General features: G+C 42.1%; 3 protein-coding genes across 15 annotated transcripts; all 3 read right to left on the bottom strand.

Annotated features, from left to right (window-relative positions):
- Positions 1-9009: 9009 nt before the first annotated feature.
- Positions 9010-10348, bottom strand: LOC118888328 (protein ARMCX6-like). Its single transcript, XM_036839300.1, has 2 exons — positions 10345-10348; positions 9010-10170 (listed from the first exon to the last, which is right to left on the bottom strand). The coding sequence occupies exons 1-2, from the start codon at positions 10346-10348 to the stop codon at positions 9620-9622; spliced, it is 555 nt and encodes a 184-aa protein (XP_036695195.1). The 3' UTR covers positions 9010-9619.
- A 19972-nt stretch (positions 10349-30320) lies between these two features.
- ARMCX1 (armadillo repeat containing X-linked 1) lies at positions 30321-57856 on the bottom strand. 13 transcript variants are annotated; one of them, XM_036840197.1, is made up of 5 exons: positions 34333-34455; positions 33934-33987; positions 33333-33495; positions 32467-32581; positions 30321-32213 (listed from the first exon to the last, which is right to left on the bottom strand). In XM_036840197.1, exon 5 carries the CDS (start codon positions 32081-32083, stop codon positions 30719-30721), a length of 1365 nt encoding a protein of 454 aa, XP_036696092.1. In that variant the 5' UTR covers positions 32084-32213; positions 32467-32581; positions 33333-33495; positions 33934-33987; positions 34333-34455; the 3' UTR covers positions 30321-30718. The 13 variants fall into 13 exon arrangements, with proteins under 13 accessions (XP_036696092.1, XP_036696089.1, XP_036696091.1 ...); XM_036840194.1 differs by having other exon boundaries at positions 33333-33816; positions 33934-33990; positions 34333-34440; XM_036840196.1 differs by having other exon boundaries at positions 33934-33990; positions 34333-34440.
- On the bottom strand, positions 50007-57881 carry ARMCX4 (armadillo repeat containing X-linked 4). The gene is made up of 2 exons (XM_036840190.1): positions 57793-57881; positions 50007-57444 (listed from the first exon to the last, which is right to left on the bottom strand). The coding sequence occupies exon 2, from the start codon at positions 57297-57299 to the stop codon at positions 50343-50345; it is 6957 nt and encodes a 2318-aa protein (XP_036696085.1). The 5' UTR covers positions 57300-57444; positions 57793-57881; the 3' UTR covers positions 50007-50342.
- Positions 57882-72089: the final 14208 nt, after the last annotated feature.

The raw sequence follows: 72089 nt of genomic DNA, 5'->3' as shown, positions 1-72089 counted from the left end.
CAAAATCACCCCTGGTTGAGAAACACTGCATCAGAAGAAGCTAACATCAGATAAGTGAAGAAAAGTTGCCTCTGGACTCTAGAGAGTGGTCCTGAGTCTAGGGAAGAGCAGGAGGGGAAATGACTCATTTTCATCATAAACTCTGTACTAATTGCTCTGCTATTATGTATGTATTGTTCTGATAATGTTAACATTTGTAAAAAATATTAAATAAGTGTAATAAAAGGGATTTTGAGATAGGCTAGCAATATGGGATGAGAGAGAAGGAAGGAGTCAGTAATGACTAGGTTTCTGGCAGGTGCAACTGAGTGGATGGTGATTGTGCTCACTAAGACAGGGAAGACAGGAAGGGAAACAGTTTTGGTGTGGGACTGGGGAATGATGACTCCAATTTCAAATTTGTTGAAGTTGAAATATCTGTGGGATATGAAATCTGTAGGCATCAAATAAATTAATCTTGGACTCTGGATATATAGACTTGTGAGTCATTAACATACAGGTGATAACTGAAGCCATGGCAATGGATGAGATCCCTGGAAAGAGAAGAGACTTGAGAACAGGACCTCAAGATACAGAGCGTGTAACGTTCTTGTCTTTTTCAAGTACCTGCCTCTTTAAAATTAATTAGGGCCATATTGTAAATATTGTTTAACATACTTTTAAAACAAATTTCTCTTTGCAAACATAATGCACATTTATTGAAGATATTTCTCAAAAATATCTAGATAAGCACAAATTCCTGTCCAGACCCAAAATTGCAGCTTGAATGCTAGACAATCAAATTGAGTAGACACTGAGCACTAATTATGTGCAGGACAGATGGAGATTCAATAGTAAACAAAACAGGTACCATTCTTGGGTTCATAGAACTTATCATCTAGTGGGGAATACAGGCAAAGAAAATGGAAAATACAATGGAGTGTGATGAATGCTAAGAAAATTAATCATGAAAAGCCACTTCAACTAAAGATGCAATGAGATGTGATTTAAGCATCTTTTGTGTCACCCAATTTTCTCTTAATTGGCACAAGCTCAGTTACTGGGACAGGAAGAAACTTTGTTGTGTGTTACTTTTCCCCCTGTGTCATGTAGTAAGAACACTCAGGAAGGCTGGCAGAGAACATGGAGTTATTTGTCTTTCTGGGCCTGACTAGAGGCTCTGTCCAAACTAAGGCTCGCAGTATGCTGGGCTCTAACTCCTTCACAGAGAACATCTCCATGAATTGTAAATTAGTTTTATGCTTTTCAGTCTGTTTAGTTAATTTTCCAGAAACTCTCTAGCTGTGATTCTACTTTCTCAAGTAAGCCACAAGACAACAATGAATTCCAGAAAAGAAAAAGACTGTTTCTTCCTCCCTTCCTTCCTTCCTTCCTTCTTTATTCCTTTCTTTCTTTCTTATTATGGTAAGAACACTTAACATGAGATCTACCCTCTTAACAAATTTGTGTATTTCTTAAAGATAAGAAGCATGCACAACTTGACAGCTGGAGCCACCATGGAGCAGAAGATCCATAATAAGAAGGAAAGAGAGATTGAGCCAAATAAGGAGTCACAAAGGTCATATTTGCAGGAAATAATCTGTCCCCAGAAAGCATTAGAGATGAGTGTGGCCTCGAGCAGCAGGAGAGAAGAGAGACTGCACTTTTAGCAGCCCCACAGCTACCTCTCTCTAATGACTTGAGCCATAAAAAAATTCTTGGTATCAGACAATCCTGGCCCTTGTCCTAGATGAACATTCTGCAAAAAACTGGTTCAATAAAACCTGATATCCCTCAAAGATGGGGAATCAAAATGTAACTGACACAAGAGGTAAACAGAGGTAATGCAAGGGAAAAAAGAAGAAAAGGGACCTGAAAAATGCATGGCAGATAAAGAAAACTCATCTGAAAAATAGTAGGTGAAAATTGTCACCAGATATTTCACCATGAATTAGAAAGTTTTAATGAAGCAATTAAGCAAGAGCTCAAGAAAAGGATGGTAAGACAAGAATGAGCTGAAATGTGAGCTGTCAGGCCTCAGGGAAAATGTAGAAGAAACTTAACAATCACAGAGATGAAGGAAAAAGTGACAGGAAAGGAAGAAACCTTAGCAAAAGTCTAGCAATTAGTGTCAAATCTATGCAAATTTAAGACGAAGACCAAAACAAATTTGGTGATTATGGTTACAGAACAAATGTAATGGTGATAAACCCAGATGGAGTAGAAATGATATAATTAGCAACAATTGGGAGAGAAAGAAAGAAAAAGAAAGTGAGAGGTAATGTAAATATGTTGGTTTTCTTATCCTTAGTACCTGGGGGTCAAAAGATGACACCTAAAGCAGACAAATCTGGCAATAGGGGTCCAAGTATATTGAGTAGTAAAAAGACAAACACTAAGAAATATAATTTAATCAACTAAAATTGGGTAGATGAAAAAAGGAAAGAGAGGGGAAGAAAAAGAAATATGTATAATATGTAAATATGTATAACCATTGAATCATTATTTCTAATATCAAGAAAAATGGTGAAAAACCCTAAATATCCACACATAAGGGACTGACTAAATAATTATGGCATATTTATACAATAAAATACTATTCAACTATAAACTAAAAAGCAATTTTTTATGTAATGATATCAAAGGATTGACAAGATTATTATATGTCTGTGAATATATATATACAAACATATATTACATATTTTGCCATATATTCCCTCCCTCTCTATATATATAGATGCACAAGAAATTGATAATATTGCCTCTGGTGGGGGAAAACTGGGTAGTGGCGACACAGAGGTGAGAGAAAGATTTACAATGTATACCCTTTGTTATTTTTTGAATTTTGAACCATTAGGCTCCTACTTATTTTTTTTTAATAAATTAAATTTAAATTTAAGATGGAATATAAAGAATTGGTTGACCTGTCTTTGCCCAGCCTTGTGGATATAATGCTATGTGAGATGCCTGATATATACTTTGTAGAGCTTCCTGACTCCACATACATCTCTCTCTGTTCTAGCTCCCTGAGGAGTGAGGCAAACATACAGGGCAGTGCCCTGGTTGCCCACCTGCCCAACTGTGTCCCTGCCCATTCTTAATCCTGATCTGGCGCAGTCTCATTAGCATGTAACAGGAATGATATTATAAAAAATATTTAACCAAACTATATCTAACGCCCCCTGTAAATAATGTTGTTGTATAGCCCATTGATCATTAAGATTAAATAATTAGGATTATAACCTTACACAAAGAGAAACAAACTACTGCTTATACCTGGATCAAGAAACTTAGGGTTCTCAAGGCTAATTTTTCTTTTTAAAGTATTTGTTTATTTATTTATGTATGGCTGTGTTGGGTCTTCGTTTCTGTGCGAGGGCTTTCTCTAGTTGTGGCAAGCGGGGGCCACTCTTCATCGCGGTGCGCGGGCCTCTCACTATCGCGGCCTCTCCTGTTGCGGAGCACAGTCTCCAGACGCGCAAGCTCAGTAGTTGTGGCTCACGGGCCTAGTTGCTCCGCGGCATGTGGGATCTTCCCAGACCAGGACTCGAACCCGTGTCCCCTGCACCGGCAGGCAGATTCTCAACCACTGCGCCACCAGGGAAGCCCTCAAAGCTAATTTTTAAAACTCGTAACCATCGATTTAGAGTTTTCCTAAATCCCCCAAACTCTCATTACATATAAAAATCAGGCTTGGAGGACTCTGACCACAGATCTCTACCACAAGCTATAGGTAGTGAGAACTTGGAACCTAAAGGAAGTGTCCATCAGAGAGGAACTTTGTGGAGTGAGAGAGGGGAGAAGAAGGGAAAACAGCCAACCACATGTCTCCTGGCTCAAATCAATTCCTAGATTGAAACCGTACAGGGGGGTGGGTGTTGGTAATGACCAGATGAGTTATTGGAAGATCTCAGAGCACTGGGATTACTTTCTCATTTCCCCAGGCATAAGTTTGGAAAAGTGTGGGGTCTGACATGGGGCAGCACAAGTGGCAGAGTAGAAAAGGCTGAGAGAGACAGCTGGTGGGAACATCCCCCATCACTCCCCTTACCTCCACAGGCCCTCCCTAGTTGAGAAAGTCACCAAATCCACCTACTACTTAATTTAAAGGCCTGGATAATGAAAAATACAGAATTCTGGATATATAGTTATGCATTGACAATTGCTCTTTGTGAGATGCAAATATTTATTCTGAGGGGGGTTGTGTGACATGGTTATTTGGAGTGCTTATTTGTGGAAATAACTTGAGCCATCAAACTACCTTTCCTTCCTTCAAAATCATCCCATATCCAGATATCCAAGAACAAAGAACAATAGAATACTGGTGGCTAGACTTAATGGAGACCTTGCCAGGGTTAAAGAAACATGATTGGATAAACCAGAAGAACCTGTTTGAACTACTCTTCCACTGCCAGGGGAGAGGGAGAAAGAAAATATAAAAGTAAAATGAAAGAAATGAAAGGTCTACAGGGAGAGTTCTAAGAAAAGAGCATTTGTGGAAAAATAGGGCTTAATGCCTTGTCTTTTCCCCTTCCCTCCTCTTTATGAGTAATGATGCTGAGGCACTTGACCATCCCTTTTCACTGTTGTTCCAAAGCAGCAGAAACCACAGATATGTCCAGTGTGCTGGCAGATGGGATAAGGACAGCAGAGTTGAAGTAGCATAGCATTGTAGGAGAGGTAAAGACCATGACCCTTCACAAAGCAACAAAAATAGACCCCAAAAGAAATGTGAAAGATCATTACGAAGAAAACTTCACTAAGTGACAAAAAGGATCAAAATAAATGTGCCTAGATGGGAAAATTGTAAAGTTGCCAATTAATCCATCAACTTAGCACATTTCAATCAAAACATTAAAAACAGATTCTGCAAAAAATGACATTAGTGTAATTAATTACACATTCAGAGAAAATTAAGGTACGAGGTCTACCTCAAACCAAATGTACACACACACACGCAAAAAACACACACCACTAACAGGTTAACAAAGGAACTTACTTTGAAAAGGAAACTATCTGTATTAGAAAGAAATATAGCCAAATGTTTTCTAATAACCTTGGGCCTTCAAAGACTATCCAAAGTAAAATAAAAAAATAGAAGCTTAACAGGAAAATATTGAAAGACACAGAAAATGTAAATTCCTGATTGACCAAATATATCACACAAAAGAAAAATAAAGGGAAGGGTTGAGAGAAACCATGGTGAGTTCAACATGTAACAGTAGCCATATTTCCAGTGTGGGTAATGACTACCACGTAAATTTTTGAGCAACTCTATATATAGAAAAAAAAACTTGCTTTCTCTCACAAAAATGAGGCAATTTTGGTGAGGGAAGAAAACAGTCCCATTTCCCTTGGTGCTAAAGCAGGCAGGGCGGGGGGTTCCTAAGTTTCCTGTGGGCCAGAGCACGTCCTGAGAAGGTACCTGGGGCAGACGCCTGCTCACGGGCACCAACACACCCTCCCTGCCAACACACGCACCCCACCTGCCACAGGCCACCCAGTGAGCAGAGGGTCCCCGAGTCAGTGAGGGGTTCCTGGGAGAAAGGGGTGTGCCCCAAGAGGAATTCCACAGCAGGAAGCCACAGAGGGGATGCTCAGCTGGGTGCATGAAGGTCCCAGAATGCACCAATTATACCGTGAGAATGGAGTGATAAGTGGCGCTGGGTTAGCAGGTTATCCATTTGGAAAAGGGGTCAGGAAATTCCAAGTATATCCCTGAGACAACCCTTTAAGTGGAAAGGTATGAAAGAATTAGGAAACCATATAGGAGACTCCTTTTGTAATTGGGAAGTGGGGAAGGCCGTCCTAAGCCACACGCAAAAGCAAGAGGCAATAAGGGAAAATGAGCCTTCAGGGGAAGAGGAGGTCGTGAGTAAAGTGAAGGGGGAAGTGACAGAGTGTAAGGTGATCCATGCAGCATGAGGACAGACAAGGGACTGGCTGATGCCCCACGGGACTGTGCTGCAGTGCCCATCGCATCTTAGACCAACCGGTGGCCTCTAGGAGGAGGTGGGGGCCAGTGCTCCACACAGCTGTCAAACTCTTAGCCAAAAGGTGCTGTGGTGGCCCAGCGTAGGGACTGACTTGGTGAGGGCTGTGCCTGTCCCTGGTGACATTTCAAAGTGAGGGGATTGTGGTTGAAACTGCTCTGAGAGTGGCACTAAGGGCCCCCGTGGGGATGCAGTGTGTGAGACTGGGTGTACCGGCTGGGAAGCTGGATGTCTGCAACCTTGCCTGCACTTATGGCAGGGAGGGGTGCAGTGGGGGGGTCGAATAACAAAATTCCCAGGAGAGGTAGCAGGCTGGGAGGGCCCTGGGAGTTAGTGCAGAAATCAGTACCTACAGGCACAAAGTGTAGACAAGATAATGAGATGAAGAAGAAGGGAATCCAGGGCCCTTTCTGGAGCTGGAGGGCAGTCTGTGGAGGCAGTTCCAGATTTACCGAAGAGACAGCTTCGGCTAGGGCGGCCCCATCAAGGCAGGCACCTCCCCACAGAGTGTGACAAGCGCAAGCTTTGATGACCTTGTCTAATGTTTGCCATGGGGAAGCCTGGCAAGAAACTCATCTGGTTGCAGAAGACAGGTGGGTTACTTTGTGCTTGGTGGTCCCCTGCTGTTCCATTTTTGAATTAAGCATGGGAGGCGGCACCTTAGTCTTTCCAGTGCTGAAAGCCTCTGAATGTCTTAATCAGGCCCTGACTGGCAGGCGTGCACCCCGCCCCCCGCGCCCCCCCCCTCCACGCCCCCTGCTGAAGTGCCCCTCCGCACCCCTGTAGTAGGCAGAACTGGGAACTGGGCTCCTGCCCTGGCACAGCAACCAACAAAGGAACGAAGGGCAGACCAGAGCCCTGCGCTTCCACACGCAGGGAGTGTTTTCGGGAGGGCAGTGCCAGCAAATGGAGAGGGGGCTCTTGACTTGGGCCAAGACCACACCGTGGAGACACGTCAATGCTGGCAGGCTGCCCTGTGACAGAACTGCTCAGGAGACGGGCAGAAGGTCTCCGAGGCCCTCCCTGCGATAGGAGTCAGCTGTGGCTTGAAAGCGCCAAATGCCTGCCTCGGAGATGGTGGACCTACTGCCTGTGGCAGGACTCAAAACGGGGACTCGGCAGAGTGCAGAGCGGGAGGGAAGCACGTGTTAATCTGGGACCCCGAGCCAGGAGGAAGGAGACGTGCTCTGCCTTTGGGCTGAGATCACAGAGGCTGAGCAATAAGGTGTCGCTGAAGACACCATCGGCCAGCAGGCTCCACTGGGACGAGTGGATGCGGGGCTGCCCGCAGGGCAATCCTGCGTGGGAAACAGACTGCCCAGCCCACCTGAGGCTGGCTTGGGAGAAAGGGGGGACCACGTTAGCAGCTCTTTGAAAACAAGACAGGGCCCCAGAGCCAGCAAACAAAGCCCTGGCGGGGTGAGCATTGCTGGGGGTGTGATGTCGCAGCAACCACAGTCACATGCTGGCCAGTCAAGGCACCAGGGCCTGGGGAGGGGCAGAGTCCCTGGCAGGCACCCATGACTACTAGTCAGCCCAAACTGTGGGGTGGATGAGTACCAGCAGGAGAGTGGCAACCCACCTGCCCCCCAAACTCCAGGGGAAGGGAGGAAAACATTGGAAAAAAACTAAAAATTTGAAATAAAACTATGCTCTGTATGGAGGAAGGCAGAGCACTTGTACACAGCTGACGCCCAGGGAGCAGTGGCCCAGTCACATCCCAGGGAGACCAGGAGAGGGCACCGGGCTCAGAAGCAGCACTGCCCAAAGGAAGCTTCTTGTCCCCTCTGTTAGCCAGGGCTTTGAGGAAGAGAACCATTTCACGACACATCAAAAACACGCAGGGAGGGCTTCCCTGGGGGCGCAGTGGTTGAGAGTCTGCCTGCCAATGCAGGGGACACGGGTTCGAGCCCTGGTCCGGGAAGATCCCACATGCCGCGGAGCAACTGGGCCCTGAGCCACAGCTACTGAGCCTGCGCGTCTGGAGCCTGTGCTCCGCAACAAGAGAGGCCGCGACAGCGAGAGGCCCGCGCACCGCGATGAAGAGTGGCCCCTGCTCGCCGCAACTGGAGAAAGCCCTCGCATAGAAACGAAGACACAACACAGCCAAAAATAAATTAATTAATTAATTAAAAAAAAAACACACGCAGGGAACCTGGCTTTGGTGATGCAGGGGCTGAGGCTTGCTGGGAGGGGTCTGGAAATGTTGGGACGGGGTGGTGGAATGAGTTGCCCAGATTCATGGAGTGGTTCAGTGCGCAGGGCTGCGTTCTTCCTTTCCTCCAAGGGGTGCCAGGGGCTTGGATGGAGGGCATGAATATGTCTCCTGATGGATGGACCAGCCATGGCCATGCCACGCCCCTCAGCATCTGCCCTCCCACCCCTTCGGGGATTCACGGAGGCCTCCACTGTCCCCTTCCTGGATCCCACAGAAGTACCAGGGATAGGGCAGAAAGGAGGTTCCCCAGAGGAAGCAACGGCCAAGCCTTTTCACTCAGCCAGGAATTTGAGCTTGGCATCCCAAGGAAGGGAGGGGGCCTGGAAGTAGGTTTCACAGCTGCTTCTCAGGAGAGAGAACACAAAGCAGGCACTCAGCAAGTAGCAACTGTTACTGCTATAACTGTGCACTAAATTGTGCAGGGCTGGGTTGCCCTGTGGCCCCCAAGGATGTGTAGGCAAAGCCTCAAGGATACTGACCCTCCTCTCTAGACCAGCAGGCGAGGAAAGACACCTTCATCGAGGGAAGGATTCCTCTGCATCAGGCACTGTGCTGCCTGCTTCACAGGTGCTGTCTCCTTTAGTCCTCCCAACAGTCCTTCTTAATTCCACCCTCCACCCCATTCCCCTGCCCCGTCCCCACCCCCAGCCCCTTCTGGGAGCTTATCCTGAACCCTGCCGCCCATCTCTTCCCCTGCCTCCTGTGGGCACTGCTAGGGGGACATTTTTCAGGAGCAAATGCCCCAGTTAGTTAGCACTGATCGTGTATTTCGGGCTTCCTCTTCACGCAGACTATAAACTCAAAGACAAGTACCACGTCTCGTTTTTGCCAGTTAAAGCACACAGCTTTATTGGTGATACATAAAAATGCAGACTTGGTGGACGAGGCTGAGTCAGTACAGCTCATAGAAGGGGAGTGTACATGTTTTGCTGAATAGGTTTACCATCCATAGGCTCGTGAAGAAAAGAGAGTAAATGAAAAAGAATTCAACCTACGCAGCAACCAATGCATTTTCGGCACAAGCTCCCACATGGGTCTGGTCTCCACAAGGTGGTCCAGCTTAGACAGGGAGACCACCACAGGCAAGGCATCCCTTGTCAGGCTAGAAAATGTTGTTCTTTCACCACACAGCTGAAATGATCCCTTTACCACAGGAAGAAGGCTGCAAGGGAGCAATTTACAATGCGCACTGCCTGCAGACTGCAAAACCAAGAGGTTACTCAGAGCTCTGTGGGAACCCCTGCCTGGCCAACAAGAGAGTGGTCCTGGATTTAGCAAGTGTAACTTTCACCCAGAGATATGGCTATTGGCTAAGGCTGGATCTTCAATAGCACCCGCTGCAGAGTCTTTGATTGAGAACACAGGTGCGTGTTCACTGATCGGGTTTTGGTTCGGGGTGGATCAGTCCCATCCTGTTGGAGGGGGCCATTTAAGAGGCCGGGATTTCTGGGAGAAGCTGTCTGTTTGCGTTCCTGATAAAGAGGGACAGGAAGGAGAGCAGCATTTGGGCTCCCAGCAACTCCCCCGCCAAGACTGGCTTTTCAGACAAACCCATCAAGGGTTTCACAACGTGCCCCTCAGCACATTCACTTCCCTCTGGTATCAAAGGAAACTTCAAGCCTGAAACGGACTTGGCAAGCATGTTATTAATAACTGTCATGATTATTAACAAATTTAATCCGGCCTGCTGCAGAAACGAGTTGCAGCAAAGTGACACAGTCTCCCGACACACTTCGTTGATGTACATCTTAATCTGGCCCTGATTTGCAACACTGGCATTCAAGTCATCCGGGGCACAGAAAGCCTCAACAGCAGGGTCGGGAATAGGGATCGTGTTTCCAGCAATGGAGAGGCTGGCCAAGTGACTATTGATATCGTGGCTAAATGAAAAACCAGTGTCCCTGGGCTGAGCTAACAACACTTTTCCCTGAATGAAAGGGCACTTGGAGAGGCCAAGAACACAACTGAAATTTTCAATATCTTAAGCATCACTTAAAAAAAGTCCTTATTTTCATTAGTGAAAGAGTGATTTTTCTTCATTCAGACTATTTCCTCTTTGAGAGGCCCTAGGTTCTTACTGCCCATGTCTCATGTCAGCCTCATCCCCAGGACTTGGCTTTTCCTGGTTCTTTGAGTAAAGACCAGACCCCTTACCCATCCTTATCCATATGAAGTTCCCTACAATTCTGGTTGTTTCTCACTGTGTTTATATCCTCTTCTGATTAGTGGATGAACACTGTAGCAACTTCTAGCCCTGACCTCCAGAACTGCTTTCACTAAATCAGCATTTCGAGCACACTCTATATCTGTGACAAGTCACAGGAGGTTCTCACTCTTTTAAAAGCCATCTAATTTGTAGTGTTCTAGGTAGGAGACTGTTGGACGTTCTTTTCCTGGACACAAATTGCACTAACTGCCATCTGACAGGAAACTAGGGGAAATGCAAATACATAGAGCTTTCATATGAGTTTCCATAGATATACATGTCAATACTCAGGATACAAGGGTATCAGTATCTCTCTTTCCTGCGTTAGGGTCTTAATTTTCAAACGTTTCTCCTCTGGCATTTATCTCCCTTAAACTCGTTCCCACTGTTTCCTCAGAGGTACAGCATTTAACTTTTCCAGCACCCAAGTAGGAGGAGAGGAGAACAAAGGTTGGGAGAGGTAGCTGAGTTGCCTCTAGACCCTGCATTCTGACTCCAACCTCCCTCCCCATCCCTATCTCCAAGAGATAACAATGTGTGGAGCAATTTCCTTCTTCCTTTGCCTAGATTTATGTCTACTTGTAGACACAGAAGAAAGAATGGAGACTGGTAGATGTCCAGGCACATAAGTGTCCTCTCTCCAGAGTGAGAAATCTGGCTTTCAAATGTCTCCCATTTAGGTCTTAGGCACAGCCCCTACCCTGCCCTCCAGACCCTTTCATCACCCCATCCTTCCCCCACAAATGCCCACCTTTTCCATTCCTCTGCGCCCCAGTCACTCTCTTGACCTCGCTTTCCCCCATCAAATGGCTACTTTTCTGTTCTACCCGTCATTTCTGCTGTATAAACACTGCTTCCCCAGAGCCAAAAAGGATTGGGGTTAAGTAATGCTTTTCTGAAGGCAGGATAGTGAAAGAACAGGTTCTGGTTTTGGGCTTGCCTCTACCGCCACCTTGTGACCGGTCCAGGCCCCACGTTTCCTTGAAAGGACTGCTCACTTCAGTTTCTACTAAATATCCTGTATGTAATGGGTTTCCTCTTCCTTTCCCTTGGGTTGTGCTGCCCCCTACAGGCAGACAAGCTAACCAACAGATAAAGGTCTGTGAACATTTAGTGCAGGGTGTTAGGCCACAGTTCCTACCTTTTACTGATTCAAGACTGTCAAACGGTCCCCACCTCTCGCTCCCAGATCCCAACATCAGCTCTCCCCCCGACCTCATGCACCATTTAGAGAACTAAAATGAGCTGGTGGATAGCCTGAGGCTATGGGGAAAGCTGACTCTGCCCCTTCAGGTCTCTGCTACCTAACTCCACCGCGACCCCAAGACTCCCCAGGCAATGCTCACTCTCACACCAACCTGCACACAATCAGAGCAGTTTCTTCCTTCTTCACTTGACTACAAACACATCTCCCTGATATCAACAGGAAGCTGACGGCTGGACCAAAAACACCACCTCTCCACAATTCTTGGTCACCTGAGATACGTCACCAATGAGCCATGGTCCCCAAGCTTCTCTCCTACCAGTAGTGATGCAAGAGTATGCCCACCTCTCTCCTTTCCCCCCCAGCACACCAGACCTGTCACTCATTTTTTCTTTGCCGATCCTAGAGACCAAAAGATAAGGCATTTCCATTTTGTTGAAATTTGCCTTTCTCTAATTTCCAAGGAAGGAACCTATCTTCTCCTGGAGCAACTATTTCAGTTTATACTTCTTTGTCTTCTCTTAGAATATAGGGCAACAGCCCATCTCGTCACTTCCCCTCCACTCAGCCGCTAATATCCATCATCTTTCTTGGACCCATGAGAAAGCACATTGCATGAAATAAGACATAGAGCAAGAGATAATTTAGATATTTGTTGCCTCTGCTCATTTTCTTGGAAATACTGCCTTTTTATAAAGATTTGTACACGCTTTTATATGCATAAGGAGTTTTCAGGAGTGATGTTTTCCAAAATGTCACCACTGGTTATTTCTGAGACATATATTTAAGGCATAATACATTCTAGGTATAGTGCCAACTGCTAAGGTCAATGGGACATGGAGATGAACAGATTTGTCTCTTGGTAAAGACCACCTGGTTTCTCAGACAGGCCCCCACAAGGCAGCATTTACCTTGCTGAGTTCACACACTCCAGGATCTAGATCTTAATTTTGTCTTCAGACTAAAAGTATGCACAACTGATGACCTTATGCACAACACAAATGCATACATATGTTCACCAAAAGACAAGAATAAGAACATGCATAGTAGCACTGTTCATATTATCCCCAACCGGAAACAACTCAAATATCCATTAACAGTAGAATGGATAAATAAAATACAGTATATTCATAAATGTGGTGTATATTCATAAATGGCCATGAATATTATATATGCAACAGTATGGATTAATCTCACAATGTTAGCTAAAATAAAAAAGATACAAAAGAATACATACTGTGTGACTTCCTTTACAGAAAGTTAAAAAAAAACACGCAAAACTAATCCATGGTTTTAGAAGTCAGAATAGTGGTTACCCTTGGGATGCACTATTGACTAGATGGGCACATGGGGGAAGCTTCCAATGTGCTGTTCATGTTTTGTTCCTTACTCACTTTGTGAAAATGTATTGAGCTGAACACTTAGGATTTGTTCACTATTCTGTGTATATGGTATATTTCTACAAAAATTTACCAAAAGTCCTCAGTAATGAGTTAGGGAAATGGGAGATGAGTAAGTGAAACCAATCCTCCTGCTGATCTGGAGAAGCTGGACAAAACATAGATTTTCATTTCCCTGAAGGCACTAGAGGGCTAACAAGATGGTGAAGAATACCTGGTTCAGAATAGGAGTGGGAGAAGTTGAGCTTAATGTTACGGCCACTTTTCCCAATGGCGCATATGCAATTATTGAGGGAACTACTGAGAGGCTATGTAGAATTTTGGGTAGCCTTGGGGGGCTAGGGAGACAGATACTGGAATCCAAATCTTGCCAAGAGGTATACCTGGTAAACCCTAAAATCTTTGGATTGTGATGCTGAAAGAGCTGCACCTCAGAGTCAGAGTGAAGGAGACGTAGACAGGCTTTTTTTTTTTTTTAACATCTTTATTGGAGTATAATTGCTTTACAACGGTGTGTTAGTTTCTGCTTTATAACAAAGTGAATCAGTTATACATATACATATATCCCCATATCCCCTCCCTCTTGTGTCTCCCTCCCACCCTCCCTATCCCACCCCTCTAGGTGGTCACAAAGCACCGAGCTGATCTCCCTGTGCTATGCAGCTGCTTCCCACTAGCTATCTATTTTAAGTTTGGTAGTGTATATATGTCCATGCCACTCTCTCACTTTGTCCCAGCTTACCCTTCCCCCTCCCCGTGTCCTCAAGTCCATTCTCTAGTAGGTCTGCGTCTTTATTCCCGTCTTGCCTCTAGGTTTTTCATGACCATAGGGTCTGTCATACAGAGTGAAGTAAGTCAGAAAGAGAAAAACAAATACCGTATGCTAACACATATATATGGAATCTAAAAAAAAAAAAAGGTCATGTAGACAGGCTTTTACAAGGACTTCAGTTTAACTTTAAGTAATCTCAACCATTGGAAATTGGATTAAGGTAATTCCAGAGTGCTAATGCCTCTAGGTGCCTTGCAGAGACAAATACAAATTCTCTTCAGAGAGAAACAATATTGGCCTCAAATTATTTCTGAAGTTTCGTAAAATACTATATCTAGCACACAATAGAAAACAACCAAGTACACAAGAAGACAAGACAAAATTAACAAAAGTCATCAGAAATGACACACAATAGAAAAAGACACATCAGGGCTTCAGATATTAGAGTTATCAGACATAGATTTAAAATAAATATGCTTACTATGCTTAAGGAGATAAAAGACAATATAGAGAATTTCTGCAGATAAATGGAAACTATTAAAAAGTATAAAACAGAAATTCTAGACCTGAAAAATAGAATAATCTCAATTAAGAACTGAATGGAAGGATTTAACAGCAGAGTACATATAGATGAAGAGAAAATTATTGAACAGGAAGGTAGCTTGGAAGAAACTATCCAGAAAAAATGCCAGAGTCACAAAAGGATGAAAAAATTGAGTGGCTAAGAGACAGAGAATACAGAAAGATTTCAAGTAACGTATGTATACTTGAAATCCAGGAAGAGAAGAGAATGAAGAGAGGAGAGAATGAATGAGGCAGAAGTAATATCTGAGGCAATAATGGTTGACAATTTTCTGAAACTTTCCAAAATGTCAAGCTACATATTCAAGAAGCCATTCAAATTCCAAGTAGGATAAAATTTAGGATTAGAAGATGTGGTATATATCATGATTTCATATATACTTATTTTGTATATTACCACTGAACTCTCTTATAGTTCTTATAGTTTTATATCTTTTTCGGTAACTAATTATGTGATATGCAATATGTGGCATAAATGTTGCAAGTACTTTCTCCAGGGTCAGTGTCAGAAATCATTAATTGGTCATCTGATCGAGGCTAGGTGCAATAAATCCTTCTCAAGCTGCACTCTGTTGGGAGACAATTCTCTATGGCTTTGTCATGTGCCTGCACATATTCTGAGTAAGGCACTCACTGCCCATTGTTCTGAACTATCTTTTCAAGGTTGTATAGCAAACAGCCTTGGAAGATAGAGATAGTGTCTCCCTCATGAGCAAAGGTAAGATTTGCTAGTAAGGATAAAAGACTCAGATTCTTTAAGCTCAGAGTTCTTCTGTGACACATCTCATTGCATGTGTTGGTGTCATTTGGCTCTCTTAATATCACCAGCTGGGAATTGGGATCCAGGAACTGGTGTAAAAATGCTGATACTCTGGCTACTGTTATTGATGTGAGTAATAAATTGTCTTTCATCTCTGAAAAAAAAAAAGAAGATGTGGTATATAAAGCAAAAAATGGACAGAACTATAAGAAATAATAGAGGTGCCCAATCATAGTGGGAGATTTTAAAATATCTTTTTTTGTAGCTGACAGAATAAGCAGATAAAAATAGCAGAAATATAGAAGATTTGAACATGATTAGCAAATATGACTCAATTAGTTCAATCGCTAATTGGTATAAAACTACACTCAACAATCACAAAAGTTTCATTCAAAAAAACATATGGAACATATACAAGGCATACCTCATTTTATTGTGCTTCCCTTTATTGCACTTCGCAGATACTACATTTTTTACAAATTGAAGGTTTGTAGCAACCCTGCGTCAAGTCTATCGGTACAATTTTTCCAACAGCATTTGCTCACTACATGTCTCGGTGTCACATTTTGGTAATTCTCACAATATTTCAAAGTTTTTCATTATCATTATATTTGTTATGGTGATCTGTGATCAGTGATCTTTGATGTTATTATTGCAAAAAGAGTACAACTCGCTGAAAGCTCAGATGACGGTTAGCATTTTTTAGCAATAAAGTATTTTAAATTAAGGTATGTACATTACTTTTTAGACATAATTCTATTGCACACTTAATAGACTACGGTATACTGTAAGCATAACTTTTATAGGCACTGGGAAACTAAGATATTCATGTGATTCACTTTATTGTGATATTCACTTTGTTGTGGTGATCTGGAACTGAACCCACAATATATCTGAGGTATGTCTGTATCAAGATTGATCATATACTGGGACATAAAGCAAGTTTTAACAAATTTCAAAAGATTAAAATCATACAGTGTGTGTTCCTTAACCATGGTGCAATAAACTAAAAATCAATCATAAAAATATAACCAATAATCTGCATATTTTTTGGAATGAGGAAATACATTTTTAAATAACCCATGGGTCAAAGAAGAAATCATAATTGAAATTTGAAAACGTTTTGCATGGAATGGTAATAAAAATATTACATTCAAAGTTATAGAGGATAGTTTACTTCTGGCTATGACAGCCTACTAATAGAAGACCAATCCTCTCACTTAGAAGGACAAGAAAAGCTGAAAAATAAATTGTTATTACATTTAAACAAGTTAAATTGTTTAAAGACATTGGAGAGGGACTTCCCTGGTGGTGCAGTGGTTAAGAATCCGCCTGCAAATGCAGGGGACATGGGTTTGACCCCTAGTCCAGGAAGATCCCACATGCCGCGGGGCAGCTAAGCCTGTGCACCACAACTACTGAGCCCGCACTCTAGAGCCTGTGAGCCACAACTACTGAAGCCCACCCGCTCCAGGGCCCGCGTGCCACGACTACTGAGACAACGTGCTGGAAGTACTGAAGCCCACGCGCCTACAGCCCGCACACCACAACGAAGAATAGCCCCTGCTCACCACAACTAGAGAAAGCCTGTGCACAGTAATGAAGACCTAACGCAACCAAAAAAAAAAGACATTGGAGAGCTATGAAAGCAGCCAGGATCTGAAGTACCAAAATCGTGGAGAGAAGGGAAATTTAAAGAGGTGAAACACATTTGACACCAATTTTCCTCCTGAAGCATTTGTCAATTCATTATCAACATGGGTGGAGAGACTGAAAAATAAGCTGCTAAGAGTCAAAAAAACCTTAGTAGAACTTTCAGCAGTTACACAGAGTTAAGGATTCAAAATCTACAACTTAGAGTTACCTACACATCCAGGATTTGATGGGCTAAGATCCTGGAGAAAGGAAATTACAAAGAACTGAAACTGATTTTCTCTTTGAGGCATTCACCAATTCTTAATGGGTGTAGAGCTAGAAGCAAAGAAACCAAGTAGAAAAAGGCAATTAAGAGGCTAGGAAGATAAACTGAGCTTTTGGCAGCTTCATAGTGCAGGGAAGATAAAAATTGGAGTTTGTAGATTTCCAAGGGTGGGGGACCTAATAAATTCCCTAGGCTGTCAGTTAGAACCCCTGAAGGATTACACCCTAGGAATAAGGGTGAACTAGAAATAGAATAGGTCTGACAAAGATTGAAATCCTACCTCAAATTAGTTCAATTCTGGATTAGCTTAAGGTAATTTACTCTTATACTGCCTTGCCAAAGCCAAAGCAAATCTTCTACAAATCAAGACAAAGTCATCTACATTGTCTAGAATTTTTCATTCATAATGTTTAGCACTCAAACAAAAGCATACCAAGAGATATGACAAACAGAAATTTTTTAAAGGAGAAAAAGAAATAAACAATAGAAATGGACCTATAGAAGATTAAGCTATTAGAGGTATCAGGCATAGACTTTAAAAGAATTGTGACTAATATGTTCAAGAAAACAGAAAACAAGATAGATGTTTTCACCCAATAACTGAAATGTGGGGGGAAAAGAATCAAATGGAAATTCTCAAAGTAAAAATGTAATAGTGACCTTCAGCTTCAGCTCCAACATATGAAGAGTTGAAAGTCCTCATTGCCTTCCTTACAATAATAAAAATGTTGAACAAATAGAAAATCAACAACTTCTCTAAGATTGATCAGAGAATTGAGGTCACGGGGCAAAACAACACCCCCAAACTCTGGAGATATAGGAAGAATCACAGCTAAGATGAGACTACTTGAAGCAGTAACTGGTCAGAATACCCTCAATGGTCATTTTGAATTGCTAGAGGCTGGATATGGATTAGCTTAAGAGTTAAAAATCTATGGGCAGGGGCACTTTTGGGGGGATCATCACATTTTCACTATTTTCTTCCCTGATGGAACCCAACAGGTTCTCACAATGAAGATCAGAGAAAATTTCCCTCATGTTTCTGTCAGGGGGAGGGGAAAATAACCATTTTGAATTATGCCCAGGGGAAAAATAACCATTTTGAAATACATCCAAAATGTTCTCCATAACAAAGCCTATCCTGAAAGGGAAACTACTTTACCAGGGCCTTATCTGACCTGGGGGAAGGGCAACTGGCTGGCTCCAGCTCCATCTAGACTTCCTGTCTCATGTAAAGGGAGAAAAAAAACACCATTAATCAACTGGATCTAATTAACATTGGTAGAATATTTAATCCAACAACAGCAAAAAACACACATACTTCTTAGGCTCACATAAAATATTAACCAAGACAGACCACATTTTAGGCCATAAAACACACTTAACAAGTTTAAAAGAGTAGAAAGCATACAAAGTATTCTCTCAGACCACATGGAATTAAACTAGAAATCAATAACAGAGAGATAGCTGCAAAATCTCTAAATATTTGAAGATTAAACAACACACTCCTAAAACATGGGTCAAAGAAGAAGTCACAAAAGAAATTTTTAAATATTTTGAAATAAATGAAAATCAAAATATTGATACAACTTATCAAAAATTATGGTATCCAGTGAAAGCAGTGCTAAATTTATGGAATTTAATGCATACACAAATTTCCCCTGTTTTTTGAAAGTTTGCTTCATGCTACTTGTTTTTTTACAAAAGACCTACATTAGTACCTGTTTTCACAAACTGAAAGAAATCCAAAGGCAATTTTTGCTTTTATGGAAAAAGATGAGAAGAGAAAATAGCATTCAGCATTTGTTTTGCAGCAAGCCAAGCTATTATGGAAGCAGCATGTACCCCAAGGAGTGAGAGTAGCATTCACTGCCAAGCTCCTTCCCTGTGAACTACACTCATCACCTCAGCATCAAGCTGCCATAGCTTTGAACTGTGTCTGTGAGCATCTGTGCCTTATCTCAGTTTATTTTGTGCATCCATTAACAACATTTATCCTAAAGTAATTGCTTCTTCACTTTAAGCCATTTTGGCTTGTGAACACTCTACTTTTGGACAGCAGTGGAAACCTGTATTAGAAAATAAGAAAGAGGGGAGGTGTGGGCAAGATAGTGGAGGAGTAAGCCCCTGAACTCACCTCCTTTCATGGGAACATCAAAATTACAACTATTTACAGAGCAACTATCGATGGGAATGACCTGAAGACTAGCAGAAAACATCTTCCACAACTGAAGATATAAAGAAGGAACCACAATGAGATGGGTAGGAGGGGCAGACACGCAATATATCCAAGACTCACATCCTTGGGAAGGTGACCCACAAGTGGGAGGATAAACACAATCACAGAGGTTCTCCCCAAAGAGCAAAGGATCTGAGCCCCATATTGGGCTCCCCAGCCTGGGGGTCCTGCACCAGGGAGACAAACCTCCAGAATGTCTGACTTTGAAGGCCAGTGGAGCTTGCAAACAGAAGAGCCTGAGGGGTATAGGAAACAAAGATTCTGCTCTTAAAGCTCGTGCAGCTGTTTTGGGAGTTTCCTCGTTAGCATCAGTGTCCTTGTAGTAGAAAGAACTCCCACATGCCACGGAGCAGCTAAGCCCGTGTGCCACAACTACTTGAACCTGCGCTCTAGAGCCCACAAGCCACAACTACTGAGCCCACGCACCACAACTACTGAAGCCTGCACACCCTAGAGCTTATGCTCCACAACAAGAGAAGCCACCGCAAATGAGAAGCCCATGCACTGCAACAAAGAGTAGCCCCCACTCACCGCAACTAGAGAAGGCCTGTGCATAGCAACGAAGACCCAACACGGCCAAAATTTTTAAAAAGTACACTAGAAGGAATCAACAGTAGATTAGATGATACAGAGGAATGGATCAGTGAACTGGAAGGCAGTGTAGTGGAAATCACACAAGCTGAACAGAAAAAACAAAAAAGAATTTTAAAAAATGAGGATAGTTTAGGAGACCTCTGGAATGACATTAAGCTAACATTTACATTATAGAGATCCCAGGAGAAGAGAGAGAGAAAGGGGCAGTGAACTTATTTGAAGAAATAATAGCTAGAAACTTCCCTAACCCAGGGAAGGACACAGACGTTTCCTCTAATATCAGGAACAAGACAAGGATGCTCACTCTCACCACTTTTATTCAACATACTATTGGAAGTCCTAGCCACAGCAATCAGACAACAAAAAGAAATAAAAGGCGTTCGAATTGGAAAGGAAGAAGTAAAACTGTCACTGTTTGCAGATGACATGATACTATTTATAGAAAATCTTAAAGATGCCGCCAAAAAACTATTAGAACTAATAAATTCAGTAAGGTTTCAGGATACAAAATTAATATACAGAAATCTGTAGCATTTCTATACACTATCAACAAACTATCAGAAATAAAAATTATGAAAACATTTACAACTGCATAAGAAAAGAATAAAAAACCTAGGAATAAATCTAAGCAAGGAAGTAAAAGACTGGTACTAAGAAAACTATAAAACATTGATAAAAGAAATTGAAGACAACACAAAGGGAAAGATATACCATGCTCATGGACTAGAAGAATTAATATTGTTAAAATGACCAATCTACAAATTCAAATGGAATCCTATCAAAACACCAATGGCATTTTTCAAAAAAAACTAGAACAAATAATTCTAAAATTTATATGGAAATACAAAAGACCTGAAATAGCCAAAACAACTTTGAGAAAAAAAGAACAAAGCTGGACATATCACACTCCCTGATTTCAAATTATACTACAAAGCTACAATACTCAAAACAGTATAGTACTGGCACAAAAACAGAAACATATATCAATGGAACAGAATAGAGAGCACAGAAATAAATCTACACTTACAAGGTCAATTAATCTAGGACAAAAGGGGCAAAAATATACAATGGGGAAAAGACAGTCTCTTCAATAAATTGTGTTGGGAAAACTGGACAACTACATGCAAAAGAATCAAACTGTACTACTTTCTCATACCATATACAAAAGTAAACTCAAAATGGATTAAAGATTTAAATATAAGACCTGAAACCATAAAACTCCTAGAAGAAAACATAGACAGTATGCTCTTTGAATCAGTCTTAGCAATATTTTTTTTGATATGTCTCCTCAGGCAAAGGCGATAAAAACAAAAATAGACAAACGGGACTACATCAAAGTAAAAAGCTTTGCACAGTGAAGGAAAATATCAACAAAAGAAAAAGGCAGCCTACTGAATGGGAGAAGATATTTGCAAATGATATATTTGATAAGGGATTAATATCCAAATATGCAGATAATTCATACGAATCAATAACAATAAAACAAACAACTCAATTAAAAGATGGGCAGAGAACCTGAAAAGACATTTTTCCAAAGAAGACATACAGACAGCTGACAGACACATGAAATGATGCTCAACATCACTAATCATCAGGGAAATGCAAATTAAAATCACAATGAGATACCACCTTACACCTGTTAGAATAGCCATTACCAAAACAAACCAAAAAAGAAAAAAAAATAACAAGTGTTGGTAAGGATGTAGAGAAAAGGGAACCTTCATTTACTGTTGGTGGGAATGTAGGTTGGTGTAGCTACTGTGGAAAACAGTATGGAGACTCCTCACAAAATTAAAAGTAGGACTACCATGATCCAGCAATTCCACTTTTGGATATTTTTCCAAAGAAAACAAAAACACTAATTCAAAAAGATATATGCACCCCTATGTTCACTGCAGGTATTATTTACAAGATAATATGGATAATATGCCAAGGTATGGAAGCAACCTAAGTGTCCATTTATGGATGACTGGATAAAGAAATTGGGGTATACATATATACCATTGTGTTAGTTTCAGGAATACAGCAAAGTGATTCGGATACACACAATGAAATACTACTCAGCCATAAGAAAGAATAAAATCTTGCCATTGTGACAGCATGGATGGACCTTGAGGGTATTATGCTAAGTGAAGTAAGTCAGACAGAGAAAGACAAATATTATATGACATCACTTATATGTGGAATCTGAGAAAAAGTACAAATGAACTTATTTACAAAACAGAAACAGACTCACAGATATAGAAAACAAGTTTATGGTTACTGAAGTTGAAGGGGGGAGGGATAAATTAGGAATATAGGATTAACAGATATACACTACCATATACAAAATAGGTAAACAACAAGGATTTACTGTTGCACAGGGAACAATATTCAATATCTTGTAATAACCTATAATGGAAAAGACTCGAAAAAATATATATATAATATCCAAATCACTTTGCTGTACACCTGAAACTAACACAATATTGTAAATTAACTGTACTTCAATAAAAAAATTTATCTTATTTTTTTAAATATTTATTTATTTATTTATTTATTTATTTGGTTGAACCTGGTCTTAGTTGCAGAAGGTGGGCTCCTTAGTTGCAGCACGTGGGCTCCTTAGTTGTGGCAGGCGGGCTCCTTAGTTATGGTAGGTTGGCTCCTTAGTTGCGGCAGGAAGACTCCTTAGTTGTGGCACGCAAACTCTTAGTTGCGGCATGCATGTGGGATCTAGTTCCCTGGCCAGGGATCAAATCTGGGCCCCCTGCATTGGGAGCACAGAGTCATATCCACTGTGCCAGTCCCCAATAAAAAATTTTTTTAAAAACTTTTATCCATCCAGAAATAAAAAGAAACTTCCATAATTTGATTAAAAACTATCTGTGAAAACAAAGGAACAAACATCACAGTTAATGTTGAAATATCAGGAGGTTCCACCTGAGATACGTAATAAGAAACAGATGGCCACTGTCACCACTTTTATTCATCACCATGATGGGGATGCTAGACTGTGCAAAAAGGGAAGAAAAAGAAAAAGTACAAGAATTGAAAAGGAAGAAAGACAATTTGCATACAAAATTATTGCATATGTAGAAACTCCAAAAGAATCTATAAATAAACTATTAAAATTAATAAATGATTTAACAAGATCACACAATACAATGTCAATATATTATTAAAAATCAGCTCTATTCCTATAACAGCAGCAAGAAATTAGAAAATGAAATTTTAAGAACAAAGTCACAAAAACCACCAAGTCCTAGAAATAATTCTAACAAAATATGTACAAGTCTGAAGATGAAAATTCAGACATTATTGAAAGAAATTAAAGAAGACATAATTAAAGGATGAAATATACCATGTAAATGTATTGGAGAACTCAATATTGTAAATATGTTAATTCCTTCCAAATTGATCTATAGATTCATTGCAATCACAATTAAAATCCAGACAGGTGATGTGTCTGTCTGTGTCTGTGTCTGTGTGTGCATAAATTGGCAAGCTTATTACTTAAATCTATATGGAAACACAAAGTGCCAAGAATATCGAAGACAATTCCGAAAAAAACAATAAAGAGGATTTATACTACCAAATATTAAGATGTATCATAGAGTTTATTTTTATAACTTAGAGGTAAGAAAAACTTTCCTCAGGATGAACAAAAGCCCAGAAGCCATAAAGGGAAAATATGAAAAATTTGATCACCTATAGGTGATCACCTATAAAGGGAAAAAAAACATGAATGATGCTAAATGAATTAGATATCCATCTACTTTGAGAGCACTAATTTCTACCTAAGTCAGCTTGCCCTGATTCCCTGAGCACTAAATAAACAACCTTCTGATGATAATTTGGTTTCTGATGCACATTGATCTTAGGGACAGAATGTTCTGAGCAGCCAACACTAAGAATCTGATCTATTTGGTAATTACATTTCTTATAGTAACATAGACTGTCATTCTGGTTTTTTTTATTTTCAAAAAGAAATTCCACCCCATTTAATAACATGTTATGTCCATATGTAAACTTAGAAAAATGCTCAATAAACAGAAGGCTCTAATGCCCAAACAAAGATGCTTGTATTACACTTACTCTTTCACTTTTTAAAATGTAAATGGTCAACAGGGCCAAAGAGTTACACTTAGCCCACTGCCAGTGCTGGATTGAATTCCATTGACATGAACCTGTTAGGATAAAGTTACCCATCCAATAAGGCTTCTTTCCCACCCCCTACCTTCTCCCTCCACTCAGGCTTACCCCCAAACCCAACATTGCCCAAGCCCTTAACACAAGGCCTGAGAGGGACCCAATGGAGAGGGGAAAGCATGGAGATACACATCTCTGAAAGTAAATATGTGTTATCCTGCTTGACACCACACCTCAGGGCAGAGCAAACCAGGGGTCATTACCCTAGTCTTCTGCACCCCGAGATGGCAGCACGATAGTTCTGGTTTAAAGGCAAGGAAGAGCCACAGTTTAAACAGAGAAATCAGAAAAAAACGTTCAACCTGGGATGTGATGTAAAATGAATGTAAAAAGATAGCATTGAAAATAGTCATAATCACTCTTCAAAAAAACCATTCTCAAGGGAATTTAGCAGAGAAATTAACCAAACAGAGGCATAAACACAAAATTTGCCTGAACCACATCAATTTGCTAAACCTACACTTAGAATCTCTTTTGAAACAAGGCAAGTAAAATATGAATTTAAAAATAGAAAACCAGCTTCCTGAGCCTTGAAATATTATGCTTTGGGTGACAATTTATAAGAGAACTCTACTCCATCTTTGTAAAATTCCCTTTGAACACATTTGACTGGGATAGACCCACTTAAATTCCTAAAACCATTAGATGAGAGAAAAACCAAAATAGCAGAATAGCCTCTGAGTTTCTAATTTCCTCGGTTACCCAGAAGTTGCCATCCTCTCTAAAGAGAGGACACTGCCCCCTCCCTGCCCCGATGAGCTGCCACAATCACAGAACTGTGCCCTTCCCAAAATGTTTGAGAGTGGCAGCCTCCGATGTGAAAGCATGAGGACATCTGCGTGTGGCTGGGCCGGCCCTGTGGCCTCCCTGGACCCGGCAGTCACATATCTGTCTCACACAGCACTTACCAAAGTCTGGGTGATTCCGTGCCAAACAATACCAGGTGTGGGACATCAAAATTACATGCAGTGCACATAGGGCTGTGCCATGTTAAGACTGGTGCCTTCTCAGTCTCTGTTCAACAAAGGTCCAAAAAATCTTGGCATCCAGCCACACCCAGGTCACCGTATTACCACAGCAATGACAATTATTATTCTGTATCAAATGCCCACCGGTGCATGACCTGGTGTCACGGGAATTAAGCGGTCACCCACAAAAGACACAGAAGCACAAAGAGACTACTGCCAATGGTCTCTCAGAAGGAGGAAGTAAAAAGACAAGTGCGAGGGAGGGAGAGGGAAGAAGAATGGGAAGGGATGAGAAAAGAGACCTGCAGGAGCAGATGGACACTGGTCAGACCTGTGCCCCTGCTGCACGGTGGCTTTTTATTACGCAAGTTGACCTCATTTTTCACCCCATGTAGAAAAGTCACTCAGCACCCCAAGTTCAAGATATCAATACAGAAGTTTTTATTATTTGCTCCATTCTCCAACTGCTCACCCTACCTGACACATAGGAGCAGCAAGATAAATATGAGTATCTCTGTTTCTCACCCGAGCCTCGCCTATAGGCAACCCCTAAGACTTTACTCTTTCTTCTACACCTTGCTGTGTGGGTATCTACAAAGTTACGTAGTCAACATACAGAATCTCATCTCCGTCTCTGTCTTCATCAAGGGGAGTTTTGTGTTGGGTATCTATGGAGGCATTATACAGATGTTTGGCTCCATACTAAGCAATTTTAAAGCAATCAGTTGCTCATGTTTGGGAGGCCACTGGCTCTGCCTCTTGCTAATGGAGTGATCTTGGGAATCTTACCTAACTTATCCAAATCCCATTTCTTCTTCAGCAAAAATATAATAATATTTACTTGACATGATTATTGCGACTAAGGTGGGGGTGGGAGGGAAATACATAAAATGCCAATGTCTGACAAATGCTAGGTACCGCCCACCTCTTTTCTTCTATAATATACATGTCTTTGACATACATATCTTGCTTACCAAATTTGAGTAATATTATTCTAAAAAGGAGAAAACTCAGGGGCTTCTAATATTGTCTGAAATTATTATTATTATAATCTTATTTAATTATTTACAACCTAAAATTAGGCATCAATGCCTTTACTTATAGCTCTTGGAGAGAAAATCATCTTTCCTCTACCCATCTTGGGTTCTGGGCTGGGACTCTGCGACAAAAGACAGATTAACAAGAGAAAAGCATACACATTTATTTAACACAAGGTTTACGTGATATAGGAGGCTTCATAAGGAAATGAGATCCAAAGAAGTGGCAAAACCTAAATGCTTATATATTGGATTGAAGGAAGAAAAGCAATTGTGCAAAAGAAACTAAAATATGTGGAGACTAAAGGAAGATAAAAGTTATTTTGACAAGAACTGTTTTACAGAATTCTCTCAGCCTCAACTCCCCATCTCTGGTGATAAGAATATGTCTTTCCTCCTGGTATAGGAAGGGCATCGTTCACATTGGATTTTTATCTCTTGTCTTCAGGAAGAAAAGGGAAGTTCAGAGTGCCCTTCTTGTACCTGCTATTTTTCAAGTGCTTTTAGCTCAAAATAATCCTTATGCCAAAGTGGCATATTTTGGAGTAGCATATTCTGCCACTCTTCACTCTCATACAAAGTACAAAGCAAAAAACTCACAAATTAAAAATAAATCAAGCTACATAACTAAACAAATTTAAATTAACATTAATTCCATGAGATTGATAATGTTGTTTTGGTGGCTCTAAATCAGTCTGCAACATAAATATGATACCAATGGCAAGAACACAGATTCTCTTGATTTAAACATTCCTTCAGTAGGGTGAGTCTAATGACTCCCCCTCAACCCTCTGCCAGTTTCGTAACTCAAACTACTGCAAAACCTCTATCAGTACAAAGTGATACTTAACTTACTATGGAGCAAATGCATCTTCTATGTATTATGTCTTTACGTAGTCTCATTGATGAGAAACAATTTCATTGATCTAAGATGCCTTTGATTTTTAGATACATCATTATTTTATATACCACTAAGAATGAAAAAAATATATACTTCTATTTAAACTATGACACAATGCTAAGGTGCCACCAACTATAAGATCTATCATAACTTCAGAAATACTAAAACTGGGGGGCAGGGGGTGGCAGGGAAACATCTATCTTATGATCAATGAATACAGTGGTGCTCACACTTAGTGCCGTGACAGTATTTAACATAAACACAAAATTTGGCTCCCAAGTCACCAGGTGACACTTGAAAATACAGAATATACTTATAATGAATTTCTTTAATGAAAACAGAACGCTTAAAAAACATTTATAGGAAACGCCTTAAACCCAGAAACGTGTACGTGTACTCCCAGAATTCCACCAACCCTACTTTGAGAAATACTTAGGCTTCATGTCTTCATGTCTAAACCCAGGCATTAGGAATGTTGTAAAAATTGATGAGATGGAATTGAGGAAACATATTCAGTTCTTAGAAGGGAACAAAGACCCTATTCTTCAGAGGAATTATTTTTATCAGTTTATTTATTAAAACCCACTGGGCCAACAGGTACATGAAAAGGTGCTCAGCATCCACTAATCATCAGGGAAATAGAAATCAAAACCACAATGAAATATCACCTCACACCTGTTATAATGGGTATCATCAAAATGACAAGAGATAACAAGTGTTGGCGAGGGCATGGAGAAAGGGAACCCTTGTGCACTGTTGGTTGAAATGCAAATTGGTACAGCCACTATGGAAAACAGTATGGAGGTTCCTTAAAAAAATTGAAAAATAGAACTATCATATGATCCAGCAATCTCACTTTTGGATATATGCCCAAAGGAAATAAAAACAAGATCTCGAAAAGATATCTGCACACCCATAAGCATTGCAGCATTCTCCACAATGGCTAAGATATGGAAACAATCTAAGTGTCTATCAACAGATGAACAGAAGATGTAGTATATATACCACAGCCATGAGAACGAAGGAAATCTTGCTGTTTTCAATAACTTTGGGAAAACTTGTAGGCAATTATGCTAAGTGAAATAAGTCAGACAGAGAACGATAAATACTGTAAGACATCACTTATATGTGGAATCTAAAAAAGACGAACTCAGAGAGTAGAGTGGTAGTTACTGGGGACTGGGGGTGGAGGAAATGGGGAGATATTGGTCAAATGGTACAAATTTCCAGTTATAAGATTAACAAGTTCTGAGGATCTAAAGTACAACATGGTGATTATAGCTAGTAATACTGTATTATATATTTGAATGTTGCTAAGAGAGTAGATTTTAAATATTCTCACCCAAAAAAAGAAATAGTGATTATGTGACAGGATGGAGGTGGTAGCTAATGCTATGGTGGTGGTCATTTTGCAATATATATACATATATATGTATCAATCAACAGGTCATACACCTTAAACTTACACAATGTTATGTCAATTATATCTCAATAAAGCTGGGGAAAAATAACACTAGTGTATGGCAGAAGGACACCTTAGAAAAAAAGGTAAATTAAAAATTATCCACCCTGTCTTTTAGCTAATTAAGGGTGTTCACTTTTATCAATTAACTCCTATGTTCCAGCACTACTTTAGCAGTTTACCCACATTACCTCATTTAATCATATGATATAAGGACTCTTATTATCCACATCTTGACAGCTCATCTATCATTTCAACACATCTTCCTTTTTGGTCTAAATATTTTCCCACTCAATATGTGGGAAACATATCCACATAAACCCCACCCATTCTCCCATTCTATCATCTCCTTCACTTCCAACCTAGCCTGTATCCAACATTTTTATTTTCCAACAATTACACAAAAAATCAATATACATTACAGATAAGAAAATACTGATGAGGGAAAAGATTCAAATATTAAATTCATGCACTGTCTTATTACTCATAGCCATTTTTCTTATTTTGGTATATAGCCTTTCAGAAGTTTTAATGCATGTAAATATTTTATATTTCTCAAAAATGGAATACAGTATGTATATGGTCATGTAACTGGCTTTTCCACTTAAAATATATGCTGAATTTTTTCCATGTAAATAAGTGTAGTTGCCCATCAACATTTTCAAGAGCCGAATAATGTTTCAATACCTTAATTTCTTAGCCAAGTGCCTATTTCAAGACACTTGGGTCATTCACAGTTTTTCACTCTTCAAAACAGTGCAAAGATGCACAAACTTGTACAAGCCAGTTATTTCTCCTAAGCCAATTATATCTCCTAAGGACAAATTTGTATAAGTGGAATTACTGGGTCAAAGTGCATGCACATCTTGAAAGCTTCTGAAACATGTATCCAAACGGATCTTGTACCAAGTATGCTCCCACCAGCACAGTTTGAGGGTGTCCCTCCACCCACACCCTCACCATACTCTGGGTTGGAAGAGAGGTGGATCTTCTCCAGTATGGCTGCCAACAGCCCTCTCGATGGTTCCATAAAGACCCTGCCCCAACCAATCTTGTAAAAGAAATCTGATAGAAGCTCTAAAAATTATTCTTTTATATTTTCTATTATATTTTCTCATAATTTCAAAATAATCACTAACATATTCACTCCCATAGACACCAGAGTTGGACAAGAAAGAGGATGTTTTCCTATCAAATGCCCTCAGGACCCTACAATAAAATTGTCCCTCTCTGTATGTCCCCAGGATACGTTCCAGCACTTCTTCATTCAAAGCGTCTCTCACTTCCTTCCTCCCCTTGCCACTCCCATTACCACCAGTGAAATTTCACGCCTTTAGCATCTGTGCCTGAACTATGGTGGTAACTTCCTAAGTGGTGTTCCAATCTCCAGTGGCCACTCCTGTCCCCACCCCAACTCTGACCCATTCTGCACACAAGTCAGCCACATAATGTTCCTTTCATCCTGTCACTCCTCTGGTCACAAAAGGGTTTGGTGTCTCCCAGGGGTTGGTGGAATAATATACAGACACCTCAGTTTAGAAATCAGGGATCCTCCATGAACGGAACTCACCCAACTGCTGGACTGTATTTTCCATCACTCCCCTCCCCACACTTTGTTCACAGAGGAGAGGCACAGCCTTCTTCTTCTGTGGAGCAAAATTCCCACCTCCATGCCTTTCTTCCCATCACTCCTCCTTCCTCCAATGCCCTTCTGCCCTGTTTTTATCCCATCCTTCATGCCCAGTTCTACTTAAGCATCCGGCGGAGAGCACTGTTGCCTGCAGAAATAGGAAACAGATGGCCGTGATTAGAGGTTCTCAGTTTTGTTAGTATCTTTTTGTTTCCATACATCTTGCCTCTCCAAATATATCATAAACTCAAGAACATGATAAATTTTTTTTGCTGGTTAAAACACACAACTTTATTGATGAAACACAAGATTAACAAATGTAAACCAATACAAAAGTATAGCTTATTCGTGATTAGTTCGCTGTCAGTTTAAGTAGAGGAAAGAGTAAAAATATCTCAATCTAGGTAGCAAGATGGAATCAATAAATGCTTTCTTTGTACAAGCTCTAGTATTCATCTGACATCCTTAAAATGGTCTAGCCTAAAACCAACCATCACAACCAGCATCACTGTTGATATGTGATATTCATTATTCCAAAATAGCAGCTGAAAGGATCTCTTTGCCATATAAGCACAGTGAAAAGCAAAGAATTTACAAAATGCATTGTTCCCAAGTGCAAACTAAAAAAATTACCTCAGTATTGTTTGGGACAGACCCCCAGTTAAAGTTTGGTCAACACTTTTAGGACTTTTACTTTCACGACCAGATCACTGTGATTTGCTAATGCTTTGATTTTCTTAACACACACTCCAGATTCTTTGAATAAGAAAAAAAGTGAACTTCTGCTGAATTCTTTCCTGGATGAGGCAAGCCCTTCATTTTTTATGTTGTCATTTATATTCTCAAATAGGGTAAGGATATTAAGAAGAATCTCTCTGTCCCATTCTTTATTAAAGAGGGAAATCAATTCTGATGGTACTTTACAACTGACCAGCTCTCTTGTCATGGCTGGATTTTCAGTAAAGTTTATGATTAGTTTCATAATCTGAATCTTGGTGAAGTAATTTCCCAGGAATAACAAAGCAAAAAAGTCTGGAAAAGAATAGGAAAGCAAATGTTGGTAGTGATTTGTCACAGTCATGTTGGTTAACAGTCTTAGACCAGCCATCTGCACAGCTGAGTCCAAACGACAGATCATGGTGTCATCACACACTTGACTGATATATGTCTTAATCTTGCCCTGATTTTCCGCATTCACACTCAAATTATTAAGGGCATTGTATGCCTTTTCCCTAATAATGGGATCTTTCGTTTTTATCAGTTTTGCAATAATTGGGAGACCACCCAATTCACGAATGGCATTTTGGTTAAATGAGTATGCTGCATTGTTACCCAGAGTGACCAAGGCTACTTCCTGAATAAAAGGATCATTAGTTCTTTCTAGGATGTTAAGGACCTTTTGAAGGTCAGTAGCACCCAGAATATCATCAATTTTATAGGGAAAGTTGAACTTGCCCCTTCGAACAGGCCATGATGTGGCTGGAGTCCTGGTGCTCTTACCTCTGGTCCTTCCCTTGGACTTGCCACTAGTCCTGCCCCCAGCCCTAGCTCCATTCCTCACAGGGTGGCAGCCTCCACCCCTGACTCCTGGGCAGGGTAAACCAGGTGTAAGGGTCCTGGTCCCGGAGATGGTACCCAACCTGGCCCCTTTGCCCGCCTTTGCACTTGCCTGTTCCTTCAGGGTGCTGAAAAGGGCCTTGGCCTTGGCCTCTAGGCCACCTCCGCTCTGGGCCTTCAAGTGGGCCTCTGTCTTTACATCAGGTCCACTCTTGAGTTCCACGGACACCTCAGCCTTGGCCTTTGAGTCACCCTGAAGTCTGGCTCCAGCCCCTGCCCCAGCATTAGCCTTAGCTCCTTTCCCAGTCTCTGCAATATCGCTAGATTCCTCCTCATCATCGTCATCGTGGTCGTCCCAGATTTTCTCGCTCTCATCTCTTCCCCAGGTCAGTCTGTATACGCAGTAGCAGGCGCCAGCGCCGATCACTACACCAGCAGCCAAGCAGCCAGCTTCCCGAGTTCGGCCCATGCTGCCGCGAGTGTCTGGAGGGTTTGCTCTGGCCAGAAGAGCGCTCCCAAGTCAGGGGGCAGGGGGAGGGGGTTGTGGAGTCTTCAGCTACAGCCAGCAGGCTCTGCTGCAGCTACAGATACTGGGGGACCTAAGAATGAAAGGAAGATTTGAGGCTTCAGTCTCCTCCTTCTGTGCCTTCGCATGCAGACAGACTGAACTACAGACCTACAAACAGACAAAACAAATGGGGACATGGCAGGGACTCAAGGGTAGATCACTGATTCCTTTTTTTAATCAGGAAGGTAATTTTGAAAATTTTCCCCACCTCCAGATTTTCCAACCTCATGTTCAACCACCCCACCCCAGTATGTTAAATTTAAGACAGCTAATCAGTTCCCTACCTCCCCTGCCCCTCCAGATGTCCTGGGGGCAGTGGCAGCCCCACATACACCCGCAGGGGTCCAGGCAGTTTCTTCCTTCTATTTCTTGCCTGGAAGTACACTGAGTCCTGCAAACCTGCATACAAAGCGGTGGGGGGAGTGGTGCTGAGAGCTCATGGGACAGACAGATGAACCTCACCCGGGACGGGACACACACGTTCCTCTGCGGAATCACTGGCCCTAGTCCCGCGGAGCCCAATATTTCCCACGTTCGGTTCCCCTCCTCTCCTCACTGAGCTGCGGCTTTGAAGTTCATTATGACCCGCCCCCCCCGCCCCGTTCCTTCGATCTCCTCCAATCCTCCACCCAGCCCCCACCCCCGAAAGTCACTGCCTTCGAAGGTGACTGCCACAACTCCTTCCCTGTAACAAAATGGATGGTGGTGGAGGGAGAGTGTCTAGAAGCCAGACAGGCGTAAAATGCACAGAAGTCTCGAACTCCGCCCTTGCCTCCGCCACCCCCACCAACTCAGAGGTACCAGGATACTCCTACCCCCACCCATTATATCCACTGCTCCGGAGCAATTTCCTTCCTCCCTCATCTCGGTTTCCGCCTCCACCTAACCTAAAGACTGACAACTCTGGGACCAAAGAGTAATTTGGAGAAAGGTCCTCCCCACCCCCACCCCAGGACTCTCGTGACACCTTCGTCCTCCCAGCCACTTCTTTCCGTGCAGGGCACTTTCTTTTGCAAGCTCCGGAATGGTCCAGAGAGGAGAGGAGGAGGGGTATGTGGGGGAGGTCCACGGGCCCACTGGAGTTTGCAGTCTTCACCATTCTCCAGCCCAGGGATCCCTAAATAGTGCCACCACTCTCACTCTGACATACTTGTTTCTGGACAATTTTCCTCTTCTTCCTGCTGCTAGAGTTGGATTGGCCTTCAGCCGCAAGATCCAAAGGCACAGACAGGCGACAGGGCAGAGACAGATTGCTAGGCAGACAGAACAGCACTTCAGACAGTCCCAATACCAGCCTTTCCGAATCCAAGGTCCTGGTTGTCAAACGGATTTCACCTTTTGGTCTCTCACCCTACCCCCACTTCTCAGGACTCCGCTAACAGCAGCCCCTCTTCCAGCAAGGGCGTCCATCCACCCCCTCCCCCAGCCCCCAGCCCCAGCCCCAGCGGTCGGCCATTTTCCCAGGAAAAACCACACCCCTTTCGAACAACTGGAAAGAGGGGAGGCGGGGCGAAGGAGTGAGAAAAACCGGAGGAGCAAAAGAAAACCCAAAGATCTCTTTGATTCCCCTGCCCGACGCAGTCTCAGCCCCAACGACAACTATGTTTCCTGTACGCGCTGTCATCTCCTATTTCCTATATAAAAGAGCAGGGAGGTAACTGGGGAGTCAGTAATGCGCCCGAGTTAGGAGGAGGACCCCAGCCATCCCCGCCCTTCTGGGGGCCGCGGGGCAATCCCACCTTTACACTGACCTGCAGGGGTTCGGGGCAGATTCTTTATTCCTTTGCTCCGAGTGGTACAGCGCCCTACTGAAAGACACGGGGAATGACAAGACAGACGCCCAGCCCCAAGATACTGGCTTGCTAGATGGACCGACACACAGGACAAGAATCTTAACATCGGCCCTTCCCGATTCAAGGCCCTGGATGCCAAAGGTTTTCAGGTTTCCCCCCTCCTGGTCTGGGGTCTCCCCTGGAATCTGGCCCCCAAGGTCCACCATTCTTGTTCTCGAAAGGGCCGGGGATAGTGCAAGGGTGTGGAGAAAGCGAGCCTCGTCCTTCTTTAGTCTCCACCCTCCGCTACCCGCACCGCGGGAATCCCTCGGGCAAGCACCCATCCGCACATAGACTGGCTGGGATCAGGGCGGTTACCTCCTCCTCCTCCTCTCCTGGCCACAGGCCCGCCAGCCCTCGAGGTAATAGGGAGATGGCAACCGGACCAAACGAAAGACCGGGATTAGAAGGACGTCTGCACACGTCGGCTCCCGCTCACGTGAGAGCCACGTCACTCGTGAGCTCAGAACCCCAATTACCACTCCCACCAGCAGTGCGGCAGGAGCCGGCCCACCCCTTTCCTTTCCCTTCACAGCAGGTCCTGCCACTCATTTTCCACTGCCAATCCCAGAAACCAGAAGTAGCTTATCTTGTGGTTGGCATTTGCCTTTCTTTGGTTAGCAGAGAGACACTGTATCTGCTCCCATGTCCATTGGTCTTGTCTTCCTCTTTGAGGAATAATTTTTCTCTCCTCTACTCCCTGTCCACCCACCTCTCCCTTCACCCCCCACCCCCCCCACAACGCAGCCTCACTGCTCAGCGTTTCCCCTGCACCCCTATACGAAATGGGATTCAAGATCTCAGAAAAGGATATGGGTAGTGGGAATGTCTTACTTTCTTAAACTTTTCTGTTCATTTTTTAAAAATCAGTAATGCATTACTCTTATATTGAGAAAATAAAATGATGCTATCTTCGTTTGACTGGAGAAGAATTTAAGTCGGAGGGGAAAACCCAAAAGGCCTCGCTAATTTTACTATATTTATTTATAACACAAGGAAAATGTTTCCACTGGTTACAGTCAAGAAGAAGCTTTCAAAACGTAGTAACCTGTTTTAAAATGGAAAACTGTTATTTTTCACACGGTCTATGAATTAGTCCACAAACATGACTAGTTGTCTAATCTTTGCCATTTTACATAAATGATCTATTACTTTTTCTAATTTTGGATCAACTTACAATTTGACAAAACAAAAACAATAAAGTCTTATATTGCTTGATTAAAGAAAGACATGCATTCAATGTCCCAAAGTCTTGGCTGACTGCTGTGTGAACCTCTTGTGATTTGATAACTGTTCTGAACACCTGCCCCAGATTAGCTTTTAGGCTACTATAGCTGAGGAAGCTGAGGGTGTGAGGGATGCAGAAATCATCTGATCTTCCCAGCCTTGTCAAGAAGGAAGGGTGGAAGGTGATGCCCTCCCATCTCTCCTATATTCCAGAGCTTCTCATCCCCTGCATTATAGAACCTGACTCTTTTTGCACACTCTAAAAATATACATGGACAGGTGACCAAAGTGGTAAATGCCACCTTTACTCAGGTGACAAAACTGAGTAAACACCTTTGACTTCTTTCCTCCCTCCCTCCCTCAAATTCCCACAGAGGTAACTCAGGGATGCAGAGAAGGGACTGCTGTTCCCACCTACTCCTGCAGCTGCAGGTTTCCATGAGGCCTAGAGAAGCAATTGCTGGGGGAAGCACCCAGGCCTGCCTGTCCTGCTCTGCCCTGATTAATGGTGGCCCAGTTAACCTTGATCCTGATGCCGTCTGCTGCTACCCCCTGGCCTGAGAGGGGAAGCCTGCTGGCCTCCCACCCCTGGCCTCCTTACCTCAGGGCACCCAGGGAGAACCCAGCCTTGCTGCAGGGTCACTGCCCACAGCCCACACCCACCTTGGTGCTCCCTCAGCCAAATGTATGCCAGGGCCTGAAGGACTCTCCCCACTGACCATACTGATTAACCTAGAGTAGGTATTCTCAACTGGCCACCTCTGTGTTCTACCTAAAATTGTATCAAAGTCATGTGCACGCATATGTCCATCTTAGTGGGAAGAGGGGTCATAGCTCTCATCAGATTCTCACAGGCAACTAAGAATTAAAAAAAAAACTATACATCCCCTTAGTAGAAATCAATCTCTGTCTCTCTCTCACACACATTATACACACTCTTTATTTTTTAAAAAATGTGCAAACAACACAGAAATGTATAAAGTAGAATGTGAAAGTTCCCTGCAATGCCTGTTCCACCACCAACCACTTATAACAATTTCCACCTTTCTTCATGCAAATACAAAGAGTCTATGTATGCATATGTGTTGAACAACAATGTACAGAACAACTATATACAGAACAAAAAGGCTCACACTGAGTGACATAAAGTGCAAAGAATCTGCACTTTAATTTGAGAACTGGTATCTTTAAAAATTGTGTCTTTCTATCCATGTCAACTTTTATGATCTTCAATAAATTTTATGTTTCTTCAGATAGGTCATACTCATTATTTGTTAAGTTTATTCCTAGGTGTTTTATGGTTTTGTTGCTTTGGGGGATGACATTCCTTTTATGATTATATTTTCTACCAGGTTATTGCCGAAGGAAATAATTCTGACATATTTACTTTTAGTGACCTTTCTTAATATTTCTAATAGAGGCATAACTCATTTTATTGCGCTTTGCTTTATTGTGATTCACAGACATTGAGTTTTTTACTAATTGAAGGTTTGTGGCAACCTTGTGTCAAGCAAGTCTGTCAGTGCCATTTTTCCAACAGCATGTGCTCACTTCATGTCTCTATGTCAAGTTTGGTAATTCTCGCAATATTTCAAACCTTTTCATTATTATTATATTTGTTACAGTGATCTGTGATCAGTGATCTTTGATGTTACTATTGCAAAAACATTACAACTCGTTGAAGGCTCAAATGATGGTTAGCATTTTTTAGCAGTAACATATTTTTAAATTAACATATACACATTTTTAAAGGCATAATGTTTTGCGCACTTAATAGACCACTGTATAGTGTAAACAAAACTTTCATATGCACTGGGAAGCCAGAAAGATGTGTGACTCACTTTATTGCTATACTGGCTTTATTGTGGTAGTCTGGAATTGAACCCACAATATCTCTGAGGTATGCCTGTAGTTTTTCAGTTGATAACTGGTTTTCCTAGGTATGCATACATAATCATTTGAAAATGATGATTTTTTTAAATTTTGTCTTTTCCAATCATTATTATCTCTTATTCTTTCATTTTCTGGATGTACTTCATCAACCAGAACCTCCAGAACTATGTTGAATAATAATGGTGATTTGAGAGCCTCCTTATCTTGTTCTTGAAGTAAATGAGAATGCCCCTAATATTTCACCATTTAGTGTAATGTTAGCTATTTGTTTCTGCTGTGCTTTTCTTCATCTGTGTTTCTGTGATGGGGGGAGATGTTTAAAACCTGCACTCTCATAACCCTTTATGTAAGACTGAGAAAATGTAACTGTCTACATCAAAATATTGGGAGGTGGAGAGAAAGAGGGAGCATTGCCACAAGTGCTGTGCTTATTGTGAATATGTTGATGAGCAAAAACAGACACTAATTCTGCTCTCATAGTGAAAACAAGACCTTAATGAAATAATCACATATACATACAAAGTGAGAAAAATACTTTGAAGGAAAGGAAAACTGCTAATACAGTAAAAGAAGTGGCAGAGTCTGGGGATCAGGGAAGGCTTCCTTGATGGGGAGAGGAGTGAAACTTTGAACTGAGATTAAGGGAAGCAGGTGTTAACTAGGAAAAGAGAAGAAGAAAATAAAAATGTCTCAAATTCTCCACCTTTCTTATAACCACCATGATAAACCATCTACCTCAATCCTAGGATAAATCCTGTGAAAACCGCTGCTAACTTTTCAATGGACTCTTTCAGGTTTTTTTGTTGTTTCCTATATATCAACAAAAAAATTATGTAGATATTTGTGAATGTGTGTACATGCATATCTTTTAAAAATAACTTGGGATCGTACTATGCAAACTATTCTGCAAACTACTTTTTCACCTAATATAACATGTACATCATTTTATCAGCTACAATCATATTCTCTAGTGTGGATTTATCAAAATTCAACCAATCTATTACTGGTTGATATTTAGCCTCTTCCCAAACTTTGTCTATTACCAAAATGTTACAGTGGAGACCTTTGTTTACATATATATTTGACAATTGTGGCATTATTTCCTTAGGATAAATTCCTAGAAGTGAAATCACTGGGTCGAAGTGGAAGTTCATGTTAAATTTTATCCATGCTGCCAACTCTCACCTCTTAAAGGTGATATATATTTTCCATGTTGTGCTCCAAAATTTTTTGATTTTTTAAATTATAAGTGAGATTAAGCATCTTCCCATAGGTTTAACCATTTGTATTCCTCTTTCTATGAACTGCCTTTCCCAGTTTTTCCACTAGGTTTTTCATCTTTTTCTTATTAATACATGAGAACTTTGTGTAAATTAAGGAAATGAGCTCTTCGATTGTCATAAGTATTATAAATCTTTTCCCAGTTTATAATTTTCTTTGGACTTCTGCTATATAGAATTTTAAAAATCTTTATGATACAAACTGTATCAATTCTTTCTTTACATTTTTGGGGGTTTGTGTCCTGCTTAGGATGGCCTGTATGTTTTTCTAATTTTATGTGTGTTTTTTAATATTTAAATTTTGATCCATATAGAATTTTTTTTTGTTGCGTTGCTTCTATTATCAGTAAGCCAGAAATTTTATCCACCCTTGCTTTTGCTCCATTTGTATAAATGTCAACACAGTGAAAAAAGCAAATGACATCTCAGTGTTACTATGAATACATTTTTCCAGCTTTATTAAACATATGGAATTAATATTTTCCAAATAGTTAGCAAATTTTCCTAATACCCATTATCAAATAATACCTCTCTAGCTCCTGATTTTAAATGCCACCTTTATCATGAGCTAAATATCCACATATATTTGGATCTATATTTTGATTCTCTATGTTCCTTTAATCTGTTATTTTTTTCTTTTTATGTCCCTAACTGTTTTAATTATAGTATCTTTATAATATGTTTTAATATCTGGAAGGGTAAGGCCTCTCTAATTATTCTTCTTTTTCATAATTTGCCTGTCCACTCACATATGTTTATTTACAGATAAAATGAATTATTTTGTTAAATTCCCTTTAAAATCCTGTTTTTAATTTCAATTTGGATGAAGTTAATTCTAAGGTTAACTGAGGGATAATTGGCATTTTTATAAGAATATGTTACCACTTCACACCAGTTAGAATGGTTATTATCAAAAAGATAAGAGATAACAAGTGCTGGTGCAGATGTGGAGAAAAGGAAACGCTGTTGGTGGGAATGTAAATTGGCGCAGCCACTACAGAAAACAGTATGGAGTTTCCACAAAAAAATAAAAATAGAACTACTGTATGATCCAGCAATCTCACTCTGTGTACATATCCAAAGAAAATGAAATCACTCTTGAAGAGATATCTGAACCCCAATGTTCATTGCAGCATTGATCACAAAAGCCAAGACATGTGAACAACCAATGTGTCCATCAATGAACGAATGGATTAAAGACAAGCATCATGTACATATGCTACCCTGTAGGTTATCAATAAATAGTTGTTGAATGAATGAGTATATCTTGCAAATTTTTTGTTAATTCTTAAGTTTACTTTTTATATGTATAGTGGAATATTATTCAGCCATAGAAAAGAAGGGAATTCTGCCATTTGCAACAACATGGATGGAACTATATGTGGAATCTAAAAAAGCCATGAAAACATAGAGTAGGATGGTGGTTGCCAAGGGCTGCAGGGAAGGGGAAATGGGAAACTGTTGTTCAAAGGGTACAAACTTCCAGTTATAAGATGAATAGTTCTGGGGATCTAATGAAGAGCATGGTGACTATAGTTAACAGTACTGTAGTGTATACTTGAAAGTTGCTAAGAGAGTAGATCTTAAATGTTCTCACCATAACAATTACAAAAAAATGGTAATTATGGTAGATGTGTTAACTAACCTTATTGTGATAATCATTTTGCTATATATACATGTATCAAATCAGCACACTGTACACCTTAAACTTACGCAATATTATATGTCAATTATATCTCAGTAAAGCTGGGGAAAAAAAGAATATTTTTCTACCCAAGAACCCAGTTTCTCTAGTTATTTGTCTTCATTTATTTTTCCAGCAGAATTTATACGTTAAAAAATATAACTGGGCTTCCCTGGTGGTGCAGTGGTTAAGAATCCGCTTGCCAATGCAGGGGACACAGGTTCGAGCCCTGATCCGGGAAGATCCCACATGCCGCAGAGCAACTAAGCCCGTGTGCCACAACTATTGTACCCGCGTGCTGCAACTACTGAAACCCGTGTGCCTAGAGCCCGAGCGCCGCAACTAGAGAAAGCCCACGTGCAGCAACGAAGACCCAACTCAGCCATAAATTAATTGATTAATTAATTTTAAAAAAAGGAATAAGATTGTCAGAGCTGCAAGGGATTTAAAAAAAAAGATAACTGAATCTTTTCATTGCAGAAAATCATAGCTGATATGTAAAAATTAAAAGTCAAGAAATAAAAGTATAAACAGATTATTTAGAAATATGGAGTGATACCAGAAGAAATAGTTAAAAGATTTGAAAGTGATTCTCTCTGAGGAGGAGAAATGTGGGATGGGGAAGGATGAAGCAAAGTTCTGGTAGATTTTTATTGTTGCTGTTATAAGCCTTATGGTACTCTATAACTATAAAAATTACATTTTAAAAAACCAGGACTCCAAACGTGTACAGAAAACTTAAGGACTGTTATGGGCTGAATGTGTGTCCCCCGCAAATTCATACGTTGAAGGCCTTACCCCCAGTATGGCTGTATTTGGAGATAGGTCCTCTAAGGAAGTAATTAAGGTTAAATGAGTCCATAAGGGTGGATCCCTGATCCTATAGGATTAGTGTCCTTATAAGAAGAGATATCAGAAAGCTCACTCGCTCTCTCTCCACACACATGCACCAAGAAAAGGCCATGTGAGGTCATAGTGAGAAGGCGGCTGTCTACAAGCCAAGAGGAAAGCTCTCACGGAAACTAGGTTTACCAGCACCTAATCTTGGACTTCCCAGGCTCCAGAACTGTGAGAAAATAAATTTCTGTTTTTCAAGCCACCCAGTCTGTGGTATTTTGTTTCAGCAGCCCAAGCAGATTAACACAGGGACATTATCCTCAATGAAATAAGCCAGTCATAGGGACATTCCTGGCAGGCGAGTGGTTAAGACTCTGCGCTTCCACTACAAGGGGCATGGGTTTGATCCCTGGTTAGGGAACTAAGATCCCACATGCTGCCTGGCGCAGCCAAAAAAAAAAAAAAGAAGAAGAAAGAAAGAAAGAAGCCAGTCATAAAAGGACAAATACTGAACGACTCCACTTAAATGAGGTACCTCAAGTAGTCAAATTCATAGACAGACAGTAGAATGGTGGTTGCCATGGGGATGGGATAATGGGGAGGTTTTTTTTTTAACATCTTTATTGGAGTATAATTGCTTTACAATGTTGTGTTAGTTTCTTCTGTATAACAAAGTGAATCAACTATATGTATACATATATCCCCACATCCCCTCCCTCTTGCGTCTCCCTCCCACCCTCCCTATCCCACCCCCTAGGTGGTCACAAAGCACCGAGCTGATCTCCCCTTGCGATGCAGCTGCTTCCCAGTAGCTATCTATTTTACATTTGGTAGTGTATATATGTCAGTGCTACTCTCTCACTCCGTCCCACCTTACCCTTCCCCCTCCCTGTGTCCTCAAGTCCATTCTCTACGTCTGCGTCTTTATTCCTGTCCTGCCCCTAGGTTCTTCAGAACCATTTGTTTTTTTGTTTTTTGTTTTTGTTTTTTAGATTCCATATATATGTGTTAGCATACGGTATTTGTTCTTCTCCTTCTGACTTACTTCATTCCATATGACAGACTCTAGGTCCATCCACCTTAATGGGGAGTTATTGTTTAACGGTTATAGAATTTCAGTTTGGGAAGATGGAAAGAGTTTTAGAGATGGATGGTGGTGATGGTTATGCAACAATGTGAATGTACTAAATGTCAATGAACTGTACACTTAAAAATGGTGAAGATGGTAAACGTTTTCTGTATTTCACCACAATTTTCTTAAAACGGAGAAAAGAATGTATAGAGGTATGCATTGCAATATAGATGGGAGGCTGTACGCTTGGTCTCAGTTCTGCATTCCTGCTTGCCCAAGTCTCACACATATAGAGCTTCCTCAGCATTCTGCTCTCAGTTTTTCAGTCTGTACCCCTTGCTGGGGCTACCTGACTCACTCCCTGGCTTCAGTTATCATCTACAATACATATCTTTAGTCAGACCTTTCTTCTGTGCTCTATATCCATATTTTTCAAATGAACACTGAGCATCTCCACTTGAAAGTCCCAAAAGGACCTCAAATTCAAAGAATTCAAACAAGATTCATTCCCTTCCTCTCCCAATTCTACTCCTTCATGTTTGAAAAATAGAAAGAGAAAAGAAATGTTAATACCCTTCCTCCTTCATTCCGTACTCCAGACTGTACTCTTTCTCCTACACCACACTGCCTTCAGGGCCAATTAGTTCATGTGTTTCCCAGAAATAGGCCTTTTTCCCCTAGAAGAAGGACGGAATTTTCATCTTCAAAAAGTGATGTTAAATTATACTTCATATGTGCATGACCCAGCAAGGCCACTGTACCCAAAACCTTAAACCAACCCCTGATCCCTGAGTATGCTGTAACAACAACACTAGAGTAAGAATCTGGGGACCCAGGGCCACAGTCAGACCCAGAACTGGCTATAAGACCACTTAATTTTCCAAAACATCTAGGAATGTTATCCACTGCTATCTTAGCCTCATTGCTGCCCCTAGAACTGGGGACGAGGGCCACCCTAAACCCCATGCTTTGAAGGGTCCTGCATATCACACACAAACACACACACACACACACACACACACACTTATTAAAGAACACATGGGTGCCTGTGTTACATGGGATCTGGTGCTCATTGTTGGTACAATGCAACTTATAGGCCTAAACATCTGTACTTTGACTAACACTGTTCAGGCTCCAGGAAAATGCTTCTCCACATCTGTTTCCCTGTCTCCTTTAAACAAAAGGCAACTGTGTCCAAATGCCATGAAGATTTGTGGCTTGTGCCACTGCTGACATAAGAAATAGACATTATTTCAGACTACAGGGAAGATTCTAGCAGTGAACCACTTAGGGAAGAGAAAAAAACAAGCTACCTTGTCAGAGCCTTCTTCTCAGATACATGAATGCCATAGATTTTTGCTTAACAAACTTTAATTTCCCAGTAGTGTCCATTTTCTTGTCTGTATTTATTTTCTGGTTTGTGGTTCCAAAGTAATAAAAAATGAATGCAATATTTGCAACAGTTGCATATAGAGGCTAAAGAATATTTCACAACATTAAACAACAGATATGACTCTTGATTTGGGGATGTATGGAGAGAGAGAAACACACATGAATCGTTGTCACAGATTGGATCCCCAGGAAACAGATTATGAGACAAAGATTAGTATAGGAGGTTTATTGGGGAGAGCTCCTGGGATAAATATTTATGGAAGAAAAGGGAGAAAATAAGCAGGAATGAAAAGAGGAAAAAATCAAATGTCAGTGCACTATCAGTAGAATGCCTCAGCATACACTGTAGGGAATTCTGAAGTTAGGATGAAACTTCAAAGCTATCTCAAGTAGGGGCAAGAGGACCAGGCCTTTATACACAGCATCAGTGAGCCATTGGATGTGGGACACTCTGAGAATAGGGTGTGATCTTGAACAAGACAATTCTCAGATGAGGAGATGCCTGAATGGGGCTGGCAGCCAAGGGCTCTCTGATGGCAACATTCTTAACAACTGAAGTAATAAGGCCTTTATTGCTAAAGGGAACTCTGGGCAGGGCATTGCAGTATCCACCACAGTCCACCCCTTGTGCCTCCCCGATCCGCTTTATGTAAGTTCCAGGATCAGCTCTTCCAGGGGTCTGGTAGGCCTCTCTTCCTAGGGGAAACTTAAACTATAGCCCCCAACACTGCAGCTGGTCTCAAAGCTGAAAATGACCATCCCTCTCTTCCACTATCAATTACAGATCCCAATCACTCTTAGGGTCTTGGTGGTTTGCCTGGTGGTATGATCCAGACCCTCATTCCTGATCATCATGGGTTTCTCAGGCTGGAGTTGCTGTCCTGGTTGATACCCACATACCAAGCCCACCAATCTATAAATAAGGCTGGGGTTTTTCCTTCTCAGTCAGCTTGTCAAAAAAGATCTCCCATGAGGCCACAGGTGTAAGGAGTGTGAAAGGTGCTATCGCAACAGTGGTGGATATCATGGAGGATCTGCTCTAGCTGATTGTGCAGGTGCTTATACCCTCCAGTCCTGCTTGTGCTTGATCCTGTGTGTAAAACTTCCATCTTGTTGCTGGGCCTGCCCTCCCTTATACCTTGGAGGATCTGACAGAACTCAGTTCATAATGGGCAGTTCTGGTTGTATGGTCACTTGCATGGTCATTTGATGTCCTATGACCATGTATTCCATCTCTACCAGGACACAGTAGCATATCAGGAGCTGTTTTTAAAATATATATAATTCTCCACTGCATGTGGCACGACTTTGTTCCAGAATCTAAGTTCTGGTCTAAGTTGTGACCTTCCCATTGGGGCTTACCAAAAACTCCACATGGCATCTTCCACCAACACAGATATCTCTAATACCTTAGAGTCTATTGACTGCATGGTCCAAGTGGCAGGACTGCTTGAAACCACAGCCTGGACCTGCTATAAGGCCTTCTTTTGTTCTAGGCCCCACTCAAAGTTGGCAGCTTTTCATGTTACCCAGTATGTGGGTCAAAACAGTAATTCCAGATGTTAAATGTGCTGCTTCCAGAACCCAATAAAGCCTACAAGACACTGAGCTTCCTTCTTCATGAGGAAGGTGGAAAATGCAGTAATTTGTACTGTACTTTTAGAGGGAATCTCCTGGCATGCCCCAGACCATTCAACCCCTAAAAACTGTACTTAATGTAGCCAGCCCCTGGATCTTTGTAGGGTTTATCTCCCATCCTCAGGAGTACACATGTCTTACCAAGGCCTCCAACGTGCTACCCACTTCTTAGCCATTTGGTCCAACTAGCATGATGTCATCAACACAGTGGACTAGTATCATATTCAGATGGTCCAGATCTCTTCAGACTATACCATGACAGAGGACAGGAGAGTGAGTAGAGTCTTGAGGAAAAACTATAAATGTATACTGTTGTCATTCTATGTGAATGTGAACTTTTATGATGTTCCATTCTGATAGGGATAGGAAAAAAATATTTTCCAAATCAGTAGCTGATTACTGTACTAGGTACCTAAGGCCATGTCATCCTGTTCTAGCAAAGATATCGTATCTGACATGGCAACTGCCCTTGTGCCACTAGTTGGTTGAGTTTACAGTAGTCTACTGTCATCTACCAGACTCTGTCCACATTTTTCAGGGGCCCAAACTGATGCATTAAATGGAGATATGATGGGGACCACATCCCAGCAATCTTTAGGTCTTTAGGTGGCACTAACTTCAGCCATCCTCTCCAAGATGTTATCTATATGTTTTCATTTACTATCTTTGCCAAGGAAGAGGACAGCAATTTCAAAGCTTCCACTTGGCCTCATCTACAAATAGCTCTGACTCCACATGCCAAGGAACCAATATGGGGCTTGTACCAAATATCATAATGTCTATTCCAATTATATATTCAAAAACCAGAAAAATAACCATTGAGTGAGTCTGTGGACCCAGTGGAGCCACTATAAACCCAACATAGACTAGGAGCCTATATAACTTCTGGCTTCCATCTGCCCCTATTCTAACAAGCGTGAGGCATGATGACACGTTAGGTCTCTGGGTATCAGTAGCAACTCACAACCAGGGTCCATCAGCCCTCAAAATGTTTGGGTATTCCTCTTTCTCCAGCACACAGTTACCTTCGTAAATGCAAGGACTGGAGGAATCAGTCCTGGGGACCCCACTCCTTCAAACAGTGCTCTCTGGATCAAAAACTGACTTAAGGCGAAAGCTGAGCAGGAGAGTGTGACTTCTTATTGAGGCACCTTCCCTCAGACTTCTGAGTGTCTTTGATTTTTTTGTTTGATTGTACAGATTGAATACAAATTGTTGGACGCCTGTTTTCCCTAGGGCAATGTGTTATATCGACCACCCACATTCTATTAACTACCTCTTAACCATCTATCTACCAGGAGGAGCACTGTGTTCTATTAACCCTCTCCAAAGCTCTCTGCAGATCAGGCCTCCCGGCCTATGACTCTGACCCTGTGGTGCATTATGGTATTTGCATCTACCTGACTTCTGACAATTGAATACAGTTATCCTGTCTCGATTGTTTCAGTGGCATCACCATTTCTATCAGTGATCTTCATCTTATAATACCCTCCCCTACTCTGAGCCCTGCTCTGCAGAGGCAAGCCACCACTGAACTTCTCAGTGATGCTGGTAACCCTTTAACCAGTGCATTCCTTATAGCTTTAGCAAATGGTGTGTCCTTTGGGTCCTCCTCCAGAACATAGTCCTCTGGAGGGCTTTCTGGCTTTATAATATATTTATTCTATTCCCACTTCCCTGAGCCTTTAATCCCTTCTCCCACCATCTGCAATGGCAACCCTGGCCTTTATACCTCAATGTGGGCCATTGGTTTTTTGCCATTCTTTGAGGAGCCATTCTAATAGTGAGTTCACATTGATCTCCTGGGATCTTTTCCAGGATGTTAAATCCTGTATCTTGGTAGAGGACTCTCTAATCAATTAATTCTCCCTTACTCAATTTTATATTCTAGCTCCCCTGATCAAGGCCCTCAGAATTCAGTCCCATGCTTACTCCCTCAGCACCTGCTAGAACATGCTGGCTAGGTCCTGCAGCTCCTTCTTGAGATATTCCCTTTCCTTCCTTATTAGGCCCAGCACAACACCAACGAAGTTATGTAACTTAACCCTAGACATAGGCCCAGTGGCCAGGATGGGAGGTGGGGGCAGATTCTGTGTGAAACACACATTATCTTACAAGGGAAAGGGCTCTGCATGTTCAAGCAAGGTGAAGCACTAACCCTTAATAGGAAGGAGTGGGACACTTCTGAACGCTCAAGGAGCTCAGGGAAATCTGAGGATATAAGACATTTAGGGACATCAATCCAGATGTCCCCATTCCATGTGTCAGGGTCACATTCCTTCCTAACCAGGGCCCTGGTCTTGGCATAGCAGACTTATCTTGGTTTAGATTTTAACTTTCTTTGAAGCTTGTTTCAATAAGTCCTGGGCTTGGTCCTCAGATTTCTCTACTCTCTACCTGAAAAAGATGAGGGCCTCTTTATATGCTGTGAATGAAACCCTCTGGCTTTCACACATAGCTTAAATTGTTGACTAATTTAATTCAGCTTTTCATTATCTTTTCCTAGAGGTCCATCAAGCTGAGCAATAGCCACCCAATTTTCTGGACTTCCTTATATTTAATATACCTCACATATTTCTCAAATGTCTACCACATGGCACCAGTTAATGCATTCCCTTCCATGAATGCCATTCTAGTTCACCTCCAGTGAAAGCTCTAACTCCTCTGCTACCTGTTCCACGTGTCTATCTACTCCACCTACCACAAATGATGGGGTCCTCATTGCCAGCTGGGCAGCAGATGATCCATCTCCTAAATTTCATCACAGTGTATGCTTTTCTGAACCTCTTCTTGTACCAACTTTTGTAGGTTGGCTTCCTGGAGGGCAGACTCAGAGACAGGGTTCAGCATGAAGGGCTTTTATTAGGGAATGCTCTTAGGATTAAAACCTGTGGAAAGGAAAAGAAGGAAGCAGGATTGGACAGAGGGAGAAGTTAAGCTGTCCCATTTGGGGCAAGAAGGCCATGTAGATCAGTCATTGAATGTGAAGTACCCCAGAAAGGAGGTATGACCTTGGGGGAGGTGGCTTTCTAGCTGAGGCAATTCCTGAAGAGGGCTGACAGCTGAGGGCTGTCTGCTGGCAGCACTCCTAGCAACTGAAATAATAAACTCTTTATTCCTGAAGGAGGATTAGGGCAGCAGATTGCAGAATTCACCACAAGTATGACATCATTTTTTCCACTGGAAAGTTGGTGACCATCAAATGGTAGAATTGAGAACAGCTTTACTTTCAAAACGATTAATGAAATTTAAAATTTCAAACATTTATACTTATATTTCTGGCTTTATTTAAGTAATATTTATTTTAAAATTTTATTTATACCTTCCAAATATTCAGACATAAATATGTGAACCTCCATTTATACTTTTGCTCTAGTGCCCTGAAATGCTATTAACAGGCCTGCTTAGCCTGAATTCATCCGTTTCCTTTTAGTAAATTATGCAAAAAGTCCTGGTTTATTATATAAATATCAGAAAATACAGATGAGTAAAAAACAGGTAAAATTACCCATTAATCTTACACTCACAGGGAACTATCCACATTCTCAAGATTATACACACCAAAGTTTATACATAGACATAATTTAAATATATGTTCTTTCTTCATAAAAAGTAGAGCATGTGCTTTTGCAGCCTATTTTCCCCATTTAAGATTATATGCTGAGTTTTTCCCATGTAAATAAGTATAGTTGCCCATCAACAGTTTCAAGAGCTTCATAATGTCTCAATGTGTAGACATGCCTTAATTTCTTAGCCAAGTGCCTATTTCAAGACACTTGGGTCATTCACAATTTTTCACTCTTCAAAAAGGTGCAGATGCACAGCCTTGTACAAGCCAATTATTTGATTATCTCCTAATGATAAATTTCTACAAGAGGAATTTCTGGGTCAAAGAGCGTGCACATCTTGAAAGCTTCTAAAACATGTATCCAAATGGATCTTGTACCAAGTATGCTCCCACCAGCACAGTTTGAGGGTGTCCCTCCACCCACACCCTCACCATACTCTGGGTTGGAAGAGAGGTGGATCTTCTCCAGTATGGATGCCAACAGCCCTCTCGATGGTTCCATAAAGACCCTGCCCCAACCAATCTTGTAAAAGAAGTCTGATAGAAGCTCTAAAAATTATTCTTTCTTCTATTATATTTTTTCATAATTCCAAAATAATCACTAACATATTCACTCCCATAGACACCAGAGTTGGACAAGAAAGAGGATGTTGTCCTATCAAATGCCCTCAGGACCCTACAATAAAATTGTCCCTCTCTGTATGTCCCCAGGATAGGTTCCAGCACTTCTTCATTCAAAGCGTCTCTCATTTACTTCCTCCCCTTGCCACTCCCATTGCCACCAGTGAAATTTCACGCCTTTAGCAACTATGCCTGAACTATGGTGGTAACTTCCTAAGTGGTGTTCCAATCTCCAGTGGCCACTCCTGTCCCCACCCCAACTCTGACCCATTCTGCACACAAGTCAGCCACATAATGTTCCTTTCATCTTGTCACTCCTCTGGTCACAAAAGGCTTTCGTGTCTCCCAGAGGTGGGTAGAATATACAGACACCTCAGTTTAGAAATCAGGGATCCTCCATGAATGGGACTCACCCAACTGCTGGAGTGTATTTCCCATCACTCCCCTCCCCACACTTTGTACTCCAGGCAGGCCAGCCTCCTCTGTGGAGCAAAATTCCCACCTCCATGCCTTTCTTCCCATCACTCCTCCTTCCTCCAATGCCCTTCTGCCCTGTTTTTATCCTGTCTTTCATGCCCAGCTTACTTAAGTGCCCCCTCCTCTGCAAAACTTTCCCTGAACACTGTTGCATGCAGAAGTTTATTCTGCCTTTAAGCACTAATAGGAAACAGCTGGCTATGATCAGAGGTTCTCCGGTTTTGTTAGTATCTTTTTGTTTCCATACATCTTGCCTTTCCAAATAGATCACAGATTCAAGGACAAAGACGTGTCTTTTTTTCTGCTTAAAACACACAACTTTATTGATGACATAAAAATAAAGTCTCAAATATATAAACATAAGTCCACACAAAGGACCAAAGATTACCTTACTTATGAAGAATCAGTTCAGTTTCTGCTCATGAAGCATACCAAAAATATCTCAATCCAGACAAGGTAAAAATCAACACATGTATTTTCAGTACAAGATTGAATTCATTTGGTGTTCATAAAATGGTCCAGCTAACGACCATCATAAGCAACATCACTTTAGAAATTATAATGCAATTTACAATGTGCATTACTTCCAGGCTGCAAAACCAAAATATTACTCAAATTTGTTTGGAAAATTACAACTAATCAGAGTTTACTTAATAATAGCTCAACTCTTTCTTTCACCTCAGGGTCATTGTATTCTGCTGCTAAGACTCGAAGTTTCTTGGCACATGCTTTAGGTCGTTGGAATATGAAATAAAGGGAATTTTTACTGAACTTGTCCTGGGTAAATACTTTTGCTCTTCTTTTAAAATGGTAATTTATATTTTCAAATAGTGAAAGAGCATTAAGAATATTTTCCTTTGTCTCTTTCTTGCTAAAGATATTAATCAGTGACGCCGGTGCATTGGCAATGAGCAAGTCTTTTGTCATAGATGGATTTTTAGAGAAATTTAAAAGCATTCCCAAAATATGGTCTTTAGTTTCTCCACTTCCCACAGTTAACAAACGAAGAAATTCTGAAATGTAATTTGTAACCATATGCTGATATTCACTAATAATAGTCAGGTGCTTTATCAATCTCAATCCAGCCAGCTGCACATTTGAATTCAAGGGATAGGTGATGGTGTCTTCACATACTTGGTTTAAGTATGTTTTAACCTTCCTATGATTTTCAGCAGCCACGGAGATGTTATTCAGTGCATTTAAAGCCTTCTGCCTAACACTGGGGTAGGGATTATTGAGCAAGCCTTCAATAATTGAGATTCTACCTGCATTACGAATGACTTCATGGGAAAATGGGTAATCACGACTGTTATACAGAGCATTATTGGCTATTTCATGAATAGAAGGATCTTCAGTCATCTCAATCATGCAAATGAGTTTTTCAAGCTCTCGTGGATCCATATTAGTTTCACGTCTACAGCGGCAGGCCCAAGGCTGAGTTTTCTCCCCAGACCTGATCTGCTTTCTGAGCTCATCTTCAGGTGGGAAGCAGGACTCATTTTGGTATGGAAATTTCATTTCTGTCCAGATCATGGCTCCGGCCCATGACCCCATTCCTGCCCCAGGGACCATGGATGGATATGTGACTCTTGATTCAGCTGACTTTTTGGCTTTAGTCTTAGGTGCAGATTTATCCTCACTTCTGTTTTCATTACCATCCCAGAAACAAGACTTTACATCGACTCCACCAGCAGCTTCAAGCTTGTCTTTGGTGCTGGCCTTATCTCCAGCCCTACGCTCAAAATTGACATCCTTCTCACGCTTAGATCTGAATGCATTATTGTTCTCACTCTCAGCCCAAAACAAGGACCTTAAACTTATCTCCTCAATATCAGGGCTGGATGCCCTACTTAGCTCATCCTCATCTACATCCCCAGCCAAAGTCCAGGACCCCATGCCAGCCTCTTCCCCAACCCCAAGCCTAGACCCTGTAGTGGCTGCATCTCCATCCCAGAGCCAAGACTCCTGCCTGACCTCAGCCCCAACCCCAGCCCCAGCCTCAGCCCCCACACAGGAATCCATACAGGCAGCCTCATCAGATCTGATCCAGGACCCAATACTGTTTTTGTTCTCAGCCCCAAATCTAGAACTAATGACAGCCTCTTCCCTAACCACTGAGCTGGATTCAATACTGGCCTCATTTTTATCTCCAGGACTAGACACAATACCAGCTTCTTCCCCTCTCCAGAACCAAGACCCTGTACTAGCCTCACTCCCAGCCCCAAACCAGGATCCTTCACTGGCCTCTGACCCAGCACTCACCTGAGACCTTCTACTGGTCTGGTCTCCAGGCCTAGCCCAGGACCCTCCACTTGCCTGCTCTTCAGGCCCCAGGCTAGACCCTCTACTGGCCTCATTCCCAGGCTTAGACCCAGCCCAGGATTTTCCACAAGCCTGATCCCCAGTGCCAGCCCAGGAGCCTCCTCCACTGGCCTGATCCTCAAACCCAGCTTTGGAACAGCTACCAGCTTGATCCCCAGCCACAATCCAGGACCTTCCACTGGCCTGACTCCCAGTGCCAACCCAGGACCCACCACTGGGCTGGTCTGCAAGCCCTGGACTAGACCCTCCAATGGCCTGGTCCTGAGCACCAGACCAGAACGCTCCTCCACTGGCCTGATCCTCAAATCCAGGTTTGGAACAGCTACCAGCCTGATCCCCAGCCCCAGCCCAAGACCCTCCACTGACCTGACTCCCAGTATCAGCCCAGGACCCACCACTGGACTGGTTCATGGGCCCTCCAATGGCCTGGCCACTAGCCCCACCCCAGGACCCTCCTGTATTGGCCTGACTCCCACTGCAAGCATAGAACCATCCAGTGGACTGATCCTTGAGCACCGGCCTGGATCCTCCACTGGCCTGGTCCCCAATGCCAGCCCAGGAATCTCCAACGGACTGGTCCCTGGGCCCCAGTGTAGACCCTCCACTCGCCTGGCCCCCACTGTCAGCCCAAGACGCTCTTCCAGATTTGGCCTGATCCTCATATCTAGGCTTTGCCTCACCACCAGCCTGATGCCCAGGTCCAACCCAGGACCCTTCATTGGCCTGGTCCACAGCCCCAACCAAGAAACCTCCACTGGCTTGGTCCCCAGAGTCAGCCCAAGACCCTCCACTGGACTGGTCCTCAGGCCCCGACCTAGTCCCTCCACCAGCCTGGCTTCCAGCCCCAGCCAAAGACCCTTCTTCACTGACCTGATCCTTAAATCCAGGCTTGGACCCACCACCAGACTGGTCACCAGTCCCAGTCCAAGAACCCCCACTGGCCTGATCCACGACCCCCACCAAGAATCCTTCACTGGCCTGCTTCCCAGTGCCAGCCCAGGACCCAACACTGGACTGGTCTGCAAACCCTGGCCTAGACCCTCTATTGGGCTGTTCTCCAGCCGTAACCCAGGACCCACCACTGGACTGATCCACAAGCCCTAGCCCAGACCCTCCACTGGCTTGGTCCGCAGTGTCAGCCCAGGCCCTTCCCCTAGACTGGCTTTCAGGCCCCAGCCCAGCTCCAGCCCAGGACACATTTTCATTGGTTTGATCCTCAAGTCTAGGCTTGGATCCACCACCAGACAAATCACTAGTCCCAACCCAGGACGCACCGCCAGACAGATCACTAGTCAGAATCCAGGACCCTCCAGTAGCCTGGTCCACAGCCACAGCCCAGTACCCAATGTTAACCACATTCCCAGCCGTAGCCTGAGCCCAGGATCCTCCATTAGCCTGAATCCCAGCCCCATCCTGGGACCTTCCACTGGCCTGTGCCTCAGCCCCAGCCCAGGATGCTCCATTGGCCTGGTTCTCAACCACAGTCCAGGACACTCCAATGGCCTCTCCCCCAGTCCAGGATACCCCACTGGCCTGGCCCCCAGCCCAGGAACTCTCACTGGCCTGAGCTCCAGTCCAGGGCACCACAACAGCCTGGTTCCCAGTGCCAGCCCAAGAAGCCCCACTGGCCTGGTTCTCAGCCACAGTCCAGGACCCTCCAACAGCCTTGTCCCCAGCCTCTACCCAGTAACCCCCACTGGCCTGGCCTGCAGCCCAGGACTGTTCACTGGCGTGACTCCCAGCCCAGAGCCCTCCACTGGCCTGGTCCCCAGCTCCAGCCCAGGACTGAATACCAACCTCATTCTCACCCCTAGTCGCACTCCAGGATTCAACATTGGCTTCATTCTCATCATCAGCCCAGGACATGCTATTCTCCCAGTATCCATCCCTAGCCTGAAACCTAAATTTGATCCATCGCTCAGAAGCAATCCAGTCCTCAACACCAATCCCATTCCAGTGGTAGTCATGGACCTTAGGCTGAGACTTTTTGCAGGCCTGAGTGCCTGCCCCACCCTCACTCTCAGAAGTGGGCGTGGCCTTAGCCTTGGGCTTTACAGAGACATCTCCTGTGGCTTCTGCCTCAGACTTACGCATAGCCTTGTCCTTTGCCCCAGACGAGGTCTTACTCTGGGAATGGGCTACAGACTGACGCTGGCCAGAGCCCATCGTACCTGCTCCAGCCTCTACCTTAGACTCAGCAACACGATTGCCCCTAACCTTACTCCTGGCACCAAGCAAGCCCTCACCCTGGAAATTGGCCACAGCCTGGGGTGGGGCAGAGCCTGTTGTACCTGGTCCAGTCCCTGCTTTAGACACAGCATTGGGATTGCCTTTGACCTTACTCCTGGCACCAAGCAAGGCGTCACCCTGGGAACTGGCCACAGCCTGGGGCTGAGTAGAGCCTGTTGTATCTGTCTGAGGCTGGGCAGAGTCTGCTGTATCTGGCCCAGCCCCTGCCTTAGACACAGCACTGGGATTGCCCCGGACCTTATTCTTAGTACCACACAAGGCCTCACCCAGGGAAGTGGCTGCAGCCTGGGGCTGAGCAGAGCCCTTCGTATCTGTCTTAGACCCTACCTTAGACACAGCATTGGGATTGCCCCGGACCTTATTCTTAGTACCATATAAGGTCTCACCTTGGGAACTGGCTGCAGCCTGGGGCTGGGCAGAGCCCTTTGTATCTGGCCCAGACCCTACCTTAGACACAGCATTGAGATTGCCCCGGACCTTATTTCTGGCACCAGGTAAGGCTTCACCTTGGGAATTAGACTCAGCTTGAGGCTGAACAGAGCCCACTGTATCTGCTCCAGCCTCTGCCTTAGACACATCATTGGGATTACCCCTGACCTTATTCTTGGCAGCAGGCAAGACCTCACCCTGAGAATTGGCCACTGCTTGGGGCTGGACAGTGTTTGTTGTATCTGTTTGAGGCTGGGCAGAACACGTTGTATCTGGCCCAGACCCTGCTTTAGACACAGCATTGGGATTGCCCCAGACCTTATTCTTAGTACCAGGTGAGTCTTCACCCTGAGAACTGACCGCAGCCTGGGGCTGAGCAGAGCCTGTTGTATCTGTTTGAGGCTGGGCAGAGCCCTTTGTATCTGGCCCAGCCCCCGCCTTAGACACAGCACTGGGATTGCCCCTGACTTTAATCTTGACACCAGGCAAAGTCTCACCTTGGGAATTGGCCACAGCTTGGGGCTGGGCAGAGTTCTTTGTATCTGGTCCAGTCCCTGCTTTACACACAGCATTGGGATTGCCCCGGACCTTATTCTTAGTACCACACAAGGCCTCACCCCGAGAATTGGCCACGGCCTGGGGCTGAGCAGGGCTTGTTGTATCTGTTTCAGGCTGGGCAGAGCCCTTTGTATCTGGCCCAGTACCTGCCTTAGACACAGCATTGGGATTGCCCCGGACTTTATTCTTGACACCAGGCAAGGCTTCCCCCTGGGTATTGGCCATAGCCTGGGGCTGTGCAGAGCTCTTTGCATGTGGCCCAGCCCCTGACTTAGACACAGCATTGGGATTGTCCTGGACCTTCTTCTTGGCACCAGGCAAGGCCTCGCCCTGGGAACTGGCCATTTCCTGAGGCTGAGCACAGGCCCTCAGTTCTGCCTTAGCCCCTGCCCCAGAAATGGTATCAGGATCACCCCTGCCATCAATCCTGGAATCAGGGAAAACATCAGCTTGGGCCTTGACCCCAGCTTGAGGCTGTGCACAGGTTTTCATGTCTGCTCCGACCCCTGCCTTACACTTGCCTTTGGCTTTGCCCCTAGCTTTACCTCTGGTACTAGGTAGAGCCTCAACCTGGCTCTTAGTGGAAGTCTGAGACGGTGCCTTTGTGTCTGTCCCAGCCTCTTCTTTAGGCTTGGTGTTGGCATTGCCCTGAGCCTTAATCCTGTCATCAGGCAGGGCATCAGCCTGGACATTGGCCTTAGGCTGAGGCTGTGTATAGGACTCAGTGTCTGTCCCAACCCCCACCTTAGATACGGCATTGGAATTGCCTCTACCCTTACCCCTGGCATCAGGCGTAGCCTCAGTCTGAGCACCGGCTACAGCTTGAGGCTGAGCGGCAGCCCTCGTGTCAGCTCCAGTCATTGCCCTAGATGTGACATTGTTATTTCCCCTATCATCAACCCTGGCACCAGACATTGTCTCAGCCTGTTTCTTGGTCACAGTCTGAGATTGTGTAGAAGCACTTGTACCTGCCCCCACCCCTGCCTCACACATGGCATTGGTATTAACCCCAGCATCAACCATTGCCCCAGGCACGGCCTCAGTCTGGGCCTTGGCTACAATCTGAGGCTGAGCAGAAGCCCTCATATTTGCCACAGACCCAGCCTGAGACGCGGTTTTGCAATTCCCCTTGGCCTCAACCCCAGTACCAAGCATGTCGTCAACCTGGATCTTGGCCACAGCCTGAGACAGTGCACAGGACTTCATGTCTGCTCCAGCTTCTGCCTTGGACTTGGTGTTATGATTTCCCTTAGCCTCAACTGAGGTACCAGACCTGGCCTCAGACTGAGTCTTGGCCACACTCACAGTCTCTTCCAGGGCTCTCAACTTGGTCTCAACCACATTTCCAATCTTGTTTATGGCACCCATCTTGGCCACTTCCCTGATTACTGCCAAGGCCTCATTCTGTGTCACCATCACTCTGTTCATTTCTGTCTCTTTTTCAGCCAATATACGAGTTTCTGCTTTGGTCTGGGTCATTGCTTCTTTCTTGGTCTCTGCCCTAGCACCAAGTGCCCAAGCTTTAGCCTTGGTCTGGGTCACTGCCTCTTTCTTGACTAGTCTCCCAGACTCAGAGTCAGTTTGGGTCACTGCTTCTTTCATGGCCACTTCACTGGCTTTGGCCTCAGTCAGGATCACAGCCTCTGTTATGACCACTGTTCCAGCCACTGTTTTGGCCTCAGATTGGGTCTCTGTCTCTGCCTCAGCCATTGCCTTGGCTTGAGAGTTGGTTTTGATTCTGGCTGTAGAAGTGGTCTTAGTCTCTACTTCAGCCCCAGCCCCACCTCCTGCTCCAGTTTCTGCTCCAGTCTTGGGCTTGGGTCTAGTCTCAATCTCTGTCCCAACCATGGCTTCACACATCGCCAAGGTCTGGTTCTGTATCCCAACCACAGTCTCCATCTTGACTCTGGACCCATTTCTGGCAAGTCTCCTCACACTCTGGGCTCTTCCCTTGGTTAATCTGTAAATGCAGTAGCAAGCACCAGCCCAGATCATCAGTCCTGCGGTCACCCAGCCCACTTCCTGAACACGACCCATGTAATCACCCCTGCTGAAGACACGAACAAGGTACAGAGGGGCTCAATCAGGCTGGGAAAAGTGGGTAGTAGGTCTGCACGTAGGCCTGTGAGGGTGTTGGTCTTCAGCCACTCAAAGGCCACTACAGTTGCCACTGGAGGTGGACCTAGAAGTGGAGGAAGGAAATGCACTAAAATTTCTCTTCTAATTCTGTGCATCGCACAGATAGATACAGAAGGACAGGAAAGTGTAAAAATGATGTCCTTGGTGGAAGAAGAGGACGATTAGCAAATTCTCTCTCCATCCCTTTTATTTTATCTCCTCTCCATCTTCCCCAGTGCCCAACAATTTCCCCCAAGGTACTTCTGTACACATTTCCTTATACCAAATGAACAGTGGAAAGGATGGTGGTAAGGCTGACTATGAACGGTAGACACTGGGAAGCCCTCAGACTTCGATTTTTACTGGACCTACTCTGGTCACCACTCCCAGAGGTCCCCACCCTCATACCAACCTGTAATGATCAAGGCAGTTCCCTCCTCTTTCCTTCTCTTGATTGGAGATATACCGTAAAGTAGATCTATAAACTCATGAGATCTGTGGACCTAGAGACAGACAGATGGACAGGCGGAAGTGAAGATTTTGCTCTTGTTGTGACAGATATATTATTAGCAAACTACCTCTCTATCCCCTTGAATTCGCCCCACTCCCGGTGCCAAAATAAAGGTGAAGGTGTGGGGTAAGTGAAGAGATGGCGGGAAAAGTGACTGGAAAAAGGAGAGACTGAGGATCCTCCAGACTGGACACTGGCCCTACTGGATGGACACTGGTCTCCAGCAACCCATCTTAGATGTCTACCCAGCCAGTCCCCATCCTCTTACCAGTCTATACCTATCAGGGATAATTTCCTCCTTGTTTCTTTGCTTCCGGTGATCTCAAGCCTTTCAGACCTGTAGACCAACCTGTGGACAAGTAAACAGATAGTAGAGACCGGGTCCTTCACAGAACAAACAAGCACCTTGATCCCTGACTCCAGTCCCTGCCTTGTGAGAGCCCATGTCCAGTTTGCTAATATGATCCATCCTTTCAAGTCTTCTCTCCGTCACACTCCACCCCACCCTTACCCCAATATTCCTACTATTTCCTGCACTGAAATCAGTAGGAGGCATAGCAACACTGTGGAAATCTGGCAGAGTGTAGGAGGGGCAGAAGAACCCTCCACTGAGACCGTCTCAAGTCTCAGCCACCTTATATGCCCACCCTCTCTTGTTACCCCCAGGCACTGCCCATCTTCACACCAACCTCCACGGTCCCAGGCCAGTCTCCCAATTTCCCTTGCTTTCAGTGGTAAACAGCCCTACTGTCGCCCTATGGGTAGACCTAGGAAAAAACAGAGAAAAAAGGGAAGGTGAAAGTTGAGTGCCTGTGACATCCCAGCATCTGAAACATGGGTCCCAGTACCTGCCTTACTGGATTTAGAGATCTGTTCTCTGGCAAGCAAAACCTAGGGCTTCTCCAGCACTGAAATGGGCAGGGTGGAAAGGGGAGGCAGGAAAAAGGGGGGAGAGACAGAGGCGAATTATTCTAAAACCACCTGTAGGATTCTAGGGCTTCTCCCGAAAGTCCATCTTCTCCTTCACCTGTGCAGACAGGTGGGAGAATCTGAAAAACTGGAAAACCAGGAGACACAGAGAGGCCCCCATATCCCATATTCTAGAAGCACAGCCTACTGCCATCTACTTCTCTTTAAACCCATCTCTAGGAATCTCCAGCATATGAGACACGGTGTGTGTGTGGTGGAGGGAGGCTTTTGCTTCTGCAGAATCGCCATCCCTGCCCCGCAAAGGCTATCTCCAAAACAAAACAAAAAAAAGTAATTCTTTGTGACAACAATTTGTATTTTCTGAGGCGCAAATAAAAGCATCCCTAGAAAAGTTGCTGTCTTTATTGGTCTTCAACATACACTTTACGTTAAAAAGCCCAAGCTTGGTAAGTAAACGCAATTTAGGGAAAGTCCACTATAGCCCCACCCTATATCCCAACCAGATAGAGGCGCCTAAGTTCCTGTCACAGAGAATATTCATAGAGCGCTTCAACTGTTCACAGCGGGTGCCCGTGCCCACACTAACCTCCGCAGATCCTGTGCAGTTGTCTCCTCTCCTTCCCTCGCCTTGCCGCGAACAGTGCCACCCCGAATTACTGTCTTCAGACAGGAGATAGTAAAGGCACTGAGTGCTTGGACCAGTTCCCAGGACACAGATCCCAACGCTGGATTCAGGAACCCAGTTATCAAACGTCCCTCCCCACGTTGCGAGACGCCACCCTCACCAACCCCGCCGTCCAGTCACTAAGGCCCACCATTTTCTCTGCAAACGCCACCGTGGCGTGTCCCTTCCACTGAAATGAGCAGGAAGCGGAGCGGGCGTGTGTGGTCTGTGATTAGATTCAGAGAGAATGGGGCATCTCAATCTCTGCATTTCCCTCTTGAGACACTCCCTCCACCATTCGTCCTGTCAAAGCTCACGGTTCCCCAGCACAGACGTAGGGAGGAGGAGGAGCGCTCGGGAGAATCTGAGCGAAGGCTCTGGGAACTTGAGCCCGCTTTGTCCGCCACCCCCGGACCAGCTCCGGGGATCCGCAGTCCGCTGTCGCCCTGGCTTCGGCGCACGGGGCCCTTACCTGCTCCGCTTCCCCAGGGCCCGATGCCAGCCCGCCGTTCGCAGGGCAGCGGGGAGCTGGTACCCAGACACGAGTGACGACTGCACCGAAGGCTGCGTCGCTCTGCAGCTCCCGGTCACGTGAGGACCCCGCGTCACCGCCTAGCTCGCCCTCGGATCCCCCCCCCCAACCAGGGCCGGCGGGGAGTTCAACAGGACCCTCCCCTCCACCTCCGCGCGCAAGATCTCCCCCTCCACCCAGCTGTGCGCGAGGCCCGGTCACTCAGCTCCTTTCCCTCCAATCTGAGAGCCCACAAGTGGCATCATCTCCCTGCGGTTGGAGTTTGCCCTTCTCTTGTTACCAGGGAGGGTCTGCGTCCCCCATCCACCCTCAGGCCTTGGCTCCGGCCTTTTCAGCTGCTTCTTTGAGGACTCTTTCTCTCTTACGCTATAAGACTAGCATCCCCATTGGGTACGTTGCTGCACCAAAATGGGCTAGGGAAGAGGTGTCAGGAAGGGGAGCAGAGAGTGCAAGGAGAGGTTTAACTTTCTTTTTTATGTTCCTTTTTTTTCCCTTTTAACGTCACATTCATTGTTTTTGTAATGGGGAAATGGCGTCAAGCCATTTTCGTTTGACATTTACAAATTAGGTTGTAAAAATAACAAAAGCCTCATCCATTTGTTGACGTTATTTTGTGCCACATTAAGAATGTTTTCGAATTGCTATAAATTATTTCACAGCTTTCAAAACAGACTGGTAATTATTAACATTTTAAATATAAAATTTTCCTGAACAAAACCAATAGGTTTTCAATGTGACCTATAAATTCATCTTTGGAAAGACCAGTCTTGGCAATTTTACACAAGCGATTTACAACCTTTCGAAGTTCTGGCTGAATTTATTGATGATCTTGTGTCAGGTGTCTGAGAACTTCTTCATAGATGACTCCTGGGTGATGGAATGGAGACCCCACTCCTGATGAACCCAGCGCCTGAAAACTAGTGACTTCCCAGATTAACCTGTTTTCCACTCAAGGAGTTTTATTGGGATTTTACATAAGCGTGTGATCAAATCAGTCTCATCACACCCAGGAAAGGACCAACTGTGCTATCCCACTAATGGAAATGAAGCTTAACAGGTGGATTTTCATTAGATCATGACACTGGTGAGATATCTCCACTATCTGCCATTCATGCACTGTGTGTCCCCATAGCAGCTGGGACCCAACCCTAACCCTAGCAGCGGGGGCATACAGTGTTCAGCATCTTTCAGTAGAGATAGGGGGTAAGGTCTGTGGCTGACTATGTATGGGTCTGTGGGCAATACTCCTGAAGTCCATGTCATCTTTCTCTCACAAAAAGCAGTTTACAGGATCCCAAGCAGTCGCCAGGGGGAAGTCCCTGCCTTCTGTTACGGTTTCACTGCACCACCCATAGAAGCCCCTCAGAATAATCCCAGAACTCAGGGACAAAGTATGCAGAACTTAGTCCCCAGACATCCAGCTGCCCCTGCTGGGGAGTCATACTCTAAATATAGACCCTTCAGGCAGCCTCTTTCTTAGGTTGAAATCTGACACCCCAGCAGGAAGCTCCCTGCCTGAGGGGCCCCTGTGTGTGGGAGGCCCCTCTAGGAGGTGAAACAGGAAGCCCAGAGTGCCTTAGACCCTTACTAATGGCTTTTCAGAACTCAATCGACTGTGACCAATTTATGTTCCCCATCAGAGGGAAGCATTTAGAAATTGATTGTGAAGACATTTAAAATTTTAGTAAACTTAAAAAAAAATAAAAAACTCATGAGCATAGGATGTCAAACAGCTTATTTGTAATAATCTAAAAACTCTTACAAATCATTAATAAAATGGTAAGCCAATAGAAAGCATGCCAAAGATGCAAATGGATTTGTTTGCAGAAAAGAAATACCAATGACGGATAAACATATGAAGAAAAACTCAACTTAAAAGAAATGCAAATCGAAACAACTATGTGTTGCCATATTTCATCTAGGAGTGCCAAAATTTAGAAATTTGATAATGTTGTTGACTGGTTTACGGGGAAATGGGCACTCCCACACTCTGTTGGAGGCAGATACTGTGATGCAACAGTTTTATAGAGAGCTATTTGGCAAAATCTATTATATGATAAATATAATATCCCACAAATTCTTTGAGCAATTCTATTCCTAGGAGTTTAGCCAGCCTGATACCTACACAGTTTCACAAAGATTCATATACTAGGATATCTATTGCAGTGCTTGCAAAGGTTAAAACAACAGAAGCAACATAAAAAGTCCATCAATAGGGAAAACATTAAATAAATTAGGTTAAATTTATGCAATATGGCTGATAAAAATATTTAGATCTACGTATCCTGATGGAAAGATACTTAAGGTATTTTACTGTTTGCTTATTTTCTATTAAACTCTTTGTTTATTTGTAATTGCATGCAAATTCCGCAAGAATACATTCTAGTATAAGATTCAAACCCAGAAAAAGCACTAGTACAGCTTTAACACCACTGTCCTTATCAAAGCACAGTTACCTCCCCTTTTTATAAATTTTCTGTGTTAAATGCTTTTCTATACATTACACATACACGTCTTATTAAAATATATAAATGGGTCTCTTCAATAAGTGGTGCTGGAGCTTGCCTGGTGGCACAGTGGTTAAGAATCCGCCTGCTAATGCAGGGGACACGGGTTCGAGCCCTGGTCCGGGAAGATCCCACATGCTGCGGAGCAACTAAGCCCATGTGCCACAACTACGCGGAGCAACTAAGCCTGTGTGCCACAACTACTGAGCCTGCGCTCTAGAGCTCTCGAGCCACAACTACTGAAGCCTGTGCACGTAGAGCCTGTGCTCCTCAACAAGAGAAGCCACTGCAATGAGAAGCCCACACACCGCAAGGAAGAGTAGCCCCCGCTCGCCGCAACTAGAGAAAGCCCACGTGCAGCAACGAAGACCCAACGCAGCCAAAAATAAATAAATTAATTAACTAATTAATTTTTTTTAAGTGGTGCTGGAAAAACTGGACAGCTACATGTAAAAGAATGAAATTAGAACATTCTCTAACACCATATACAAAAATAAACTCAAAATGGATTAAAGACCTAAATGTAAGACTGGATACTATAAAACTCCTAGAGGAAAACATAAGCAGAACACTCTTTGACATAAATCACAGCAATATTTTTTTGGATCCGTCTCCTAAAGTAAGTCTTGATTTCCACTATTCATCCCCTCTAAAATGCAAGTCATAATTTTTTACCACTAAATTTGAATTTCAGACAAAATGGATCATATAAGTTATCAAAATTGGCTCAAGAAGAAGTAGAAAACCTGAATAGACCAATAACCAATGAAGGTGATAGCCTGTTCCACATCGCCTCCTTCAGAGGGACCACTGCCTCTTTCCACGTTCCTAGCTAAAAGTAAAAGCTTTACTTTTTAAACTTTTCCACTAAAAATAAAAGCCAAAGTTGTAAGATTTCTAGCAGAAAACATAGAGGAACATATTCATTACCTTGGAGTAGGCAAAGATGTCTTGGACAGGATACAAGAAGCATTAATAATAAAAGAGAAAGGCAGACTATCAAAATATAAATTTTCTGTTCATCTGTACACATTATTAACAAAATGAATAGGCAAGCCACAGACTTGGAAAAAATTATATATGCAGTTCATGTATCTGACAAAGGACTTTTATGCAGCATATGTAAAGACATACAAATGAACAATCAAAAGAAGAACCCAATGTAAAATTGGGCACAAACTTAAATGGACACTTCACAAAAGAAGATACCCAATCCTCAACATCTTTAGTAATCAGGGAAATGCAAATTGAAACCACAATGAGATATCACCACACACCCACTAGAACAGCTAAAGCCAAAGACTAACAACACCAAATGTTGGTGAGAATGGAGAAACCAGAACTCTAATATATTGCCATTAGGGGTGTAAAATGGTACAAGCACTTTGGAGAACTTTTCTGCAGTTTCTTACAAAGTTTAATGTTCACTTACCCTATGAACCAGCAGTTTCACTTCTGAGTATTTAGTCAAGAAAAATGAAAACATATGTCCACGCAAAGACTTGCACATGAATGTTTAGATCAGCTTAATTCATAATAGGCTAAAACAGAAAACAACAGGAGAAAGGATAAACAAACTGTTGTATGTATATACAATATAATACCACTCAGTAATAAAAAGTAATGAAATACCGATACATGCAACAACATGGATAAATCTGTAAAGCAGTATGCTGAATGAAAGGAGCCAAACACAAAGGAGTACTGTAGGATTCCGTTTATATGAAACAGAGAACAAATAAAACTAATCTGTGATGATAAAAATGAGAAAGTGGTTGTCTGGGAGATAGAGGGGAATTAACTGGAAAGAAGTACAAGGGATCTTTCTGGCGTGATGGAAATATTCTGTATCTTGGTTTGTGTGGTAGTTACATGGTTATACACAATTGTTAAAACTCTAAAAACTGAACATTTAAGATACGTGTGATATATTGCATATAAATTATACCTCAGTACACACCAATTTCTTCCCCAGAGAGAGTTGCCTTATTAGTTTGGGTATAGCACAACAGACCTTTTTCTTTGAATTAAGTACACATATGTGTACCTACAGAAATACTGTTGGGGGGCATCATATTGTACATATGTTTCACAACTTGATGGTTTTTACTCATCAACGTATCTTGGAGCTCTTTTCATGCCAGTAAATGTGGATCTTTTTAACTGTTGTATTGTATTCCATAGTGTGGCTATAGCATGGTTTATTTACCTATTCCTCTACTGATGGACATTTATGTTTTCTTTAATTTTGAATAATATCAAACAATACTACAAAAATTATCTTTGAAAATTTTGCCAATTGGAAAACTGAGAAGTGGTATAGCAATGTTGTAGATTACATTTTGCTTTTAAGTAGTGAGGTTGCGCATTTGTTCACATGTGTGTTGGACATATGTAGCTCTATGAATTGCCTGCTCACATCCTTTTTCTATTTTTCTGTTGTATTATCTTTATCTTATTGTCTTTGCAGAAGAGCTGTATTTAGTGTGGATAGAACTTGTTTCTCTGTTTATTATGTTACAAATATTTTCTCCCACTTTGTAGCTTGTTTTGATATTGTTTATGTTGTCTTTCCACGTACTGAAGTTTTTCAATTTTGATGTGATCAAATGAATTGTTTTTTTCATTTATGGAATTTTTAATTTTAAAAATGAAAAATTACATAGTTATTGACTATATTCCCCACACTGTACATTTCATAACTGTGACTCATTTATTTTGCAACTGGAAGTTTTTACCTCTTAATCTCCCTGACCTACTTTCCTCCACCCACCCTCCTTTCTTCTGGTAACAACCTCTGTATCTATAACTCTGTTTCTGTTTTGTTATGTTTGTTCATTTGTTTTGTTTTTCAGATTCTACATGTAAATGAAATCATACAGTACTTGTTTTTCTCTGACTTATTTCACTTAGCATAATACCCTCTAAGTCCATCCATGTTGTCACAAATGGCAAGATTTCATTCTTTTTAATGACTGAGTAATATTCCATCATATATATATATATATATATATATATATATATATACATATATATATATATATATATGCCACATCTTTTTTCCATTCATCTATTGATGGGCACTTAGGTTGCTTCCATATCTTGGCTACTGTAAATAATGCTGCAATGAACATAGGGGTGCATATATCTTTTTTGAATTACTGTTTTTGTTTTCTTTGGATAAATACCCAGGAATGGAATTGCTGGATCATATGATAGTTCTACTTTTAATTTTTTGAGGAACCTCCATAGTATTTTCCATAGTGGCTGCACCAATTTACAATCCCACCAACAGTGCATGAGGGTTACCTTTTCTCCACATCCTCATCAACACTTGTTATTTCCTGTCTTTTTGATAATAACCATCCTAATGGGTGTAAGGTGATATCTCATTGTGGTTTTGATTGCATTTCCCTGATGATTAGTGATGGTGAGCGTAATTTAATGTGCCCGTTGGTCATCTGTATGTCTTCTTTGGGAAAAAAATGCATATTCAGATCCTCTGCCCATTTTTTAATCGGGTTGTATGTTTGATGTTGAGTTGTAGGAGTTCTTTGTATATTTAGATATGAACACCTTATCATACATACCATTTGCAAATACCTTCTCCCATTCAGTAGGTGGCCTTTTCGTATTGTTGATTGTTTCCTTTGCTCTGCCAAAGCTTTTTCATTTGATTTGGTCCCATTTGTTTATTTTTGCTTTTGTTTCCCTTGCCTGAGGAGACATATCCATAAAAATATTACTAATATGGATGTCAAAGAGCTTACTGCCTATGTTTTCTTCTAGAAGTTTTATGGTTTCAGATCTTATATTTAAGTCTTTTAATCCATTTTGAATTTATTTTTGTGTGTGGTGTGAGAGAGTCATTTATGGATTTTTTTCCTCCCCAACTAAAGTTTATGAAAAATAGTATAATACTATTATAAGTTTTAAAAATCCATTTGGAACTTAATAATTGGCATGAGATAATTCTCTGATATTATTTTTTTTCCAAATGGATATCCAACTTCCCAAAAGCATCTATTGAAGAATCTATCCTTCCTCCCACTGTATTGAAGTAGAACCTTTACCATATATTTAATGCCCATATGTACTTGGACCTCTAGGAGAATATATTGGTTAAATACAAGAATCTTATTGTACATACTATTCTGTACTATGTTTTTCCTCAAATTAATTTATAAATTAAGCACTATCCAGTCAAACCAGTTCTTTTTTAAATAACACCTGAAGCAACAGTTTGAACTGAAACAGAATTTCTTAAATTTTCTAAAACTGCTGGACTGAGCAAAACTAAGACTGAGCAAAACCAAGGCAGAGCATTCTTGGGAGAAATCAGTTGCACTAGAGGAAGGGAATTAAGCATTTGCCTATCTTTCCAGTAAGATCTATATTTCAAGTAACCAAATAGCCCTGTTAATGAAGGAAAACACTGTCTTTCAGATTAGAAGAACATTAACTAATAAGCACATAAGAATGATAGGATTCAAAAATTATCATTTTGTGATCCCCAATGAAATAATTGATTTAGGCAAGGATTATCAATACATGCCTATATCATCAGATTCCAGTCATAAGGGGAAAAACATAACTTTAGAAAAGAGGAATTATATCATCACCAGCTTAACCCAGTTTAATTTAATTGAGTTTTTTCCCCTAGCTGCTTGAGATAGATGTTTTGATGGTTTATTTCCAGCCTTTATTAATTTCACAGGTTTGTTTGCTCAGGTTTATCAAAGTAAAATTTACACACAGTAAAATTCTGTTTTTTTAGATGTAAAGTTTTATGAGTTTTGACAAATGTATGCAGTCATGTAACTACCATCACAATCAAGATATAGAATATTTTCATCACCCTAAAAAGTTCCTTTGTGCCCTTTATAGCCAATCCTCTGTCCCCAACCTCAGCCTCTGGAAACCACTGATCTGATTTCTGTTCTTGCAGTTTTGCTTTCTTCAGAATGCCATATAAATGAAATAAGCCTTTTGTGTCTGAGTTTCTAAGATAGTGCTTTTGAGCTTTATATACGTTGTTACTTGTATTAATAGTTCAGTCTTTTCTATGGCTTAGCATTGCACTGTATATATGTAGCACAATCTGTTTTCCATTCACCAGTTGATGAACATTTGAGTTGCTTCCAAGTTGAGCCCATTACCAATGAAGCTGCTATAAATGTTTTCATACAAATCTTTGTTTACTCCTCCCTGGGTATATACTTAGGGGTGGGATCGCTGATTTTCTATTAAAAAACTGTTTTACCAAAGTGGCTGTGCTATTTTACATTCCCACCAGAATTATGTGACAGTTCCAGTTGCTCAAATCCTCACCTGTACTTGGTTTTGTCATTTTGTAACCGAACAAAATTTGGGTCCGCTCACCTGCATGCAGTAAATTCAATCTACTCACTCCCAATTGTGGTGAAGGAAAGTGCAGCGTTTATTGCAGGGTGCGAAGCAAGGAATCCCGGTAGCTAATGCTCAAAAGACCCGAACTCCCCGATGTATTTCAGGGAAAGATTTTTAAAGACAGGGTGAGGAAGAGGGTTGCAGGATGCATGATCAGCTCGTGGACATTCTTCTTATTGGTTCGTGGTGAGGTAATCAGGAGTCAACATCATCAGCCTTCTGGTTCCCACCAGTCTGGGGTCTACATGCTTGTGGGCAGCATGCAGTTTTCTTCCACCTGGTAGGGGTTTTGATATCCGCAAAACAGCTCAAAGGATGTGGCTCAGAATATTATCTACATTCCTTGAGGAGGAACTAAAGGTCCTTGACTTTGTGTAATGGCTAAACTATTATTATTTTGTTTGTTTGACTGTTTTACTTTGTTTCTGAATTTTCTCACTTTTCTGATTACATTTATTCTTTGGAACTTGGGGAAGGCCTAGGAGGCTAATGTTTTTCTACAGACAAGATATGGAGGTTTGGGGCCTGTCCTGGGGAGGCCCCATAGGGTCCTGCTCCATTACAATTTTTTAAAGTCATTGTAATAGGTATGGCTATTCTAATCTTTTGCCCATAATTTTAAATTGGGTTGTTTTTTTCTTATTATTGACATGTAAGAGTTCTTTATATATTCTGGATACAAGCCAGAATTATATCAGCTATGCTGACTTGCAAATATTTTATCCCAGTCTATGATTTGGCTTTTCATTTTCTTAACAGCATCTTACAAACAGCAGTAGTTTTAAGTTTTGATAAATCCAATTTATTTTTTCATTATGGTTTGTACTCTTTGTGTCCTAGAGAAAATTTTTACCTGACCCAAGATTACAAAGGTTTTCTATTATGTTTTCTTCTAGACATGTTATAGTTTTAGCCCTTACATTTAGGTAGATGATACATTTTGAGTTAATTTTTGTGTAAAGTGTGAGGTTTATTTTTTTTTCCATATGGGTGGCCAATTGTTCCAGCATCATTTGTTAAAAAGACTACTCTTTTTCCACTAAATTACCTTGGCACCTTTGCTAAAAATCAACTGATCACATGTGTGGGTCTGTTTCTGGACTCTTTATTTGGTTTTGTTGATCTATAAACCTATCCTTTCATCAAAACCACATTCTTCTGATGACTATACTTAAGTCTCAAAATCAGGTAGTGTGAGACCTCCAATTTTGTTCTTTTTCTAAGTTGTTCTGGTTATCCTCGGTCCTTTGTTTTTTCTGCATAAATTTTTAAATCAGCTTGTCAATTTCTAATCCAAGAAAAGGCCTCCTGAGATTTTGCACCCCACAAATTCTAATATGTCACAATTTCATTAATGCTCAGTTCAAAATACTTTCTAATTTCCATTTTTATTTCTTCTTTGACACACACATAGGTTATTTAGAAATGTATTACTTAATTTCAAAACATGTAACAATTCCCAATTTATTTTTAATTAATTTCTAGCTTAATTTCACAATGGTCAGAGAACATACTTTGTGTTATTTCAATCTTTAGAGTTTGTCAGGACTTTTTTTATGTCCTTCACATAGTCAAATTTTGTAGATGTTCCATCTGTACCTAGAAAGAAAGTGTATTCTGCTGTTTTAGAGTATGGGGTTCTATATTTGTTGATTATGTTAAGATTATTAATTGTGCTATTCAAATATTTTGTATTCTTATTGATTTTTGTCTGATTTTATACTGAGATAGGTCTGTTCAAAATCTCCCATGACATTTCTGCCATGGAACTATACAATAATGATAATGAACAAATTGAATCTGCATGCAACCACATGGATGAATCTCACAAATATAAAGTTGAGTGAAAGAAGGCAGACACAGCATAGCATGGAGTGGATGATTCTATTTAGATAAAATTCAAAAACAGGCAAAACTAATCTATGTTTGTAGAAGTCTGAATAATGGTTACTCTTGGTAGGGAGAGAGGGTTTAGTGACTAGAGGGGGATAACATTGGGGCTTCTGGGGTGCTGGTAATGTTCTCTTTCCTGATCTGGGTTCTGGCCACACAAATATGTTCATTTTGTGAAAATTTATCAAGGTGTACATTTATGGTTTGTGCACTTTTCTGTCTGTTATATCTCCTAAAGCTTACTTTAAAAAAAATAGTCAACCTCACCAGTGATCAAATTCTGCAAATTCAAACAACAGTGAAATATTATGTTTTCTCACCAGAATTATAATTCTCTGTATTTGTATAGAGGTAGACAAATGAATACTCCTTTGCATAATTGTCAGGAGTATAAACTAGTACAATTTTTTCAATGAATATGTGTATTAGAAAGTTTTTAAAATGTGTATACCTTTGAACCCAAGAATTTAATTTCTGGGAAAGCATCCCAAAGAAATGGGAAAACAAATGCACAAACATGTATTCATAAAGATGCGCATTGCAGTGTTATTTATAATTCTATAATGCTAAACAACTTGAATGTCCAGTAGGGGATAGATTAAAGAAATCATGATACTTTCATATAATAGAGTACAGTGTAGTCTTTAAAAACTATAACAGAACTAAAATTTTTCAATGGAAATATATTTATGATATACATTATTTTTAAGTAAAAATAGGTAACAAGATGATATGTATATTATGGGTTTTTTATTCAAATACGTATGTATATACACATATATACAAATATACAGGGAAAACTCTAGATGGATATATATCATATAAAATAAAATGTTAACAACCGTGAAATGTCCCTTTTTGTCTTTACTGATACTCCTTGCTTTAAAATCTACTTTATCTGATGTTGCCATGGCTACATCAGATTTCTTTTGTTAATATTTGCATGGTATATCTTTTTCCATCCTTTTACTTTCAACCTTCTGTGGCTTCGTATTGAAGATGAATCTTTTCTAAGCAGCAAATAGTTATTTTTTTAATCCAGTCTGACAAGTTTTGTCTTTTGATTGGAACGTTTAGGCTGTTTACCTGTAAATTTGTGGAATATTTGGGCTTAAATCTACCATCTTACTATTTGATTTCTACTGTATTTGTTCTGCCTGTTCTATATTGTTCTTTCTCTTTTCTCTTGCCCTTTTTTGGATTGCTTAATATTTTTAAATTCTATTTTCCCTCTCTATTACCTTGTTAATTATACATTTTTTACGATTATTGCAGTGGTCACCCTAGAGATTACGAAATGTGTCCTAGACATTATTAAGTTCTAATACAAATAATTTTACCACACTGTCTGACATAAAGTGCTCCTAAAATATTTGATCCCTTGCCTGCATTCCCCACTTCCATCTGTGATTTTGAAGCCTGTGCTTTTCTGTCTATATATCACTGCCTTGGAAACCTAATGATGTCAGTCCTACACTTCAGCCCTTTAACACAAGGTAGGGGTTTTTATCTCCCTTTCCTCATCTCATCAAAAGAAGTTGATGAACTGGCACCCATATGCATGTGTCACTTCCAAGCAGCTATAACATAGTCAGATCTTGATCCCTGGAATTCCATCATCTAAAAGGGTAAATGTGGTAAAATTGGGAAGTTGTGCATGTCAAGTCAGGGTAAGAACCCAGACTGGATTCAGGAAACCTGGAAACGTTTTTACCCCATCTTGACCTATCTTCATTTATAGGTCACTTGATATTCTTGGCTCTACCACTAGATGTCAGCAAATCCTAGAAAGGGATGGGTTGTTCAGGGTGTAGGATTCGGGGTGTTTATTCCTATTCTCTTTCTGTTTTAATGTATTTTCCAAATGTTCTACAAAAAAAAAAAAGGTATCACTTAAATTCTAGGAAAAAATATAATTAATATTACCCATATCAGGCACTTACTAGCACCATATCCATTCCTCTTTGTTATAGAGCAAAATAATACAGTTCCTTATCACAAGCTATCAGTGGGTATCTTACTTCTGTAAATCCAGTATCTTTCCCAAAGACAAGGCTGGTTCTCACTCTCCCCAAGACTCAGTTTCCACAACTTTAAAATGAGGATAACAATTCTCCCCCAAAGTGTTGATCAAAGTATGTAATGCCACCATGTAGGTGTGAGAGCCAAGGTCTGTGCAAATCGATCCCCACCCAGTTCAAGAGATACGCAGCAAACACAGGAGTACTGTAGGGAGTAGCCCACAGTGCAGGTTGCCCAGAAC

The sequence above is a fragment of the Balaenoptera musculus genome, chromosome X (assembly GCF_009873245.2).
Source record: "Balaenoptera musculus isolate JJ_BM4_2016_0621 chromosome X, mBalMus1.pri.v3, whole genome shotgun sequence".
NCBI classification, from domain to species: Eukaryota; Metazoa; Chordata; class Mammalia; order Artiodactyla; family Balaenopteridae; genus Balaenoptera; species Balaenoptera musculus.
This window is presented reverse-complemented; position numbering and strand designations above follow the sequence as displayed.

Bases quoted from the DNA above. Each gene is read 5' to 3' on its own strand.
- ARMCX1 (XM_036840205.1), bottom strand. From the start codon at position 32,083: ATGGGCCGAACTCGGGAAGCTGGCTGCTTGGCTGCTGGTGTAGTGATC.
- ARMCX4 (XM_036840190.1), bottom strand. From the start codon at position 57,299: ATGGGTCGTGTTCAGGAAGTGGGCTGGGTGACCGCAGGACTGATGATC.